Source organism: Pan troglodytes, chromosome 6 (assembly GCF_028858775.2).
Source record: "Pan troglodytes isolate AG18354 chromosome 6, NHGRI_mPanTro3-v2.0_pri, whole genome shotgun sequence".
Lineage (NCBI taxonomy): Eukaryota > Metazoa > Chordata > Mammalia > Primates > Hominidae > Pan > Pan troglodytes.
Genome location: NC_072404.2, coordinates 99567781 through 99628728, shown reverse-complemented (window position 1 = coordinate 99628728; position 60948 = coordinate 99567781). Strand labels below are relative to the sequence as shown.

General features: G+C 36.9%; 1 protein-coding gene and 1 long non-coding RNA gene across 7 annotated transcripts; one reads left to right on the top strand and one right to left on the bottom strand.

Annotated features, from left to right (window-relative positions):
- Positions 1-682: 682 nt before the first annotated feature.
- Positions 683-32321, bottom strand: STEAP2 (STEAP2 metalloreductase). Of its 6 annotated transcripts, XR_010158582.1 has the most exons (7): positions 27472-27560; positions 18506-19030; positions 16580-17107; positions 14040-14204; positions 11594-11741; positions 9925-10162; positions 6674-7189 (listed from the first exon to the last, which is right to left on the bottom strand). XR_010158582.1 is itself a non-coding variant. In XM_016945220.4 (6 exons), exons 2-6 carry the CDS (start codon positions 18995-18997, stop codon positions 897-899), a joined length of 1356 nt encoding a protein of 451 aa, XP_016800709.4. In that variant the 5' UTR covers positions 18998-19030; positions 27472-27643; the 3' UTR covers positions 683-896. The 6 variants fall into 6 exon arrangements, 5 of the variants coding, with proteins under 5 accessions (XP_016800709.4, XP_527812.8, XP_016800708.4 ...); XM_016945220.4 differs by lacking the exons at positions 6674-7189; positions 9925-10162 and adding an exon at positions 683-919 and having other exon boundaries at positions 27472-27643; XM_527812.9 differs by lacking the exons at positions 9925-10162; positions 27472-27560 and adding an exon at positions 32015-32320 and having other exon boundaries at positions 6463-7189.
- Positions 32283-46552, top strand: LOC107971551 (uncharacterized). Its single transcript, XR_001714482.4, has 3 exons — positions 32283-32761; positions 34125-34212; positions 45090-46552. It is a non-coding gene; the product is annotated as an uncharacterized LOC107971551 (long non-coding RNA).
- The last annotated feature ends 14396 nt before the right edge of the window (positions 46553-60948 follow it).

Sequence of the window (60948 nt, the reverse complement as noted above, 5' to 3'; positions counted from 1 at the left end):
TTTTTCTCTAGCTGTTAAATAAGAACTGCCCTCGACATAAGCAATATTGAAATAATTGCAGCTCATCCATGGCCAGATGTTGACTAACAAGACCCTCCTGTTCCACAAGTCATAACTGCAGGTTTGATTGGACAAGGGACTGATTCAGTAACTTTCCCCTGATAAAAGACCACCCACTATGGACTGGTTCTGGCAGGTTTACAGAGACTGAGCACTAGTACATTCATGTCTCTGCTTCTCCTTTTGATGTATAGGGACTGTAATGCATTTAAATGTTAAGTTTCCACTCCACAGTGAGCATGGGATGCATGTCACATGCATGTTTATTCAGCACCCCTCTTAGTGAAGATTCACAGCTCTTCTTACAATCTGTTGAATATGTCTGTTTAGCCAACTCATTCAGCATAAAGCTTCTGCTCCAACTCCACCTCCTTCAAAGTGCCTGTTGACTGTCTCTGTGGGAGCCTGGGCTTCCCAGCCTGCAGAATGGCCAGCCTGCAGGTTGTAACTCATTATAAGAAACAAAGTCTCCTTTCTAAATTTATAGATCTTATGATTTTTCAGTTGACATGTTGTTGCCTATCCATTGTAGACTGAATAATAATACAAGAAGGGTCAAGACTATAATGGAAAGCTTCTCATGATGATCATCAGTATAATTTAATAACTCAAACACCATAACTGAAAATTTAAAAAACTCTAACTCTTTTAATCTGTTTTTTTAAACTTTCAAAAATTATTCAAGATTTAAACGTGCATTTTTGTATCTTCCATAGAATTTATGAATTTAAAATTACATATAAATTCAATGAAAATAAATATTACTTCACTTCTCAGAGCTTCTCTCCTCATTTCTAGAATGAGGTTGATAAGTGATTTTGAAGGTTCCTTCTGCCTCAGACGTTGAATATTTCTGGCCCTAAAAGAAAAATGGGAACACTAGATTAGGACTGGCAGCATTTGATTGTAAATCCTAGCCGAAGAGACCAAGTTTTGTTGAGAGTAATGAGCATTTCTAGCACCTGTTTCCACACTTCTAGTCATTCTTCCGCTTTTCTCATCCTCAGCCTTCTGAAACTGTGAGATCACCAACACTTGGGGTCAAAGTCTATTAACACTTTTCAGTTCTCATCCTGTTGTACTAGTCTGTAGTATTTTACACTGTTGACCCCTCTCCTCTTTTTACAACCCCCTTGCCTAGGCTTCCACATTCTTTTTGTTTTTCTTTCATCTCTACAGCTACTCATTGGTATCTTTATGGGCCCAGCATGCTTCTGCTGCACCACTCTGCTGCCTAGCTACTGATAGATATCTTTAGAACCACTCTTAGGCCTTATTACATCTAGAGGGCAGTTTAGTAGGTCTAAGGTTGCTTCCACCTAGGGAAAGTGCAAAGCATGTTAAGTGTTTTATTCATATGACTTAAATTGCTGTTACACAGTCCAAGTAAACCACATCAAAAGGAGACTGAAACTACTTGGATGAATACAATGGAATCCTGTGGAATGGCACCCCAAACCAAGATGGTGGCAGAGAGCTGACAATTGGATTATTTGCATATCCTTTATGTGGTCATCCTAGCATCTCAGGATCAGGAAAGATGAAGAGGAGGGAGGGGAAAGGAAAAATTTCCACTTAAAGTAGAGCTTGCCTAGGAGACATCAACTGACTCTTGTATTTTAACACCACAGGCTGAAGCTGATAAGGGTCTTTAAGCCTCAGTAACCTTAGACAGGCACCTTCCTCACTGGACCTAACTGAAGAGACTTTCCTGACTAGTGAACAATGGGATATTTATTTTATTTAACCAACGGTGTAGAGACCTATATATTCATTCTGCCCTATATCCAGAGTGCCAGTTTCCAATGCTTAATTAGCATAAGCCCCATAAGCTCCCCACTTCTAACATTTAAAACCCCTGACTTTCCCTCCTCAGTGAAATTCTTTATGGAGTAAGTTCTCTTGCTTGGCAAGTTAATAGACTCAGATTTGTAATTTTTTTTTTCTAGCTCTAACGGTATTTGTTTTACTCATGGACAGGTGAGAAGGACAAGGGTAGAGGAGTCTTCAAACACCCCACAGCCAGCCATCTTGGGTGAATTACTGCAGTTTTCGAAAGGTGCCAGCAGGTTTCCTCCCGCATAACATTTGTATTATGTTGTACATGCCACCGTCTTCAGATGGCTAATCCCTATGAAATTCAGTTCACATGACATTTTCTAGGAAACCTTTACATCCTTTGCTGTGTTGGGTGCAACCTTGTCTGTCATTCTGTTTTTGTACTCATCACATACTTAATGGTATCAACTGGTTCAGCAATTGGACCCCTTCCTACTGTACTGAGATTCTTGAGAGTCACTTTGATATGCACCCCAGACCCTCAGCATACTGTCTAGAGCAGTAGTTTTCTAAACCTAATGTGTATCAGAATCATCTGGAGAAATAGTTAAAACAGAATCTCAAGCCCTACCTGCAGAGTCTCTGCTTCAGTGAGTCTGGGTGAGGCCCAAGGATATGTGCTTTTAACCAGTTCCCAGACAATGTTGATGCTATTGGTCTGGAGAACATACTTTGGGACTTCCTGGTCCATATCATACTAGTTACTCAAAAAATGTTCATTAAAAGATTTCAAGGATTATAAATTACTTTTTATTTTGATTTGAAGCCAAATTAAAGCATTTTGTAAGTTATCCAAAGTAAGGTAAATACTCCAGGTCCTTGCTACTCAAAATGGGGTCCTTGGGCTACTTGCACCGGCATTACTAGGGACTCTGTTAGGAATGGAGACTCTCTTGCTGCCTGGTGGACCTACTGACTCAGAATCTCCATTCTGAGATTCTGATCTCTCAAGATCCTCAGCCTCACATCAAAATTTGAGAAGCACTGCTCGTGTGTGTGTGTGTATGTTTATGTGTGTTGTCATTATTATTGCTTTGGAGTAGTTTTAACAGCATCCATAAAACTGGTTTTCACTAATTATTCCATTCGTGGATTTTCCAAGTCCTTTGTTCCCAAATAATAGTGGGTTTACTTTTCTTCTTGGTAAGTGCACAAAGATTAAGCTTCATAAAAGCTTTAACTTTATATTTGGTATGTTGACTTAATTTTAATCATTATTTAGTGATTCTTCTGTTATGACACAAAAACACAGAAGGGTGAAAGGGTGAAATGACTACTGAAGGAGTAAATTATTTCAGCAAAAAGATAAATAGCAGAGAAACATGAGAAATGAGTTATACCTACAGAATAGAAATGCTTGAATGTGGTAACAATTCTGCAGAATTTAATATCTCTGTTAAGTTACAAATTGCAATTTCTTAGTAGCACCTGTAGACTTAAAGATTAACTAGTAGTTTTAATAATATATTGACTTACAAGTTTTACTTTTAAAAGTAACAAAGCTAAAAATGTTTTAAAATAAATATATTGCAAATTGTGGTTCTATTTTCCTTCTGACTTTTTCTTGTTTGTACTCTGCCTAATTAGCAATGTTTAGTAAAATTATAATTACTTCTAATCATATGAATAATTATATATTCTTGAATTAAGAATATGTCTAATAAGTATTTGAGACTATATATGAATTTTATAGCCTCTAATGCCAGATGTTGTAAATGTGCAAGCAAATGTTATTCCTTTCTGAATTAGAGTAATTTATTTTAAATAAAGAATGTTTATAGCACATATGAAATCTAGTCATAGTTTTTAGTAGGTTAGCTTTAGGGAAATTCTGTAAGAGAAGAAATGCATACGAAACCAGAATTTATTATACTTAATTTTTTTTTTTTTTGAGACAGGGTCTCACTCTGTCACCCAGGCTGGGGTGCAGTGGCATGATCTCTGCTCACTGCAGCCCTGACCTCCCTGGGCTCAGGTGATCCTCCCACCTCCCACCTCCCACCTTAGCCTCGCGAGCAGCTGGAACTACAAGTGTGTGCCACCGTGTCTGGCTAATTTTTGTTATTTTTTGTAGAGATGGGGTTTCACCATATTGCCCAGGTTGGTCTTGAACTCCTGGGTTCAAACGATCTGCCCACTTTGGCCTCCCAAAGTGCTAGGATCACAGGCGTGAGCCACCGCTCCCAGCCTATACTTCACTGTTTTAAAAAACTTTTTCAGGTTGACAGCACAGAAACAAAGCCTAAAAACAAAACAAAAGTAATTACCTCTTTCCAACAGAATCATTAATGTACATTTGGGAAGAATAAGCACGTGGAACAGAAAACGAAAGTAAAAGAATAGTCACCCCTAAAGTCAACCATTCTAATGAAAAATATACTAACAATAACCCAAACTGCAAGTGATTTTTAAGTAGGAAGCTGCAGGAACTACTCGTGTTTAGTGGAAAAGTAAACAAATTGAAAGTAAAAAAAATTAAAAGAAGAATTTATAAAGCGCTACTTTTACCCAAAGCTTCAGTTCCATGACATGGGAATAATTATATGAAAAAAAATGTTCCCGAGATTTTAGAACAACTATTTATTGTGTTTAAATGGTGGGTAGTTATAGTGCAATAACCCCAGGATAGAACTGTCTTTGTTGTGGAGCAAGATTAATCAGACAAGTTTGTTCCAATGACATTAATTATTTGAGTTCTATATCTAAATTGACTTGTTTTGATTCTATGAACCTTGTATTAGTTTTTGAAGACTGCTGTAACAAATACCACAGACTGGGTGGCTTTAACAACAGAAATTTATTTTGTTACAGTTCTGGAGGCTAGAAGTTGAAGACTAAGGTGTTGGCAGGATTGGTTTCATCTTGAGGCATCTCTCCTTGGCATGCCGTCTTCTCCCTTTTACTTCACGTGGTCTTCCCTCTGTGCATGCCTGATTCCTAATCTCCTCTTCTTATGAGGACACCAGTCATACTGGATTAGGGCCCAACTGTATGACCTCACTTTACCTCTTTAAAGATCCTATCTCCAAATACATTCTGAGGTAGTGTGGGAGTTAGGATTTCAATGTATCAATTTTGAGGAAACACAGTTCAGCCCATAACAGATCCCAGTATCTTTTGAATTATAACTTCAATTCTTATAAACAGCAGATTCAAGAATAAAGTATGTTTAATCAAGGCACAAATGGTATTCTCGCCTACAGGACACTGATATTTCACACAGTAGTGCTGAGTTACTATTTTGATTTAACAGTGTATGACTGTACATTTGATCAATGTGAATCTGCCCCTGAGGGGTTTTTCTACTCTCAGGGGTCTCAACAAATCTGGATTTTGAGTCTGCAGGGTCCTGTGCCTGACTTTCTCAAAGTCATCATTTGTCTCTTGTTTCACTTCCCATTAGAAGAATCCACTACCAAAAGTACTGTACTAGTCTAGGTTCCCCAAGCCTGCCATAAACAAACAACACCAACACTCACCTGCTGCCACTCTATGGGGAGTACTATCTCTGAGAAACAGAAGTGAGGAAAAACATGGAAGTGAGGCAGTAGGAGAAGGGAACACAAACACAGGTGTTAGTGAGCTTTTCATAGCTTTGCAACAAGTGCAGTTAATTGCTCGGTCTTTGAGGATATTTTCATGAAGGTCTTATGAATTATTGCACTTTAGAACAGCCTATCTGGGGGAAAGGAAGGGAGAATTTATCTACTAGCTTCATTTTGTGCTGTACCTCCTTGATCAAAGTTCACTCCTTAAGTAGGGTTGCCAGATTTAGAAAAATTTTAAAAAGCCCATGCTTATAATAAAAAGTAATTTATTGTTTGTCTGCAATTCAAATTTAACTGAGAGTCCTGTATTTTACCTGACAATCCTCCTCTCAGGATATTAGCACCTAAGCATTTCCAGGCAGCAGCTGGGGAAGCCAGAACCTCCACAGACAGATCTGGTGCACAGGCACAAAGGTCAGTTACTCCTTGTCAGTGGCACAGTGTACAGGACTCCTCAACATATAGCAGTGTGGTGGTGGTGGTAGTGGCAGCAGCAGCAGAAACTCTTTAGGACAACAGGGTAGCGCTAGGCCACTGGCCAGGAGGCAAGGCATGAGGAAGAGGCAAGAGGATGTAGGCATGGCTGCATGGATGCGGGATGATAAAAAACATAATTTTCTGTAAAAATGAGTAATTATTTATTATAATATCTCTTTAGTATCCATCATAGATCACATTATACTAGATACTGGGGATTTAGTAGTAAATAAGACAAAATTTCTGCTACAGGGAGTTTACAGAATAGCTTGAATATTGTGTGTGTTCTGATTTAAAGATGCTTAATGAATGCTAGTAAAATGAAATAATGTAATAAAATAAATGTAAATGGAGGTTTTTCTAAATGACTATTTTAGTAAAAACAAACAAAACCCCTCCATAACTATCACATGTATTGCTTTCTGGATGCTTCTGAAAAGAAATAACTCAGAAAAGTATTAGAAGGCCTCCATCAAATACTAGAATTATTATTCAGTGAGAAAAAAATCCACGTGTATACAACATTTCAAAACAGAAGTTAAAGCATTAAATAGTACTTTTTATTTAAATGTTTATAAGGCAGATCTATGAGAATGATAGAAAACATGGTGTGTAATTTGATAGCAATATTTTGGAGATTACAGAGTTTTAGTAATTACCAATTACACAGTTAAAAAGAAGATAATATATTCCAAGCAGATACAAAATATCTAATGAAAGATCAAGGCAGGAAAATGAGTATAACTAATTGACAATGGAAAATCAATTTTAATGTGAATTGCACATTATCCTTTAAAAGCTTTCAAAAGAAAGAATTATGGCAGTCTAGTTAATTCAGACAGTGTTAAATGGTATCAGGATAAAGAACTGAAGGGCAGAAAGAATTAATTTTCACTTCATGTAACACACCCAGATTTACAATGGCTTAAACGCTGGAAAAAGCAGTGGAAGTAGGGAAGTAGTCAAGGTCTTTCTGGTCTCTAATCTGCCTTACTCTTCGGGTGTGGCTTTGATCCTCTGGAGACAGCTGCCAGGGCTCCTGTTATATCCACAATCCCAGCAGCAAGATGAAGGGATGAAAAAGGACACATGCTGCCTTCCTTTGAGGAGACTTCATCTCACTGGCCAACACTCAGTCACATGTACACCTAACTGCAAGGACAGCTGAGGAATGTAATGGGCAGCAGCTTTTAAAGAAGTAGAGTCAATAGGAAGACAAATTCCAGTTCCAGCTCAGTCTGGGTATCTGCAAAGCTGCAAAAGATCTTTAAAGACAATTTCAAGAGAATATTTCCTTAAAGTTGGCAATTTGGAGATCATACAAAAGCATCTGCTTTTGTGATTTAATTTAGCTCATCTGGCCACTGGAAGAATCCAAACAGTCTGCCTTAATTTTGGATGAATGCATGATGGAAATTCAATAATTTAGAAAGTTAAAAAAAACTCAGTATGTTAGGCTGAACAAAACATTTTTTAGTATCATATGGAAAGAATCTCTGAAAATTAAGCACTGTATAATTTTCTCATACTAAAAAAAAAGTGAAGAACCCATTCATTCATGTAAAATTCACTGTTTAAAGGTAAAAACAGATTGAGTTTCCACTGAAATTATTACAGTTTCATTTAGGGCTAATCATTTGTCCTGAATGTACATCAGAATTTGTTTTACCCACTGATGAACAATTGAAGGTAGGGCGTCTCATTTCACAATATAAATCTTAACACTGTGAGGTGTGTTATACTATGTATGTATCTTGTTTTAAGTCATGGATTTACAAAATAATTTCAACACATTTTAGGCTGTTTACTTATTTCAAAACAGGGATTTCATAGACTGACACAGGAATAATTAGTTCAGTGTTCACAGTATTCCTAAATATTTACTTATTACATTTATGATACTTTATTTAAAATACCAGATTAGAAACTTTAAATATTTCATAAATAAATCTCTTTTTTGGGGGGAAACTCTGTACAGAATTTATTATGAAATAGCTTAATGGCAAGTGGTAATTTAGAAGAATTAAGTTATCAGATAGGAGATATATTAAAATATTTAAAAATTGGATATATTCTTGAAGCCCTTTTACACAAGTAATTTCTATAATTTGATTGTAATGAAAGTATAATATACCTTGTTACTATTATCAGATTAATTTTTGAAAGTAGAATTCCTTAGTCAAGCCAAGGTTATGCTGCTTTATAAGAAATTAATCAGGTAGTTTAACACTAGAGCTCATTAGCCAACCTGTATGTAGCACAAAATAATCATCTCTGATAAATACCTATAAATATATTTTATTCATACTTTTAAATATTTTACAATTCAAATAAAAACCTTATATGTAGACAATCTGGGCTAAATTTCCATGTATGTTTTGAAAAATAATGTTAGCATGAATAGATTCATATTTAAATATGATTTTAAATATTCTTAATAGAGGAGACATAAGAAATATTTACATAAAAGCTAAGTAGCATGATACAGCTCATGGTTATTTTCCTCACAGGAAAACAATTACTTGATTTTTTTTTTGCATAGGATTAAGACTGAGTATCTTTTCTACATTCTTTTAATTTTCTAAGGGGCACTTCTCAAAACACAGACCAGGTAGCAAATCTCCACTGCTCTAAGGTTCTCACCACCACTTTCTCACACCTAGCAAGAGTAGAATTCAGTCCTACTTCTGAGGCCAGAAGAATGGTTCAGAAAAATAATGATTATAAAAAATAACAATTAAGAAAAATAATCACATAGAAGTAAAATAAAGCAACTAAACATCATAGTTTTGCATTTTTAGAAAAGCATTTAAACATTTAGAATTATAGTAAATATATTACATTTATTCTAAAACTTCAAAATTATTCTGTTTTTGTAGTACTGAAAAGAAGATAGTGCCATTTGAAACAACAGATGCATCTTTTATACATTTTCACAAGTTTGTTTTTCATATTTTTAAAGGCCCCATTTATCTGTAACAGTGGTATTTTTATTTAGAGTATTGGCTACTTAATATATACATGCAACAATATATGCTTTAATAGTCATTTAACTTTTAGGAATATTTCATTTCATTTTCACATTAAGTGATTAAGCATAGTGTTAAAAGAGTGGAATTTAAGGAATAAGAAAATATTGAAAATACGCTGTTATTTTCATTAGTTCACTATAATAGAATGTTTTTGCCCATAAAAGTTATCATTGCCCAACTGAATTCCTACCAAGAACTAACAAGTGATTCTCAAGTGGGGAGAAATATTATTAAAATAAAGAAAATAGAGGGCTCAGTTAGAAAGTACAAGATAATAGGCCGGGCGCGGTAGCTCACACCTGTAATCCCAGCACTTTGGGAGGCCAAGGCGGGCAGATCACGAGGTCAGGAGATCGAGACCATCCTGGCTAACACGGTGAAACTCCGTCTCTACTAAAAATACAAAAAGAAATCAGCCGGGCATGGTGGCGGGCACCTGTAGTCCCAGCTACTCGGGAGGCTGAGGCAGGAGAATGGCGTGAACCCGGGAGGCAGAGCTTGCAGTGAGCCGAGATCGTGCTACTGCACTCCAGCCTGGGTGACAGAGCAAGACTCTGTCTTTAAAAAAAAAAAAAGGACGGTACAAGATAATAAAATTCACCAAGAGAACATTAGAAAATCATAAGTGAATTACTAAACTGACAAGGCAGTTGTAGAAAAAGAGTCACTGGTGGGAAAGGTAGCCTCTACTAAATAAAAGTCTTTTTATTGTTGGCAGTTGGATTCAGTAGTACCTATGTGGGTAAGTTTAGAAATGTTATAATTTCAGGAAGAGGAATGCATATAATTGTATCTTGCCTATAATTTTCTATTTTAATAAGGAAATAGCAAGTTGGGGTGGGGGGAATGTAGGGCATTCTACAGTTTGAGCAAAATGCAATTAAATGTGGAAGGACAGCACTGAAAAATTTTATGAATAATCTGTATGATTATATGTCTCTAGAGTAGATTTATAATTAGCCACTTACCCTAATATCCTTCATGCTTGTAAAGTGCTCCCTAATGAATGGTTATGCAGGCAGGAGAACTTCTCAGGAAGAGAAAAGGAGAAGACCAACTCTACAGAGATTTTTGAAAGACTCCGTGGGATCTCAGCAATTTGTTAACACTGCTAGGGCCCTTCACTGCATAGGGAGGCATATGGACTGCCATGGGTCTCCAGGCTCATGTTCCAAGCAAGAATAGGGTAAGTAACTGTGAATTACCCTACAAGCAGTAATAAGTTTATTATAATAAAATTTTTGTACATTTTTGGATGCACCCAACCCACTCTAAAGAACGTCAGTGACTTTATACAAAAGAGGAAGCATCTAGATTGGCATTGTGAACATAATGCATAGGGGCGCGGCAGGAGTCTAGAGCCTAGTGGTTAAAACCGTGGCCTCTGGAATATGACTACCTGGACTTGAATGCTCACTCTGCCATTTATTAACTGCATGACCTTTGAAAAAGAACTTTTCTATCCTTCGGTCCCTCATGTGTAAAATGAGGATAATAACTACTTATCTCACAGGGTTGTTCTAAGTATTAAATGGGATAATACAAGTAAAGTACTTAGAACCATGCCTAGCACATCAGAATCCCTCAAAGAACATCAGTATAATCCTATACCATAGCAAGTGGTGACTGGTTAAGGTGCGACAAAGGTCAGCTGACAGATTACTTGTGCGCAAACTTGATACTGTTGTTCTAAGTAGGAACTAGTATACAGTTCCTAGGATTGGTACCGTATTAGAGATAGCAGTTTTGGAGGCCAAATGTTACTGAATCCTCTTCCTGATCAGTATATTAATATGAAAATGAAACTGCTCTGTAACACAATAAAGAATAAAATCTTTCATGAGGTATGTATTATCAGTATGTATTTCATGTCTCGAATATATTTTAAATATAATATCAGGTTTAATTTGTCTTTTTAATTTGTGTCTCTTCATATAATCACATTGCTTCATACAATTAATTTCATCCTTCAAATCCTATTTTATGAGAGAAATATAGGAATGCTATCATGCAGCCTTACCTAGATGTTAACATGATGTGTCCTTTCTTAAAAAAATGTATAATAATGCATTTCTACTTTTTAAGTTGAATAATTAAAATCTTAATCTTCAGAAAAAAATGTATATCCATTGAATTATTTTAAAAGCTTAAAATTCTGCTGGTTTGCAAATTGTTTTTAACATTATATCTATATTATTAACTGTAAGTATTTTTGCCTGATTATGAAATATAAAGTAACAACAGGGTTACAGTTGTGCGAAACAAAACAAAACATACCTAAATTACAATAATATGTTGACTAGAAAAATTCATATTGGCAAACATGACATTTGTGAAAATTAACTTGAAGAAAACTCTATCACTAAGTCAGTTGAAATCTCATTTAACAAGTTTCAACCCACGATAATTTGACAGCATACTTGTAACTGAACGTAGAAGTCATAAAAATAATGGCATGAGTAGAACTTTATATGGCAGCTGTGAACACCATTTATCATCACATTACTGTGACCCTCTCTGGGGAGACATGAGGGATTGTTCCTCCAATACCTTCTTCCAGAAATTGGCTCTTTTCCCAGCCTTTTTTAATTCGTTTTAGCTTTCGGCTTATACATGGAAGGAATAAAATAATCTTACCCAGAATTACAATTGAGGGCAAAACAAGAGCAAGAACAAAGTTTGGTGGTGTATAAAATCTGTAGTACTCTTCTTCAAAAGCTCGTTTCCATCCATAAATTAAAACATGGAAAGTACTTATGAGCAGAGCGACATATCCAAGTGTAGACTTGGGCCAGGAGAGGAAGGAAAAGAAACAAAGAATAAGAAACAAATGACTGAAACTCATAAATTAAACTATCAAGATACACCGTGTTTATATTTTGATAAAACTATTTTGTCTTAAATTATCAAGTTAACCTTTGTCCTCTACTGAATTAAATAATGTTAATATTTTTATATATGCATATATACTTATTATTTATATGCACACCTTATGTTACACAAATAAGGCCCTACTGCATACAGTTTAATATTCTTACTACTTCATTTATTTTATCCAGAACATTTTCCTCATGTCATTAAATATGAAAATGACATTAATACTGTATAATATTCTATTGAATGGATGTGCATAATTTATTAAACCATTCCTTTTTGTTGATAATTTACTGTTTCCAACTTTCCTCAACTATAAATGTCATGTTAGGCCATTTTCCATATTTTGATTTATTTTCTTAGGACTGGTTTCTAATAGTAGGATTATTGGTCAAAACATCTAGCTTTTCCTTAAGGGTACTGATACATACTGCTAAACTCTTCTTTATAAAAATTATTCACATTCCCACCAGTTGTGTATTAAAGAAATGTGTATGTATGTGTGTGTGTATACACATACACATAAATATAGTCATGTACCACATAAAGGCATTTTGGTCAACTATGGACTGCATATACAACAGTGGTCCCATAAGATTATATGCCTTATTTTTACTGTACCTTTTCTATGTTTAGATATGTTTAGATACACAAATATTTACCATTGTGTTACAAGTGCCTGTAGTATTCAGTACAGTAACATGCTGTACAGGTTTGTAGCCTGGGAGCAATAGGTCATGGTTTGTATAAATATGCTCTATGATGTTCACATGATAAAACTGCCTAACGACTCATTGCTCAGAACGTTCCCTATTGTTAGGTGACACATCACTGTTAATACATAAACAGACATATGATAAAATTAAATAAACTAATTTAAAATTATTAAAATTAATTAAATTAAATTAAAATTAATGAGCATCCTCATGGGCACACACACATATATACACACTGGTTAATAGGCAAATATGAAAAATCCTGCAGTATTAATATAAACAACAATTAAAATACAGAGTTTATTAAGAATACTTCAGTTAGGCACTTTACAGTTTAAATTCTAAAAGCTCATCATTCTTTAGTTCGCTAAATTATTATGTTTAAGACTGCTTACTTTGAAGAATAGTCTGTTATATAAAAGTAATATTACATCAGTATAGTGATGTAATGTCTAACTTTACTGGAAAATATCAACCCTCCAGCAGGCAAAATATTTGCAATTACTCATCTAAATTTATAATGATAATTTGCATCTGTCTAGAACCTTCTATTTCTTTTCGGGTATGATTAAACTAGCTGTTGGGAAAGTACTCTCCCTTTTCTTCAAAAAGGAAAAATAAATTCAGATAAGCATTTTGGCCCTGCTTTGAATGAGATTTTTACAGGACCTAAAAAAAAAAACAAGCAAATAAGCAATGAAATGAAACAAAACTTAAGTGTACCACCAAAGGACATGAATCTGTCTACTATGCTGTAAACCATTTGGATACAACCAGTACAGATTTTGTGAAAATATAGGAAGGGTCTATGTTTCAGTTATATATTTTTAAAATATGCAACCTTATTATTTAGATATTATTGGAGAGGGTGAATGTTTAACTTATTAAAGAATACAATGGTGGTTTGAAATCCCTTTACAGACATCCATACATATTAGTATACTACTGGTATACTAACAAAATTCTTAAGGCTGGTTGCATGTTATAATCCATTACTCTAGTTACCTAGTTTGCCACTGCTTTTGTTTGTATGTGTGTGTATATATACACACATTTCTTTAAAATATTCAGATTGACATCCCCACTTGAGTTCAAATTAATAAGATTTTTCTGGACAAATCAAGATGACTCAAAACGTAAAATAATTTTTCATTCACTTGGCTAATAATAAATTGACTTTCAACATTAAATTTGATCTAAGCTCATCCTTCCCAACTTTCATTTTTTTTTTCTCTTTTAAGATAACTTTTTCATTCTTAACATAGTATACTGGAAGGCAGTGCTGTCAAAGTCTTCCAGTACAATCATATACTGACTGGTCTTTCACTTATTTAACCAGAGCAATCCTAAGCTGGCTTCCAGCATAATGTATCTAGATGCATAAATATAGCCTCAAAGGCACCCTTTTAATAAGGAACATATTTAAAATGCAGTTGTTCTTAACAAGGAAATCCTATCCTGCACAATCCTTCACCAAACAAAACCCCACATACCTGAATAAAACTGAATTCTCTCCAGTTTAAAGCATTGCTCACTGAAGGGATAGAAGTGACTGCCAGGAGGGAAAGTAAGCCAAGGCTCATTATGCCAAAGGAGATATACATTTCAATTCTCCAAACTTCTTCCTCATTCCAAGAGTTTTCAATATTTGCATGAACCTAACAAGAAAGCCAATGTGAATTTCCTTTATTTAGTAGAACATTAACTGATTCAGCACAGAGTTCACTCTTGGCATAAGAAGAACCTGGTCATATATGGACATATTTAAGTTGTACTAATTCAGTCTAACAAACCATTACAGAGAACCTGTTACTGGATGATACTGCTCCAGGTGTAAGGGAAAAGAGAATTAAACAAAAGGAGGACAAAACTTTCTCTTTCCTTGTATACGTGCTAGAATAGAGGGGCAAAGCTTTGCCATCATCATTACAGGGACTCTGGAGTCCAACACCATAAAATACCTAGTAGTTGGTTCTAGGGTGACACAAAAGAAGTTACTGACAGTTAAACTTAGTTTTGAAGTACTATTACAAGCTGGTTTAAACTTGGTTGAATATCTGGGATATAGTCTGGCCTTAGTTCAACTTGGATCCAGTCAGGGAATTTCTAAACTATGTCAGTATCTTCTTCCATCACATGAATAATATATCTGTTTTATCTTTCTTCTCATCTTCTCTTCCTAGAAAGCTGTGATTTCCCTAGCTATAAAGGCCAATGGAGCTCATTTATCCACTTGAACTGCCTCATTTAATATGATCCCCAACTATCCAATTGTGTCATTTATATGCAGTATTTTTTCCAAATGTCTTTTCCTTACATTGATAATGTGTATATAGTCAAGTCAGACAGTTAACTCTGAATTTGTGGTATTTTGTGTAGGGACTATCTTTAGAAGTTCTATTTACATTCAGAATATAATTAGAGTATAAATCAAGTATTGGACTCCTTCAGCTGAAATTTTTGATTTAAGTAAGTATCTATTAATGGAAAACAGATTCTAACTTAACAACAGTTTAACTTTGTCCAATTCCAGTTAACAAAACATACTTGAAATTTAACAACATCGAAAAGCTGCTTCTTAGCTATTAGTTCCCTAAGGCAATCATACCATCATCTTGAAAGAGGCCACAGAGTTCTTACCATCTTCTTATTTGATATCTATACAATACAGAAAAACAGCACTACCCAGTGTACTCGGAGACTACAACCTGAATCTACCTGCTCTCCCAGTTCATTCATTCATCCACAAATGGGCTGTTTGAGTGTCCACAATGTCTAGGCTCAGATCTAGGCACTGGGTATGTATCAGTGAAAAAGATAGACAAAGATCCCTCTTCTCATGAACTTACTTTCTGTTGGGGGAAGGCAGACACTGGTAAATGTATTTTTAACATGGAAATCAAGTGTGTTAGAAGATGGTAAGTGTTATTAAAAAAAGAAAGGTAGAGCAGGGTAAGTCAGAAGGATTGGGAATACTGGTTGGGGCAGAGGCAGCGGCATTTAAGATGGTATCCAGCATAGGACTCGCTGAGAAGGTGAGATCTGGCCAAATGACTGGAAGGAGATAAGGGAGCCGACTGAGCAACAATAAAAGCCTTAGTATCCCATTAAGAGAAGTTGTTTTTTTTCAGAGAGTGAATGGTTTAAAGGTTATCAATCTACTAATTAGAAAAATATTATTTTAGGTTTTATTGTTGAAACAAGCTTAAGTACTAGATGCCACATACTTGGACTATGATGCCTTCGATCCTTACAAAATGCAGATGCTTTTACACATTTGTTTTGGTGCAATGTTCTTGGCTTTCATTGAGAAATGCTACACCAAACAGCTTCAGGGAAACCCCTTAAATTACATCTGTGGATTGGGAATTATGGAGGAAAACCATAGTCTACCTCATAATCAAACCCCTTCCATGAAGTGCTCCCTGAGATTATTTTTTTAGAGCTAAGTGCTAGAAAATCTTCACCCGTGGAACTATTATCTTTTCTGGTTTTTGATAACAAGAGCTTTGTAAATAATAGGGTCTCCCTTCTCATTGTATTGAAAATCTCAAAGCCAAAAGAGAAGCTGTGTAGACACTCTTAGCAGAGGTGTATTCGACTTTTTTCTCCTGATCTTGTCTTCCTGTTCTGTTTTGTATTTTTACTGGTTCTAATTTTATTGTATATATTTACTGAGAGTTGCCTCATCATTTTGTGGAGCACAGCCAATTATAAAACATTAAAATAATGAATTGTTGAATACTGAAAGCACTCATTGCGATTATAACATTGAAAAAGGGGGAGAACCCAACCCTCTATTTTCTGCTTTTATTCTGTATGGAAAAGGATGGTAGCAGCCTTTACTTAAATAATTTTGAATTAGCCACATAATTATTTTGCAAAAACATTGTTTAAAGAACAATTCTTTCCCCTCCCACAGTATATCAAAATCAAATTTCCATTACAGGGCATGTAAAATTTTATGTTTTACAATTTATACTAATAAAAAGTATTTTACTAGCATCAGATAAATAACAAGCACATTCAGTACCTGCTGATAAGCCATGTTGAGAAACAAATATCTCTCTGACCTTCTCATCGGTAAGCAGAGGCTGTAGGCAACATGGACCACAGCGAAGAAAAAACTTAGTAATCCAAGCTGTTTTCTACACTGTAACCAGGTTTCCAACCAAGGTGGAAATCTCCTATACTTGGTGCCGTAATAAAGTTGATAAGCAGCTGCCAGAAGACCTGCGAGGTATACTAGAGAGAGCAAAGTAATGGCAACTATAGGTAAGGTTTTATTCACAATCTCTATAGGAATTTTGTAAAAGTCACTCTGTTGGTTTCTAGCATATGGATGAATCACATCTCTGACAAAGGAATAAAGGAAAAAAAATGTGGCCAAGCTTATAGCTACCACCACTGGCCCTCTCCAGAGAGTAAAGAGTCGTAGGGGTAAATTTTCAATCTCTCTGGCTGATGATAAGGATCCCAAGTCAATGGGAATGAAATTCAACTGGCGGGCAAGTTCAATAACCTGTTGTCGGGCTTGAATATTGTTGCTGCATATATAAACCTGTGGAAAAAACAAAAAGACTCAGCATTACCATTGTTGTTTATAAAAATGGTAGCAATCGCATGCTCCACTTACGGAGCATCACCTGTGATGACCTTGAGGAATAAATACTTGTTGAATTTTCAGCTATATTATAGTATCTAACAGATTTCAATAGTTTGAAAGCCTACAACAACAAGTATTTATTGAGCACCAAGTTCATTACTGGAGTGAGCTACTATTACTAATGGGTAGGCCACCTCATTCAGGGCTAGAAAAATATTGCTATAGAGTCTCCAAGTAATGTTTGGGGAAAACAAATTCCTAAATATATCCCTGAAGATGTTTGTATAAGGACTCTAAAATAGACCACATAGAAATATTTGCATGTTTCTATTTACATAATGGTGACAATATAACACTCTTTGGATTATTAATCTTGGATAACATTAGCCAGATGAATGACAAATCCTATTTGAATGAATATTATATAATCATTTATGAACTTTTAAAATAGAGGTCCTTTTATAACACAAATAAGAAAAAAGTATTCTAAATTAATTTATTACAGTTGTGACAATGGTGGAATAAACTTTTTTAAAAACCCATTTGGAAAAAATTTTGTATAAATTATAATACGGTATAATAAGTCTAAAAATAAACCAAACACTCAAAATAAAGGCATAAACACTACATAATACAAATTTAGACTATTTCTGTAGCTCATTTTGAATTTAATCACTGTTCCACATTTTTTTCTGTTAAAAATTTAAAATTGGTATAAATATGGGCATATTATTAAATTCAGGTTTGTCTCACAGGTCCTGGTTCTAATTTGCTTATTCTATATCCACTGCTAAACTTTGGTGGATATGCAAAAGAGAAAAAAGGATTCAGAAATAGCCTGTAGAAGAGCATATGTTCTTTTACCAGTCATTAAAATAAAGACTGGAAAGTAAATGGTTATCATGACTCTGATATACAGCATACAATGATATAATACTGAAACTTATTTTCTAAGGAATCTAATCAACTGTCTTTATGGACAAAAACAATAAAAGTGTTTTATAATCATGCTTAATTGTAATGCATAAGCACATTTAAAAGATTTTTAAAACATATTTTATGTGTTTACTTATAAAAGCTCGTTCCACAATGGTGTTGACAGAGTGCCCCATCTGCTTTATTCTCAAGTTGAACTGGATGACGTTCACGTTATTTTCCCAGTTTTCCACATCATTTTGGGAATGGGAATGTGCCCTTACAAGGTCAGGACATTAATCTTCAGGTGCTCATAATTAATTTTCAAATGATAATCATTGGAAAGTGTCAGAGTTTGGTATTAAAATGTTTGATATTTGCTTAGTTGTTTAACTACAAAATACCAGATACATAAGAATAAAAATGTAAAATACATACCTGCCGGCTGGCATCCTTAGGTCCTAACTGAAGTGCCCAAGCTGAGATAACATTAAATCCTTTGACAATCAAAGAATCTGGGAATAATGAAGCCAAATATTCAGCATTGGATTCTGGGTACTGGTTTATCCTCATGTTATTGCTCACATCAATCAGGATTTTACCCACAAGCAGATGTCTCAGGTCCCACAGGGAGGTATAATGTTCTCTGTGTATAGCAACAAATATTATATTTGTTTTTGTGAGAGCATCTTCATGATGAGTGACATCTACCACATGAGGAAAAAATTCAGAAGCAAACTTAGGATTTCTACTTCCTATGACCACATGATAGCCACATCTAATAAGTCGAATGGTCACGGATTTGGCAAAATCTCCACTTCCAATCACACCTACAGTGACCTTCCTTGCATCTTTGATACCATTTATGCCATTAGGTAAAAAAGTTTCACTAAGGCTCTTAGGGCTTCCCATCATAGAGATTGATTCCATGATACGGACACTTCCAAGATCACCAAGAATATCCTAGGGGAGAGAAAATAAAATGGTCATGAGTTACCTATTACTGAACATTAAAACACTTCTAGACATTGTAATCGCCTGTCTTTCTAGAGGTAAAATATTTCACCACACTTTAACATACAGCACAGTAAGACACAATTTGTAAGCTAAAAAAGGATCACTATTCTGGTTTCTCTTCATAAATCTTTTGACTTTTAAAAAAGCATCTCAATAGGAAAATTAACTGTCACAAAGGTGAGGTGCTAAAGTGGGGCTTCTCAAATTTTAATGTGCACACAGATCACTTCGGAATCTTGTTAAAATGTAGATTCTGATTGAGTAGTTCTGGAGGGAGGCTCAACATTCTGCATTTCTAATGAAAGCAATACCAATGCTGGTCTGAGGACCCCTCTTTGAGCAGCAAGGCACTAGTGATGCAGGACAGGAAAGCCCCCAAATGGGGGCTTAGCCCAGGAGACTACTTGGCTTTGCATGGGAAAGAATTCAAGGGCGAGCTGGTGGTGTTAAACAGCAACGTTTATTGAAGCAACAGTTTACAGCAACAGCAGAGGTACTGCTCCTTGCAGAGCAGGCCTACCCTGTAGGCAGTGTGCCTAGAGTAGCAGCTCAGTGGCAGCTCTGCAGTCATATTTAAACCTACTTGATTTATATGCAAATTAAGGGGTGATTTATGCAGAAATTTCTAGGATGAGGGTGGTAATTTCTGGGTTGTTGGGCTGTTGCCATGGAAAGGGGTGGTAACTTCTAGGTGTTGCCATGGCAATAGTGAACTGACATGGCACACTGATGGGCACGTCTTATGGGGAGGTGCTTCTGCCCTGACCTCAGTTTGGTCCAGTGTCTGAACCTTGCCTCTGGATTCAAGTTCTGCCTCCTACCTCACTAGAGCACATGAAAAAAGGGACTGAGGTTTTCACTCAGAACTTTTTTGAAAAACACACTTGTAACAAGTATGATTACCCAGCTTTTGAGCAGATCAGAGGCAGCAAATCACAAATGCTGCTGGAGGCAGAGAGGACTGTGATACTAAGTGATGGCTCACAAGACAAGAGAAGACAGAAAAACCATTTTTTAAAAAGCCATTTAAACCAAAACTGTCTAAAGTCATTTGGGGTAGAGGTTATAAAGTTCCCTATATACTTCAGTAGCTAGTGACTTTATCATTAAATGAGAGCTAGACAAATTAGCTAACAATGAATCCTGGCACTTAAATAATATCTTAATAAAAATAGGCATCAAAATATAACAAAAGAGTAAATACCATGGACTTCTATCATTCACCCTATATCTTACAATGTATCATTGAGAAAGATAGCTTACCTATGGAAAAAGGATTAGTAACATGTTTATGATCTTAAATTATATAATATGTATGAAATCTTTTTCTTCCCCTTTGTAAAGAACATGGCTGTGCTTTGGTCAAGGACAGGCAGAGGTAAACATCCAGAGTGAGTGAGTTCAGAGCGCAAGCATATAACTTCACTTGTTACTTGTTATCATAGCCATGTAGACATAACAGAAGCTCACCACCATTGCTATAACATAGGGAAAACTCATCACTTGGCTCTAAGCCACTATTGTCTGTAAAAGGTATAATTGCCCTGCTGACACTGTAGAGGCACTCTTGTGCTCAGAGACAGAGAGTCAGAGCTGTCTGTCTTTGCAGACAGATGGGGGAGCCAGGACCCAGCTTGGCTTGCCCATGCCCAGAGAGAGAAATAGTTAAGCTGCTGACCCTGAAGGCAAGGGAGCTGTGTGTGTGGGAGCCACAAGACTAAGCAGCTGAGACAGGATGGACAGTGTGAGAAAGTTGTTGATCAGAGCTGCTGTTGAATAAAATCATCTTTCACCTGCCTACAGCCCTTCGAGTATTCTTTCTGCTCATCCACCCACGCCCTTTGGACCGCAGCATGACACCCTTTCATTTGTTGGCTGCATAAACTATGACGCAGTTATTCTTCCTGGAAAAATCTCTCAAATTATTTTTTAGTTGAGAGACTAGCATCTGAAATGTTCATATTTGGAATAATTTGCTCAAGAATACAAATCAGGTTGCCATGAATTAGTGTCGAAATTGGGTCTGAAAGAAAAATACTCTTCCATTCTACCCTCATTGCACAATTTCTTCTATGCTCATAGCAGATGTGGACCATTTCAGAGGATTTAATGGACTTTACAGGCACAGGTGGAAAGTTTCAAAAAAAAGTTGGGGTTTTTACTAAATGAAATTTGAAATGACTACAGCCAGGAAAATTCAACTTTTTACCCTAGAAATGAGTCACATCCAGTAACTCCAAATACATCAGTATGTTAAACTTTAGAAAGACAATAATTATAGTAATATTACTTAATGCTTATACAGGACATAATGTATTTCAGCTCTCTTGTGGTTTTTATGTATTAACTGATTGAATCCCCACAACCACCCTAAGAGACAGGTGCTAATACTGTCATACCCACTTTGCAGATGAGGAAACTGAGACCTGCAGAAGATAATTAATTTATCCAAGGACATAAAGACAGAAAATAAAGAAGCCAGGTAGTTGTCCAGCTAAGACATGTGTTATTTAGGTGCATGTAAGGAGTTTAGGAAAGGGTGTTTTTGGGGGGTTATAAGTATCAAGGTGTAACAATTACAGTTGTACTCAAAGTAGTATATTATTCCTTTTTCTTTGGTCATTTCATTGCTCCTCAGAGTTACCTAGGAGCAACCGATCCTGGGAAAGAAGAACGTTTACTATTTTTAAATCAATTACATGTTTCATTTCACACCTTTCAAGATAGACCACTCCCTTGGTGTGGTCCATGCACCCAGAAAGGCAGGCAGGAGTCAGAGGTACCAGGGTAGGAAAAAAACCTGTCAATATCCATTTGGAGATGTCACTAGCTATGCTGGGAATCAGGAGTGGTTAAAAAAACTGGAAGTAATGAAATCCATGCTCACTTCATTCGAAAGTTAATGGTAATCATGTGCATTATCTAAGGGTGAAAAAGGTTGCTAGATTCACACAAGGGAATCCAAGTTTCCTATATCCCAGCCTGGAGTTCTTCTGAGTATATACTGCAGCATCTCCCAAAATATAAGAATTGCAAAATCTTTAAATCTAACACTCATGATGATCAAGACTTTTTCAAACAGAAACAAAAACAAAACAACATTAATTATCTGCTTATTTTACAAAGCAAGTTCAAATCCCTTCTGTAAATCAGAATGTGAACAGGTAAAAATTTTATTTTGCTGGGAGTTCCTTTATAGGTGACTAGTCATTCTTCTCTTGCTGTTTTTAGAATTCACTCTTTGTCTTTTACTTTTGACAATATGACTATAATGTGCTGTGGGGAAGACCTTCTTGTATTGTATCTGTTTGGAGATCTCTAAGTTACCTATATCTGGGTGTCTACATCTCTCACTAGACTTGGGAAGTTTTCATTGTTGAATAACTTTGAATGCAAGTGGATTAAACTTTCCACTGAAAAGATATAGACTAATAATAGATAAAAAATCATGACCCAAGTATATGCTGGGTACAAGAAACCCATCTAACATATAAAAACACATATAAGACTGAAAGCAAAGGGATGGAGAAAGATAGTCCATGCAAATGGAAACCAAAAGTCACTATACTTATATCAAATAAAACAGAGTTTGAGTCAAAAACAGTATAAAGAGACAATGAAGGTCATTATATAATGATAATAGATAAATTCTAGCAAGAGGATATAACAATTCTAAACATATATACACCCAACAACAGGCCACTCAGATATATTAATATAAATAAAGTGTTATGAGATCTAAAAGGAGAAACAGACGCCAATACAACAACATTTGGGGACTTCAACACCGCCTGCCAGCATCTGACAGATAATCTAGACAGAAAATTAACAAAGAAACATTGAATTTAAACTATACATTAGACCAAATGGACCTAACAAACATTCACAGAACATTTTATACAACAGTTACAGAATACAAATTCTCATCAGCACATAGACATTCTCTAGGAATGACCATGTTGGAACACAAAATAAGATTCAACAAATTTTTTAAAAATCGAAGTCATATCAAGTATTTCCTCAGACCACAATGGAATAAAACTAGAAGTCAACAACATGAGGAACTTTTGAAACTGTAAAAATAAGTGATTAAACAACATGCTCCTAAATGACTACGGTGGCAAAGAATAAATTAAGGAAGAAATCAAAAAATTTCCCTCAACAAATAAAAATAAAAACACAACACACTGAAACCCATGAGATACAGCAAAAGCAGTGCTAAGATGGAAGCTTATATCAACAAGCACCTATACCAAAAAATCATTACGATTTCAAATAAACAACTTAATGATGTACCTCAAGGAACTAGAAAAGCAAAAACAAGCCAAACCCCAAATTGGTAAAAGGAAAGTAATAATAAAGATCAGAGCAGAACTAGACAAATTGGGACTTAAAAAACAATACAAAGGATGGATGAAACAAAAAGTTTTGTTTTTTGAAAAGATAAAATTGATAAAGCACTTGCTAGACTAACCAAGAAAAAAGAGGAAATACTCCAATAAAAAATCAGAAATGGAAAAGGAAACATTACAATTGATACCACAGAAATACATAAGATCATGAGAAGCTATTATGAACAACTATACACCAACAAACTGGAAAACCTAGAGGAAATGGATAAACTGCTACCCATATACAAGCTACCAAGATTGAAATGGGAAGAAATGGAAAACCTGGACAGACCAGTAACAAAAAAAGTTGAGGCAGTAATTAAAAAACTCCCAATAAAGAAAAGTCCAGGGCCAGATGGCTTCACTGCCGAATTCTACCAAACTTTCAAAACAGACCTAACACCAATTCTCTTCAAACTCTTCCAAAACATTAAACAGGAGGGAATTCTGCCTAACTCATTCTATGAGGTCAGCATTATCTTCATACCAAAAGCAAACAAGGCTCAACAAAAAAGAAAACTACATACTAATATTCCTGATGAGCACAGATACAAAAATTCTCAACAAAATACTAGCAAACCAAGGGCCAGACATGATGGCTTATGCCTGTAATCCCAGCACTTTGGGAGGCCAATGCAGGAGGATGGATTGAAGCCAGGAGTTTAAGCCCAGCCTGGGCAACATAATGAGACCCTCGTCTCTACAAAAAATTTAAACAATAGCTAGGTGTGGTGGTACACACCTGAAGTCCTAGTCCTCGGGAGCTGAGGCAGAAGAATCACCTGAGCCCAGAAGTTGAAGGCTGCAGTGATTTATGATTGCATAACCGCACTCCCTCCTGGGCAACAGAGCAAGACCCTGTCTCCTAAAAATTGTGTGTGTGCGCGCGTGTGTGTCTGTAGAAGCAAACCAAATCTAACAACTCATAAAAAACACACACACATCATGATCAAAGGGGATTTATTCCAGGAATGCATCCCAGGGATACAAGGATGGTTCAACATATGCAAATCAACAACTGTGATACATCACCTGAAGAGAATGAAGGACAATAACCATATGATCATCTCAATAGATGCAGAAAAAACATTTGAGAAAATTTAGCATCCCCTCATGATAAAACTTGCAACAAACTAGGGATAGAAAAAATATGCTTCGACATAATAAGGGCTTATATGATCTATATAATAATAATATAGCTATCATTATTTTGAAATGGGGAAAAGCTCAAAGCCTTTCCTCTATGAACAGAAACGAGACAAGGATGCCACTTTCACCACTTCTATTCAACATCATATTGGAAGTCCTAGCCAGAGCAACCAGGAAAGAGAAAGAATAAAAGGTACCCAAACTGGAAAAGAGGAAGGTCAAATTATCCCTCTTTGCTGATGATATGATCTTAGATCTAGATAAACCTAAAGATTTCACACAAAAACTCTTAGATCTGATAAATAAATTCAATAAAGTTGCAGGATACAAAATCGACATACAAAAATCAGTACCATTTCTATACACCAACAATGAACTTGCTGAAAAAGACACCAAGAAGGCAATCCCATTTACAATAGCTATAAAAAAACAAAAACAAACAAAAAACAACTAGGAATATATTTAACCAAGGAGGTGAAAGTTTGCTACAAGGAAAACTACAAAGCACTGTAGAAAAAAATTAAAGATGACATAAACGAATGGAAAAACATTCCATGCTTATGGATTGGAAGAATTAATATTAAAATGACCATACTGCCCAAAGCAATATACAGATTCAATGCAATCCCTATCAAAATACCAATGTGATTTTTCATAGAATTAGAAAAGACAATCCTAAAATTCATATAGAACCAAAAAATATCCTGAATAGCTACAGCAATCCTAAGCAAAAAGAACAAAGCTGAAGGCATCACACTACCTGACTTCAAAATGTATTACAAGGCATAGTAACTGAAAAAACATGGTACCGGTATAAAAACAAATGCACAGATCAATGAATGCAACAGATTAGATAATCCACAAAAAAAATCCACACATTTACAGCCAACTGATTGTCAACAAAGGCACCAAGAACATACACTGAGGAAAGGATATCCTCTTCAAATATATGGTACTTAGACAATTGGATATCTGTACGCAGAAGAATAAAACTGGACCCCTGTCCCTCACCATATACAAAAATCAACGCAAGGTCAACTAAAGACTTAAACATAAGACCCAAAACCCCTCATTTCAAGAAGAAAACATTGGGGAAATATTTGAAGACATTGGTCTAGGCAAAGATTTTATGGCTAGGACCTCAAAAGCACAGCAACAACAACAAAAAAATAGACAAATGGGACTATATTAAACTAAAATACCTCCGTGCAGCAAAGGAAACAATCAACAGAATGAAGAGACCACCTATTGAATAGAAGAAAATATTTGCAAACTATTAATCTGATAAGGGACTAATATTCAGAATATACAAGGAACTCAAACAACTCACAATAAAAAACACATAATCCCATAAAAATGGGTAAAGGTCATGAATAGACATTTTTCCAAAGAAGACAAACAAATGGTTAATAGGTATATGAAAAAATGCTAAGCATCACTAATCACCAGAGAAATGCATATCAAAACCACAATGAGATTTCAACTTATCCCAATTAGAACTGCTATTATTAAAAGAGAAAAATGACAGATGCTGACAACGATTCAGAGAAAAGGGAATCCTTATATCTTATTGGTGGAAATGTAAATTAGTACAGCCACTGTGGACAACAGTATAGGGGTTGTTTCTCAAAAGACTAAAAATGGAACTACCATACAATCCAGTAATCTCACTACCGGGTATTATCTACAGGAAAAGAAATTAGTATATCAAAGAGATACCCGTCCTCACGTGTTTTTTTTTTTTTTGCGCACTATTCACACTAGCAAGGATATGGAATCAATCTACATGTCCATCAACAAATGGATAAAGAAAATGTGGTATGTATACACAATGAAATATTATTCAGCCTTAAAAAATGAAATCGTGTCATTTGCAGCAACATGGATAGGAGTGGAGGCCATTATGTTAAGTGAAATAACCCAGGCACAGAAAGGCAAATACCACATGTTTTTACTCATGTGTGGGAGCTAAAAAAGTGGATCCCATGGAGGTAGAGAATAGCATGAGAGATATCAGAGGCTGGAAGGATGTGTTGATGGGAGGAGGGGAGGAAGAGATGTTGGTTCATGGACACAAATGTACAGTTAGAAGAAGTAAGTTCTAATGTTCAATAGCAAAGTAGGTTGCCTATAGTCAGTAACAATGTACTGTGTATTTCAAAGTAGCTAGAAGAGATGACTTGAAATGTTCTTAACACATAGATATGATAAATACTCAAGGTGATGGATTCCCCAAAAACTCCAACCAGATCATTACACATTCTATGGATATAACAAATACTCATGTGTACCCCATAGATATGTAACATGTATCAATTTGTTTTAAAAGTTAGTCTAAGCAGGCTTCTTCAAGAAATAAATCCTACTTCCATCAATGTTCTGAAAACTGGCCAGTGAGGGTGACCTGAATATTGCTGACCTGGCTTGGCACTACGCTTATGGTAGTGAGGGAAAGTCCCACTGTTTTGGCACATGGAGTAGCAGAACTGCAATCTCAGAGCTGCTTCTGAATGAGCTACTAAAGCAGTGTTTCTCAACCCTAGGTGCATTCTCCAATGACCTGGCAAGTTTTAAAACACAGTGATGACGGGTCACCCCCCTACCACCCAGTTTTCACTTAATTGTTCTGGGGTTCATCCTGAGCAACAGCATTTTTTAAAAAAGATTAGCAGATGTTTTATTATGCAACCAAGATTGAAAATCACTCTAGTAAAAGATTCAGAATTCAATCTAATACTTTCATCATTTGGCAATAGTAGATGTGGCTTTCTGACCCTCACTTATGTTAATTTTTACATTGTTGTTTGTAGTAATGAAAAATTACACTTGCGAAAGAGTAGTAGTTACCTTTGAATATAGGACGCTGAATAATATGCATGCAGTTCTTTCCCCTTTTCCACGCAAGGAGGAGCAGTATCAGAAGGTCCACTCACAATTTTCCAATTTCCTCTCTTCACTTTCTGGGAAAGGCAATGCCATTCCTTAAAATGCATCACTCCTTGCACAACATACTTTGTTCCTGTTGTTTCATAATATTCAAAATTCGGAATATTTCCATGACTGTATCTCTTCTTTCTGTTCTACAAGGGGATCCCCTCCCCAGTTCTCCAGGCATCATGATCCTGCTGACCTGAGCAGACCACTGTTTCCAAGGGAATGACTCACTAGAAAGGCACTTGTCAAACTTTAATGCAAATATAACCTGGGGACCTCTTTAAAATGCACACTCAGATTCTTTAGGTCTAGAGGGAGGTTAGACATTCTGCATTTTTTCACAAGCTCCCAGGTGATGTCCACAGTGTCTATACCTTTTCTTTGGAAGTTATTCATAAGGAATCCAAATTAAATAACTGATAAAACTATGTCATTTATAGGCTGGGCATGGTGGCTCACGTCTGTAATCCCAGCACTTTGGGAGGCCGAAGCAGGTGGATCACTTGAGGTCAGGAGTTCAAGATCAGACTGGCCAACATGATTAAACCCCGTCTTTACTAAAAAGGCACAAAAATTAGCCAGGGGTGGTGGCAGGTGCCTGTAATCCCAGCTACTTGGGAGGCTGAGGAAGGAGAATCGCTTGAACCAGGGAGCCAAGATCGCGCCACTGGACTCCAGCCTGGGCAACAGAGTGAGACTCAGCCTCAAAACAAAAACAAAAACAAACAAAAACAAAAAACAACTATGTCATTTATAGAAAGTTTTGTCTTCATAGTGTAGGGGTGAAAGAGCAGGCCTAAGCTTCTGCAATCACTTTGATTCTGTGAGTCTCAATTTCCTTTGTTAAACAGCAAACAAATAGGTTATACTTGACTCTGGTGGTAGTTTCCAACACTAAATAAGTCTTGAAGCTGTGTAATAATGGTAATATCACCACCCTATATTTAACACTTCAACTTCGGGAGCTCAATCTAAAAGTGTGTGTCAATGACATCGTTTTCTTGAATGGGCATTTGACTTGCTGTACACATTTAATACTTGAGAATGTATTATTATGATAGGGAATTCAGTTACACTCAGCTGGACAGCCTCTTAAGGTTTTCAGTTTAGAAGGATTTCCTGAACATTCCTGAAGCTGAATGGCACCTGTTGTGCTATGTTACTTTTGAAAAATAGAACCTAATTTGTTTCACACATAAATAGGGCATTTATTATTGGATGACAGCAACTCTGAAAGGGCTGTCCACAGAGGTTTTGATGACATTTCACAACCTGCAGATTTGGAGAGGCTATCAAGAAAACATAATTCTCCAGGGCCATGAGGTGGGGTGGTGTAATCTTCACTTTGTAAGCCCACATCTGAGCATCTCTTCTTCATTGTCTCTCCTGCAAACACCCAGCTCCTTTGAAGCTCATGGTACTTCACCATACCCTCTCCCTGTCCTTACTGCTGTCCTCACTGCTGTCCTCTACTGACTTCTAGTTTATTCCTTATGACTGCAGACTCTGGCTCCCAGTATACACATGGTCATCCTCTCTACCCTGATAGCTATCATGTTTTTCCTGGACTTTATCATTCAAGTGGATGAACCCTTCAACTTCAGGGGCTCTTATTTCCTTGACTTATTCATTGGAGACAATGAATTTTAGCCTCTACCCCACCTCAGTCACTCACTGCCTGAAATCTCCAAGCACTGTCTCCAGGACTTCCAATAATCTTAGTTTAAATATTCACACTGATAATTCTAAACAGCAAAATAAATCTGATCCGTTGACCTCTACCTCTCTAATTGCTTAATATCCTGCACTCTCCTTCAGCCTGCTCTGGTTTCTCTTTAAACCGAGGCTAGATTTGTAGTCACTCCCTTAAAAAGATCCTCAGCTCTCTTACTCTCCATCATATCTGCTTGGCAAAACTCTAGTCCTGGACCCAGCTATCCATTTTCTCTGTATATGTATCCACGTTGGTGAAGGTTGCTGGAGAAAAACCAGAAAACTGAGCTCATTAGTTTCACCTTAAATTAACAATCACCAATTTTACCTATCAAAGACCAGTCTATCCACTTATGTCCTGGAGAGCCTCCCTTTTTGCTTCCCAAGGGGATATGGTTATGACCTCTTTCTGTGACATCTCAAACTTCACAGGTTCAAACCTGAACTTTTTCCACCCAGAGCTGGTCCCATTCGCCTGGAAATGTGTAAATGCCACCATTATCCACCAGTTGCTCCAATCAGAAAATTGGGAGTCATTCTTAAGTCCTTGCTGACCCTCACTTTTGACATAAAATCCTGCACCAATTCCTGTTCTCCAACATATTTCATAAATCCCTCTCCACCAATACCAGGCTAGTCCAGGTGTCTATCATCTCACCTGAACTCTGCAAACATTTCCTAATGGGTCAGCCTACTTTCTCTTTTGACCCTTTCCAAACATCTCCACAGCAGCTAAAATCATCTTAAAATGTAAATCGTCATAAAATGTCTCTCCTTAAAATCGGTGCTCCTTGTACTTAGAACTACAGCCACCTTCCTGACTATCACATAAAAGGTCCTGAATGAGTTAGTCCCCGCTTCCCCTCTCTAACCTTATCTGTGTATTGTCCACCCACAGCATTCTCTTCTAGAAAGAGAAAACAACAACCACTTTATGTACCTTGGGAGCTTTCCATATACTGTTCCATCTCTATAGCAGAATAATTCACTCAGCCCTTGTTAAATTTATTTTGTAATATTTTATATAATTGTTTCTTTACTGTTTACTATTTCCCCCATTGGACAATAAACTGCATGAGGGAAGAACCATGTTTGTCTTGTCCGTGATCACTCCCTCCACATTGGCTGGCAGTGTAACTAAGGATGCAGTAAAAATTCTTTGTTATGGAATACATCAAAAAAATTCAGGACAAAAAGACATGTAATAATTCTCTAGATCAGATTTCTCTTTTTGCTGAAAACACATGTGGGCCCTTAAGGGGTAGGTGATTTATCAATGTTATTGTTAGGTTAATGTCTCAGTTACCTCAATGTCCTGGTTTCTGGCCCAGCAGGGATAAATACATCTCCTGATGTCCTATGTCCTTTATCACGCCTGCAGTCTTACTCTTTCACATTTTTGGTGTATCTTCTTTCTCACTTTTCTAACTCATTTACAATCCTTTCTTTAAAAATTTGTCTTCACTTGTCCTGTTTTTTCAGTATTAAAATACAACTATGTTCATTCACCACATTTTCCATAGCACCAGTACAATAAAAAGTGACTTGGATAAAGCTTTTCATTTCCTTACTGCACAATTTGCTCAAGTTATCATTCTCAATATTGTCTCATTTCCCCATACCCTGACAGAGTGACTAGCTAAGAGGCAGAGAGTGCAGCCAACCCAATGGCAGCACATATAGTTACTCTTTATGTTTCTAAACATCCTGCAAATTATTTGGGACGGGTGTTTTGTTTTGTTTTGCTTTTCCATTAAATAGCCTCTAAGCTTTGAAGCAACCGAGAGAGAATCGGAGTAAAAAAATTATAGGGTTAAAGAAAGAAAAAATAAACAGATCAATAAAATGAAGAAATAATAAAGTAGAGAAAAGGAAGGATGGGGAGGTGGTTTAGAAAACAAAAAGGGTTCCAAGCAGCGGGGCTGTTAAAAGGACCAGAATCTAAGTCAGGAGGTTGGGGGTGGGGGTGGGGCAGGAGTCTGAATTCTTTTTCTCCTATACTGATGAGCGATAATTAACTATGGCCTGGACTGTCTTTCCATCTAAAAAACTAACTGCCCGAGGAGTAAAAACTGACACCAATCCTTCTCCACGGGGTGGGAGAGATAATAAATGGAAATCTTCCAACAAAAATGCTCTTTATCTCTCTGCTCTATTTTAAGAGCAAGATTTTTAGGGCATAATTTTCAACAAGTTTTGGCTGAGGCTGAACACAGGGTTCAAAGATAATTTAGGACAGTCAAAGAAGAGGCCAATTACTTTCTAACGGAAATGGCCTAAACACCACGATTACACTACTGGGAAATAAACCAAATGACTGCTAGAAATACCTGTTCGCAAAGCAGCACTGCAGATCTTCCATGAAATGCCCTGCATCAACCCAAAGTAGCAGGGAGACTATCAAGGGGGCGAAAGTAACCTGCCTGTCCTTTCCTGCTGGGACACATCCTACCTGGGACAATGTCTCCTTGCCTTCTTTCTCCTGGGCCCAACCTCAGGACTTGCCCTTAGCTCTAGGAACCAAGAGGAGGAGAAGGGGGAATCAGTGGAACAGACACCCTTCTCCACCCTTCTCACTTTCCACCTCAAGGTGCCAGGAGATGAGGGACCCCGCAGCTCAGGGCGGACGCCCGGAGAGGGCGCAGAATCGGGGAGGATGGATGCAGCGCGTGGCGCCGACTGCATCTTGACCCTCAACTCCGCCGCCGCTACCTTCTTTCGCGCTCCTCCCCGACCCGCTCACCTCCGCGCCCCCCGCGCCCTCCACGCCGGGCAGGGGCGAGCCTTGCAGCTCCCCGGGAGCGGCGCCGACTCCCCAAGGGCCCACCCGGGGGCCAGGGCCTACGGACTGCACCTCCGACTGGCGGTTGCAGGGTGGCTGCCGCGGCGGTCGCACTCCAGCTGCTTCCCCGCCTACCCAAGCTGGATCGCGTACAGCCAGGGGAGAAGGAAGGAGGGAGGCGCGCGGAGGGCGGCTTGGCAGCGACGCGCCGCTAGGGGCTGCGTGCCGGGACAGCTCGTGGCGCCGAGGGCCCGAGGAACGCTGACTGGAGTCAGGAAGAGCTGTGGAGCGCGGGGGAGGAGTCGGGGAGCTCGGAGGGGGCGGGGGTGTGTGGAGGGAGCCGGGGTGTGTGGAGGGAGCTGGGAAGGGCCCAGAGCACCGAGGGGGAGCCAGCAGTGAGTGCACTGGGGAGCTCCACACACGCGGCTCCGCAGCTTTGCGCGCCCCTCTACCGCGAGCGGCTGAGTATCCGCCTGGCTCCCCTGCGGGGTTCCTCCGTGGTCTTCCGGAGATTCTTTCTGAAGCAGCTTTAGAATAGTCAAACCTATTTTTCTACTCCATTTCTTTTTGTAATGTGGGGTCACCTTTCCGCTCTAGAAATTGCTTTTCTTACGGGATTCCCACCCCAACTCTCGCCAAGGGCCCTGGTTCTCACCTCCCCAGTCTTAGCTTCTGACAAGCCTCCAAGAAACTGCGCTTTTTTCTTTTGTAAGTGTTCTTTTGCCTCATGTTTACCCCATCCCAAACCTCTTTTGACTAGACTGTGTCCTTGGAATAAAATGTTCGGAAATGCCGTTTCATGAAAACTCCCTCGGATAGGAGGACCCTCACAGACCCTGGACTGCAGAGATTATTCTGTTGACTTTGACCTTCACTCTAGCTGGTGCCGCGCGAGCTTTGGTGTGGGGGAAAGGAAGGTTAGGCCGTGAGTCAGGAGACCTGTGTTCCTGCGAAAGCCATTTACCTTCTGGGGCCGCAATGGCTTTGAATGTTTCAGGGGATCCCCTGAGAGCACCTTTGGCTCTGGGTTTCTGTAAATTTTCTCCCTGCGGATTACCAAGTAAAAGTACCTTTTATCTTTTGTGTAGAAGGTGTCAGTAGAAGAAGCAAGAGATCTTTATTCCCAAATATAAAATCAACTTACCAAAAATTCTCAAATTTGGGGAATTTTTTTTCATACATTAGTAAAGTACCAATTCAACAAATTAAGTTTAAAAATTATCCCTCTAGGTGGTTTATTAACCAGACCAAAAAAAAAACCACCAACAACAACAACGAGAGGGGGGTCTTAGATCGATCACTGGGGCACTGCACTTTCCCCTTTGTAGTCCATACACAGATTAACCTTTGCAAATGCTGCTTTGGAAATACATCCTTTGTTTGACTTGAAATGTAACCCCTCCCCTACCGCCAAATATTATTAAGGTTTAAAGTTTAGGCAGAAGCTAAGGTTTTAACGATGTGTCAGGGTGTGGAACCATCGACAGCTGGTAGAATACTTTCCATTTTGGTTACTAGAAACAAGTCATTAAATCTAATATCAATTTTAATAATTTCACTTCAACAAAACTGTCAAATAATGAGATTCGTGGAGTTTTTTCTAGTAGTTCCTCTGGAGAACTTGTGGAGAAAATTCATGAATCTTAGCAGTTAACGGAAAGTATATTGCTTTTCCATATATTTTTAAAAACCATAGAATTATATAACTTCCCCACGGGGATATTAAAAGAAATTGCACTTTCTAACTTCTACAACCATAAATTATTGTGTAAAACATGTAGGTAAGCCATATATTTTAAATATGTTTAAAAGCTCTCTTAACATGGGCTTTGACTATTGAGAAAATAGATAAAGTAATGTGAAATCCCTTTTCCTAAATGAGAATCAGTGAGTCAACAATTTGCAGTTTCCAAAAGGGATATCTCTTTTTCATGCTTGAAATATTAAAATAAACAAATATCTTTGATGGAAAATCTAATGTTACCAAATGTGTTCCAGAAGACTGTTGGTGTTAATGCAAAGCATGATTCCTTTAACTTCCATGGTAACTAATTTTATCATTGTTTTTCAGCTGGAGATGCAGAGTATGAAAATGATTTTGCAAGACTTTTCCAGGTCATGAGGTGCTCTCTGAGAAATCTCTTCTGTTCCCTAAAGTAGTAAGTGACTCAACTGAAGCAAAGCAATAATTATTAAATGGATCTCTAGTGGCCTAGGGGCATTAACACATTTTTTTCCTTTGAAGTTATTATACAATTAAATAACTTTAGAGTGGTAGTTCCCAAAATGTGTGACTTTAGGCACTAGTTTGCCTAAATGCTGCTCTAGCAAGTCATTCACTTCAAAAATATTGAGCCACTTCTATATGCCCTGGCTGGCACTCTAGGAACAGTGGTGAAGAAGACAGATATATTTACCTGTCCTGATAGAAGTTACAGTTTGGTGAAAACGATAAATTAGTAACAAGTGCAAATAAGATTTATGCATTTATTTACACAAATAAAATAAATGTAAGTCGTGATGTAAATAGATTTTGAGATAAACAATAAGAGAAATCTCTTCATTTTAGAGATCCACAATGTATGTTAATAAATTAAAGGCTCTGAAAATTCCTATGGTAAAAACATTTTACCTAACCTATTCCCCAAACCCCCAAATTTGTTTTGAACAAATTTGTTTGTAAGCAGTGCTTATAATAAAATAGAATAATTTTTGTGAAATGCTGCTTTGTTTTAAAACCAAAGAATTCAATAAACATGAAATTCTGTTAACATCACCTTACATTTATTTGTCATTGTACATTAATATACATCAATAGATTTATACATATAAATATAATCTGTTTGAAGTAGACTGTGTTTGCACATGTTTATACCAGCACAATTCACAATTGCAAAAAACATGGAACCAGCCTAAATGTCCATCAACCAACGAGTGGATAAAGAAAATATAGTATATATATACCACAGAATACTACTCAGCCATAAAAAGGAACAAAATAATGGCATTCTCAGCAACCTGGATGGAATTAGAGATGATTATTCTAAGTGAAATAACTCAGAGTGGAAAACCAAACATCATATGTTCTCATTCATAAGCTGGAGCTAAGCTATGAGGACACAAAGGCATCAGAATGATATAGTGGAGTCTGGGGGCTCCAGGGGGAAGTGGGGTGAGGGGTAAAATACTACGTATTGAGTACAGTGTACACTGCTCTGGTGATGGGTACACCAAAATCTCAGAAATTACTGCAAAATAATTTGTTCATGTCACAAAAAGCCACCTGTTCCTCAGAAACTATTGAAATAAAAAATAAATTGTTTAAGTATGATTAGAAAAAGAAATACACTGTGTTTGAACACAAAATGATACACAAGGATTTATAAATCTATTAAAATGCTTGAATGTACATGTGTACAAAACACATATTTATAATTAACATTATTTCATAAACATATTTCCAGAGATCAACATGTTCTAAAGTCTTATAATTCTTAATGGCTATATAGTTCATATATTGGTATAGACTAGTTTTTCCTTCCTTCCTTCCTTCCTTCCTTCCTTCCTTCCTTCCTTCCTTCCTTCCTTCCTTCCTTCCTTCCTTTCCTTCCCTCCCTCCCTCCCTCCCTCCCTCCTTCCTTCCTTCCTTCCTTCCTTTCTCTTTTTTTTCAGGGTCTGAATCTGTAATCCAGGCTAGAGTGCAGTGGCATGGTCAAGGCTCACTGCAGCCTCAACCTCCTGAGCTCAAGTGAGTCTCCTGCCTCAGCCTCCCAGAAGCTGGACTACAGGCACACGCCACCACACCCAGCTAATTATTTATTACTTGTAGAGAGGGGATCTCCCTAGGTTGCCCAGGCTGGTCTTAAATGCCTAGGCTCAAGTGATCTTCCCACATCACCCATCGCTCTCACAGTGTGCTGGGATTACATGTGTGAGCCACTGTGTTTGGCCTAGAATAGTTTTCTTAACCCTAAATTTTAGGAAAGTACATTTTCTGATTCTTTAACTATTATAAGTAACACTGCTTTAACCTCCTTGAACAAATTACTCTTTGGAGTAATAAGTGATGGGAATATTTTCTTGGGATATATTTTTTAATGTGGGTTTTTTAATTAAAAGAAATTTTATTTTTTCTGTTTACATAGTCTCATATTTCTTTCCATAACAATTGAAAAATCATTATAAAAATATGGATGTACTTTTATCTTTTAGATTCAGTATCTCATTGACGCTGAATTTTATTATTTGTATTTGTTTAAGTTGATTAAGGAAGCTTTAAAATGTGTGTAATTTCGGTATACCCATAGGAAATAGCAAAAATACCTGGAGGAATTTGACTGGATAGCTTTGGTCATAAATCCATAAAGGGCCTCAAAGCTATTTCCCTCCCAATGTACCTCTCTGCGAATTCTTCTAAACTAATTTTGTGGTAATTTAAAAAAATTATCTGAAATTAAAAGAATTCTCAGAAAAGTTCAGCTATAAGCATTGGCTCTAGATCTGCAGTTGGTATAGACCAGCAAAATTGACTGACGACCAATGTTAGAAAGAGGAACCAAAATTTGAATAGGGGCTCAGTGTAAGGACAGCTGTGTTTGGGGGATTCCTGTAGGAAGGGAAAACTTTTCAAGCATTTAAAAGGAATATATCATGGAAGAGTATCAGCAAGGGCTTTGGATTTCTTCATAGCTTTGAAGTAAGCAAGAAAAAATGGAGACAGTCAATCTGACCCATGTGCTTTCAGCATTTGATGACCTGGGCTGAATTCATGGATATTGCCAGCTATAGATTTTTAAATTACAGAGTTTTTCTGATGATAATCAGATTCTCCTTAAATATAAAAATATAATCATACCCTAGTGTCACAACATGTCTTCATATTCATTTTTAAATCTTCAAACACTGGTCAAGCCCATTCCCTTACTCAAAGAGCACTCAGTTCCTTCTGTCTATTGCTAAGGATTTAGTCTATGCATAGAACAGTGTTTACATTGTAGGTATTCTTGAGGATATTAGAGCTCTCTAGCAAACATTTAAAATGTATATTTTCAAATAAACAAATTATAAAACATTATAATCTTAACCATTTCATCAAATTTGATTCTGGATCTCATGGATGACCACCTTATAACTGAGTACAACCACGCAATTTCAGAGTCCCTGTTTTTTGCATTTATCATTGCATTGGTGTTGTATTAACCTGTCAGATCTTAATGAGAGAACTCTTGCAGCTGAATAAAAAGAGAAATAACCCAATTACAAAATGGCCAAAGAATTTGAATACACATTTCTTCAAAGAAGATATGCATGGCTAATAAGCAAACAAAAAACTGCTCAACATCCTTAATCCTTAGATAAATGCAAATCAAAACCACCTGAGATACCACTCACACCTACTGAGATGGCTATAATCAGAAAGTCAGTATCACAATATCAAGTCTTGGTGAGAAAGTGGAGAAATTGGCATCCTCATACATTGCTGGTGGGAAAGTAAAATGTGCAACTATTTTGGAAAACAGTTGGGCAATTTCACTCCTAGTTACATACCCAAGAGAACTGAAAACATTTTTACACAAAAACTTGCACTCAAATATTATCACAGCATTATCATAATAGCCCAAAGGTAGAAACAACTCAAATGTCCATTAATTGATTAAAATATAAATGAAATGTATATGATCCCATCCACAAAATGAAACATTATTCAGGTATAAAAAGGGATTCAATACTGGCATGGATTACAACATAAACCTTGAAAAATTATGCTAAGTGAAAGGTGCCAGACCCAAAGATCCACATATTTTATAATTCCGTTTATATTAAATATTCAGAATAGGAAAACCATTACAGAAAATAGTTTAATAATTGCCAACCTACTGGCTGGTGGGGAAGAGTGTGGGGCATTGCTATAAAGGAGTGCCTAGGCTGGGTAATTTATGAAGAAAAGAGTTTTTGACTCAGTTCTACAGGCTATACAAGAAGCATGGCCATGGCACCAGCATTTGCTTCTGGTGAGGGCTTCAGGAAGCTTCCATTCATGGCAGAAGATGAAGGGGAGCAGGTTTCCCATGGCAAGAAAAGGAAAGAGAGGAGGGAGGTGCCAGGCTCTTTTTAACAACCAGTTCTCATGGGATTACTCCAGTAAGAATGGCACCAAGCCATTCATGAGGGGTCTGCCCCTCCATGACCAAAACACCTCCTACTAGGCCTCACCTCCAACACTGGGGATCAAATTTTAACATGAGATTTTGAAGGCACGAATATCTAAACTATATTAACTGCTTAGTGAGTGTGGGATTTCTTTTTGGTATGATGAAAATATTCTGGAATTAGTGATGATGGCTGCACAAGTTTGTGAATACGCTAAAAGCCACTGAATTGTACTCTTCAAAGGGATAAATTGCATAGTATGTGAATTAAATCCCAATAATAAAGAAAAATAGTAATCAGGAATTGTCTTAAGAAAAAACTTGAGAGAACAGATGTAGACTTAATTTGTAACAAGCCATTCCCTTAAAATGAAGACCAAATGACATTAATTTGTGCTGTGCCAATATATATTTAGCAGTTGACAGAAGAGAAAAACAAGTGGTGGGAGAAATTAGTCACTATCCAGCTCATTTTAACTTATGTATGTTAAAGCCAGAAGATCTACAGTTAAAGTCAATACCATATTCACATTACAAGGAACAATTTAACTTCTGTAAAACGGTATCATTCTTCACATTCGCTTGTCTGTTAACTTTTCTGTGAAATCCAGCTCTGCCATTTATCAGTTTTGGGACATTGGACAAGTTGTTTAACTTCTTCCAGTCTTGGTTTCCTCATCTATTAAATGGCAATAATAATCATGTCCAACTCATTGGGTTGTGAATATTAAATAAGTTGATAGATGTAAGGTGCCTAGTACTTATTATGTACTATACATGTTAGATATAATTTAACAATTTTGCAATTTGTTTTGGTTTTATAGTTGTGTGTAAACTCTAATCATAAGAAATTTATAATTCACTTTATATTTGAACATATTTATGCAAGTTTTAATTTAAAAGTTTTTTTATTATACTTTTAAGTTTTAGGGTACATGTGCACAATGTGCAGGTTAGTTACCTATGTATACATGTGACATGCTGGTGCACTGCACCCACTAACTCATCATCTAGCATTAGGTATATCTCCCAGTGCTATCCCTCCCCCCTCCCCCCACCCCACCACAGTCCCCAGAGTGTGATGTTCCCCTCCTGTGTCCATGTGTTCCCATTGTTCAATTCCCATCTATGAGTGAGAATATGTGGTGTTTGGTTTTTTGTTCTTGCAATAGTTTACTGAGAATGATGATTTCCAATTTCATCCATGTCCCTACAAAGGACATGAACTCATCATTTTTTATGGCTGCATAGTATTCCATGGTGTATATGTGCCAAGTTTTCTTAATCCAGTCTATCATTGTTGGACATTTGGGTTGGTTCCAAGTCTTTGCTATTGTGAATAGTGCCACAATAAACATACGTGTGCATGTGTCTTTATAGCAGCATGATTCATAGTCCTTTGGGTATATACCCAGTAATGGGATGGCTGGGTCAAATGGTATTTCTAGTTCTAGATCCCTGAGGAATCGCCACACTGACTTCCACGATGGTTGAACTAGTTTACAGTCCCACCAACAGTATAAAAGTGTTCCTATTTCTCCACATCCTCTCCAGCACCTGTTGTTGCCTAACTTTTTAATGATTGCCATTCTAACTGGTGTGAGATGGTATCTCATTGTGGTTTTGATTTGCATTTCTCTGATGGCCAGTGATGGTGAGCATTTTTTCATATGTTTTTTGGCTGCATAAATGTCTTCTTTTGAGAAGTGTCTGTTCATGTCCTTCACCCACTTTTTGATGTGGTTGTTTGTTTTTTTCTCTTAAATTTGTTTGAGTTCGTTGTAGATTCTGGATATTAGCCCTTTGTCAGATGAGTAGGTTGCAAAAATTTTCTCCCATTTTGTGGGTTGCCTGTTCACTCTGATGGTAGTTTCTTTTGCTGTGCAGAAGCTCTTTAGTTTAATTAGATCCCATTTGTCAATTTTGGCTTTTGTTGCCATTGCTTTTGGTGTTTTAGACATGAAGTCCTTGCCCGTGCCTATGTCCTGAATGGTAATGCCTAGGTTTTCTTCTAGGGTTTTTATGGTTTTAGGTCTAACATTTAAGTCTTTAATCCATCTTGAATTGATTTTTGTATAAGGTGTAAGGAAGGGATCCAGTTTCAGCTTTCTACATATGGCTAGCCAGTTTTCCCAGCACCATTTATTAAATAGGTAATCCTTTCCCCATTGCTTGTTTTTGTCAGGTTTGTCAAAGATCAGATAGTTGTAGATATGTGGCATTATTTCTGAGGGCTCTGTTCTGTTACATTGATCTATATCTCTGTTTTGGTACCAGTACCATGCTGTTTTGGTTACTGTAGCCTTGTAGTATAGTTTGAAGTCAGGTAGCGTGATGCCTCCTGGCTTAGGATTTGGCTTAGGATTGACTTGGCGATGCGGGCTCTTTTTTGGTTCCATATGAACTTTAAAGTAGTTTTTTCCCATTCTGTGAAGAAAGTCATTGGTAGCTTGATGGGGATGGCATTGAATCTATAAATTACCTTGGGCAGTATGGCCATTTTCATGATATTGATTCTTCCTATCCATGAGCATGGAATGTTCTTCCATTTGTTTGTATCCTCTTTTATTTCATTGAACAGTGGTTTGTAGTTCTCCTTGAAGAGGTCCTTCACGTCCCTTGTAAGGTGGATTCCTAGGTATTTTATTCTCTTTGAAGCAATTGTGAATGGGAGTTCACTCATGATTTGGCTCTCTGTTTGTCTGTTATTGGTGTATAAGAATGCTTGTGATTTTTCCACATTGATTTTGTATCCTGAGACTTTACTGAAGTTGCTTATCCGCTTAAGGACATTTTGGGCTGAGACAATGGGGTTTTCTAGATATACAATCATGTCATCGGCAAACAGAGACAATTTGACTTCCTCTTTTCCTAATTGAATACCCTTTATTTCCTTCTCCTGCCTAATTGCCCTGGCCAGAACTTCCAACACTATGTTGAATAGGAGTGGTGAGAGAGGGCATCCCTGTCTTGTGCCAGTTTTCAAAGGGAATGCTTCCAGTTTTTGCCCATTCAGTATGATATTGGCTGTGGGTTTGTCATAGGTAGCTCTTATTATTTTGAGATATGTCCCATCAATACCTAATTTATTGAGAGTTTTTAGCATGAAGGGCTGTTGAATTTTGTCAAAGGCCTTTTCTGCATCTATTGAGATAATCATGTGGTTTTTGTCTTTGGTTCTGTTTATATGCCGGATTACATTTATTGATTTGCATATATTGAATCAGCCTTGCATCCCAGGGATGAAGCCCACTTGATTATGGTGGATAAGCTTTTTGATGTGCTGCTGGATTTGGCTTGCCAGTATTTTATTGAGGATTTTTGCATCAATGCTCATCAAAGATATTGGTCTAAAATTCTCTTTTTTGGTTGTGTCTCTGCCAGGCTTTGGTATCAGGATGATGCTGGCCTCATAAAATGAGTTAGGGAGGATTCCCTCTTTTTCTATTGATTGGAATAGTTTCAGAAGGAATGGTACCAGTTCCTCCTTGTACCTCTGGTAGAATTCGGCTGTGAATCCTTCTGGTCCTGGACTCTTTTTGGTTGGTAAGCTATTGATTATTGCCACAGTTTCAGCTCCTGTTATTGGTCTATTCAGAGATTCAACTTCTTCCTGGTTTAGTCTTGGGAGAGTGTATGTGTCAAGGAATTTATCCATTTCTTCTAGATTTTCTAGTTTATTTGCATAGAGGTGTTTGTAGTATTCTCTGATGGTAGTTTGTATTTGTGTGGGATCAGTGGTGATATCCCCTTTATTATTTTTTATTACTTTAAAAGTTTTAAGTCAACAGTGTAGTCATGGGTTTTTTTCCCTTCTTCTTTCTTTAAAATGAGTCATATTTTATTCAAAGTTGGGAAACACTAGTCTAGAACTAACTTGGGCTTTTTTTAAATTCCATACTCTGCTCTATACTCTCCATTACCTCACAACTCTCACGTTTAAGTCCTAAAAATTAATAAGGATCAGTCATACCCAATTTCAGTTGAATTGCTAGTATAATTTAGTTATAGTTGGAATACTACTTAATAAATGAAAAAGACAGTATGTTGCCATGCAAATTAATGTGGATCAGGAGTTAGAATGTCTTCAATGACTTATTTGAATCTTTAGCAACTTGCTTAACCATTTTGAGCCTTAGTTATATTGTCTTTAAAATGAAAGTTGTGAAATATAATTGTCTTTAAAATGAAGTGTGAAAATAATAAGTTATTGTTTTAAGCTGTCAATTTGGGGGCAATTTATTGTGCAATGATAGATAACCAAAACAAGAACCCAAAAATGTTCATTTTCCTTGTTTGATCAATAATATATATTCTGTATCTCTTATACAAACTGCTCAAAAACTTAAGGTACAGTTGTAAACACTTTTTTAGCACACCATTTTCTTCTTTGCTTTATTATTATATACATATATTTATATTATACCATATATTTATACATTTCTATTTATACTATACATGTATACATTTATATTTATACATTATATTTATACTATATATTTATACATTCATATTTATACATGTATATTTATACATTTATATTTATATTTATACTATAGTATACTATATATAGTATACTATACTATATATACTATATTTATGCTATATTTTTATACTATATATAGTATACTATATATTGTATATATATAGTGTACTATATATACTATATATACTATATAGTATATATATACTATATATACTATATATACTATATAGTATATATATACTATATATACTATATAGTATATATATACTATATATACTATATAGTATATATATACTATATATACTATACACTATATATATACTATATATACTATATATATACTATATACTATATATACACACATATATAGTATATATAGTACACTATATATACTATATATAATACTATATATAGTATACTATATAGTATAAATATAAATAGTATACTATATATAGTATAAATATAAATGTATATATAGTATAAATATATTTATACCATATATAGTATATATAAATGTATAAATATATAGTATAAATATAAATGTATAAATATATAGTTACTTAACACTGTGATCAATTCTGTGATCAAAGTTCTATATATATACTCTTTATATATAATGTATGTATATAGAGTATATGTATAGAATATATAGTATATACAGTATATATATAGAATATTTACAGTATTCTATATCTAGTATATATAGAGAATACTATATATAGTATATCTAGTATACTATAATATATATACTATATATAATATACTATACTATAGTATGTATAGTGTATATATATACTATATATAGTTTATATAAAATATATACACTATAATATATACTATATACAGTATATATACTATATATAGTATAAATGTATTAGTATACTTAGTGTGTATATATATAGTGTGTGTACGTGTGTGTGTGTGTGTATATATATATATATATATATATATATATATATATATATATTAGAGACAGGATCTCACTCTGTCACCCAGGTTGGAGTGCAGTGGTGTGATCACACCTGGCTGCAGCTTCAAACTCTCAAGCTTAAGCAATCCTCCCTCATCAGCCTCCCAAGTCCCCAGACAGAAGCACTGCTTCATTCTTTAAAAAAAATCACAAAGACATTATTTCATGGTTTCATACTGTTACATCACCTTTTTGATGCCCATTGTTAATACCTGATAAAATAAACCAGCTTTAAGAAACAAATAGGACTTCTGTTTCTATAAACATAAATGTTTGACCTTCATGACTGTAAAGAGATCAGAGGATTAGTAATGGAGGAGATATTAAAGCAGGAGCTGATTTTAATCTCTGTTTTATTATCTTTTAAAATACATTTAACATAGTTAACTTATTTTTAAAGCAAATTTAAGTAAAATGGAAATGTCCTTTGAAATGTTGGAATTTTATGACTCTAAATCCAACTATCTCTGAAAAGAGATTAGAGTTTATTTCTAAACAAATGTTACCAGAATTGATCACAGTGTTTTTAAGTAACAAAATGCTTTATAGTACCAGTTTCATACAATACACCAAACTAATTTCTATTAGGTATGTAAATTTTAAAATTTCAAAGTCACATGGAAAAGAAAATCAGAAAAAGCAGAAATGAAAGTTTGTCATATTGCTGGTAGACTACTTAAGCTTGAATAGATGACAGCAATCTCAAAGATAAAGACTTACAAATTTGACTAAATAAAATTTAAAGTTCTATATTTTTTTCCAAAACATAAACTGAGTGAAAATATTTACTCTAAACTGAATGAAAGGTTAATGTCTTAAATATTTCAAAATAGCTCACACAAATTCAGATGAGAAGCAACAGTTTATGCTTGCCATATATGGGCAAGAGAATTGGGCAAACATTTTAATAAAGAGGAAATAAAACTTTAATAAAAGAGACACTGGGACAGCTACTGTGTACAGACTTTCCATAGTCTTTTTATTTTTTCCTGTTTATTGATTTTGAACAATCAACTATTTCCCTCTAAATGTAAATCACCAAAGAATGTACCATTCAAAGGACTTTAAAATTTGTAGTGCATCTTAGTCAAGGCAAGAGGTAAAAGGTAGGTCATTGACTTAAAAGTGCCAAGAACAACATTCTCCTGTTCTTATTTTTATTATACAATTATATAATAAAATAATTCCCATACTTTCCAATATTTGGTATGTATGCTAGGCCTTATTATCTTAATTTCTGGGTTATTTTACAGCAGTCACTTTATCCATTTTATGAACATCATCAATGTTCTGAGGCCCTCTTTTCCAGGATTATGTCATTTAGTTTTTTATTTTAAAATAACAACTAATAACTTTTACCCTTTGTTTTTTTTTCAAACTATTAATTTATGTTTCAAATATTTATTGAGTGTTTGTGTGCCACTTTCTAAGGTACTGGGGACACAAGAAGCAATAAGACAAAAAATATCCCTGTCTTCATGAAGCTTACATTCTACTTAGAGCTGTCAATCATGTGCATGATGTTCTGCCCAAAGGCACCTGGCTGAGGAGTTGAATGGGGAGGCGGACACTGGAGGTGGATAAAATTCGTCTTTTGCTCTGCTCCCACCCATGCCTTTTTCTTTACACAAATGTAGCTGCTAACCAAATCCTGTGCATGGGGTGGGATGAACGTGTATGTGTGTGTGTGTATGTGTGTGTGTGTGTGTGTGTGTGTACGAGCAAACATGCACATGCCTGAATCATTTTCTAATTTGTTCCAAGATGCCAAAGATGAGGCATCAATTCTATTGAAGAAAGACAGACAATACATAAGTTATATAAATAAAAATATAAGCATGTTTGATGATGATAAATGCTACAGGAAAAATTAAGAAAGGGAAATAAATAAGGAATATGGACAGGAATGGCCTTCAAGGTGACATTTTAGTGGGAAGTGAGAGATAAGTAGGTGAGCCATGTAGACAGCTAGGGGGAAATGTCCTAGTAAGGGTGAAATCAAGTGGAAAGACCCTGAGGCCAGACAGGAGCTGTGTCCACAGAACAGCCAGCTTGTCTAGAAAAGACTGAATGAGACCAACTAGTGGGAGATGAGGTCAGAGAGCTTGGACAGAAGGTAGGATGTGGGGAAGCAGTTGGGCTGAGATTGTTTAGGGTGTTGCAGGCTAAGTAAGGAATTTAACAGAATGAGATGTGAAGCCTTGGAGGATTTTAAGCAGATGTGATAGGATTTGATTTATATTTTAACAGACTAACTCTGACTACAGTGTAGTAAACAGATTGAAGGGAGACAAGGATGGAAGCAGGGAAACTAGTTAGGGGGCTGTTGTAATAATACACGTGAAAGGTGATAGTGGAATAGATGAAGGTGGTAGGAGTGGAGTTAGGGGAAATGTAGGATTCTCAAATGTATTCTAAAAGTAAAACCAACAGAACTTGATGGTAGATTGACTGTGGGGTCTGAGAAAAGAAGACTCAAAGATAATGGCAAGATTTTAGGCCTGATCAACAGGAGGACTTGGAGTTGCCATTCACTGAGAAGGTAGAGATTGTGTCAAACAAAATTAGGATGGGAAATAGATCAGGAATTCAGTTTGGGGAATGTTATGTTAGAGATGATAAGTGAGGAGTTGGATATTTGAGTCTGGGGTTCAGAGGAGAAGTCTGGTCTAGAGATATTAATTGGAGTTATTGGCATATGAGATATACAAACCATGAAATCACCAATGGTGTAAGAGTAGTTAGAAAAGAGGAGAACCCCAAGGATTGAGTTTTGGAGTATTCCAGTGTTTGGTAGTGAGAAAGAGAAGGAGTAAGGATAAAGGAAACTAAAAAGATGCCACTAATGAGGTAAGAGAAAAAGCAGGACAATTGAGTGTCCTATAAGCCAAGTGAAAAAAATATTTCAAAGAAAGGGGAATAATCAGCTGTGTCAAATACTTTTTATTTTTTCCTTTTTTAGAGACAAGTTCTTGCTATGTTGCCCAGGCTAGACTTGAAATGCTGGCCTCAAGTGAACCTCCCACCTCAGCCTCCTGAGTAGCTTGGACTTTGAGTGATCAAGTAGAATGAGAAATGAGAACAAGATTTAAAATGTGCAGGCCAGGGGGCCCAGTAGCTCATACCTGTAATCCCAGCACTTTGGGTGGCTGAGGTGGGAGGATCACCTGAGTCCAAGAGTTTGAGGCTGCAGTGAGCTATGATTACAGCACTGCACTTTGGCCCCATCTCAAAAAAAAAAAAAAAAAAAAAAAGGAAGATTATTGGTAACTTACCTGATAGGAATTGGTTCAGAGAATGGGAAAACAGAAACTGGAGACAGCAAGTATAGGCAACTCTTCTTAAGAGTTTTCTTGTAAGCTGAAGAAGAGAAATGGTGTGGTAGCTGAAGGAGAAGATAGAGTCCAGAAAAAAAGATATTTTAAAATGGAAAAACAATCCTATATATGTATGGTTATGGGAATGATCCAGCAGAGATTGAAAGATTGATGATTTAAAAGAGTAGAGAATTGTTTGAGCAAGGTCATTGGGTAGGCAAGAAGAGATGGTATTTAGTGGATAAGTGGTGAAGCTGGCCTTGGCTAGGAGAATGAGCAGTTTATCCTCAATAGAAGAAAGGGTTATAGATGGGTCCCTCATGCAGTGAAGTGGCTAGATGTTGTGGGTGGCATGTGGAAGTTATCTTCTAATTGCTTCTTTTATCTCTGTGAAATAAGATGCAAAGTTGTCTGCTGGGAGTGAGGAAGAAGGGAAATTTAGGGAAAGAAGAAAAGGCATAAAAAATGAAGCGAATAAAAATCAGTTAATAAGAAGGTGGAAATAGGCTGGGCACAGTAGCTCATGTTTGTAAACCCAGTGCTTTGTGTAGCCAAGATGGGGGATTATTTGAAGCCAGGAGTTTGAGACCAGCCTGGGCAACATAGCAAGGGCCCCTCGTCTCTACAAAAAATAAAAAATTAGCTGGGTATGGTGGCATGCAACTGTAGTCCTAGCTGCTCAGGCGGCTGAAGCAGGAGGATTGCTTGAGCCTAGGAGTTCAAGGTTACAGTGAGCTATGATGGTGCCACTGCACTCCAGGCGGGGTGGCAGAAGAGACCCTATCTCTCTAAAAAAAGAAAAAGAAGGTGGCAATCATCCACATGTATCAGTAATCACCAGAAATATGAATGGAATAAGCTATTCAGTTAAAAGAGAGAATTTTCAGACTAGGTTAAAACAAATACATATATATGCTATTTATAAAAGTTAAGCATAAAGCTCAAGAGCACAGAACAACTAAAAATTACAGATTCAAAAGAGATACCAGGCCAATATCAATGAAAAGAAATACGATGTAAGTATATCACCGTTGAGGTAGGTGAATAGCAGAGGAAGCTGGGGGCGAAGGGGAACTGTTGGATGTAGGCTAGCTTAAGGAGAACATGCAAGATAACAAAAGCAGAGGGCTGTGTGGTGGCTCACACCTGTAAGCCCAGCATTTTGGGAGGCAGAGGTGGGTGGATCACTTGAGGTCAAGAGTTCAAGACGAGCCTGGCCAACATGGTGAAACCGAGTCTCTACTAAAAATACAAAAATTAGCTGGGCATGGTGGCACATGCCTATAGTCCCAGCTACTCCAGAGGCTGAGTTAGGAGAATCGCTTGAACCTTGGAGGCGGAGGTTGCAGTGAGCTGAGATTGCACCATGGCACTCCAGCCTGGGCGAAGAGTGAGACTCCATCTCAAAACAAAAACAAAAGCAAAACAAAAACAAAAGCAGAGCATACTAGATAAAAAGAAGTAAACAGTAAGTTGGCACAATAAGGGAAAGGCAAGAATGAGCAATTAGCCTACAAGAGATAAAGTAAGGTTAAGGTGCAATAAGGGAAAGGCAAGGATGAGCAATTGGTCACAAAAAAATAAAGTTGAGTAAGTTAGAGTAAAAAAACATAATAAAAGGCTATGAAATGTTACAAATCAGGGCTGATACCACTTGTGGGTCAGCCCAGTCCATTGCAAATTGTACTGTGCTTAATAAATCTTTTGCTGCTTTGCTATTTGTGTGTCATGTCCAGTTCTTTGCTCAGTGAAGAACCTGGGACTTCGCAACATCAGCTGGTAATGTATTATTTTTGGTAAGCCAGCCAGGAGGTAAGCGCCAATTTGGGATTTTTATTTTTGGTTTTGCTTTCTGATTCTTTCCTCTGATGGCACTCTTCGGGGGCACAAGATGGGCAGTTAAGAGCCACTAGGGTGCCCCCCTGCTGGAAGACTCGGACAGGATAAGCTGGCGGGGAACGGAGCAATTAGGCTTCACCAGGCGCAAGACAAATCCCTGTGCCTGTGAGGTATTTGTGTGTGTGGCAAGACATAACATTCTGATTTTTGTTTTCGTAATGTTGAAACAAGAAATTACTGTACCCCGACCCAAAGGACCAAGGCAATAGCTAAATAAGGAAAAAAACCCTGCTTCTTTTGTGAGGGACCAGATCTGGATCGTTTTAGTTTAGCAGACCTGGTGCTAAGAGAAAAATCCTGGTGGAGACTCTCGGATCATTGCCTAAGTTGTGCAGCGGATCCATCCTGGTGGAGACTCTCGGATCATTGCATAAATTGTGCAGCGGATCCATGGGGAAATCACTGCATGTAGTTTATCTGGTCAGAGGGCATTCTCTTCCCTTATCGAGAGGCCAGTCTTTAAAAAATTCAAGCTAGGGAGTCTGCAATTCCTTGCCCTTCAAACTACAGTTACCACAATAGTTAAGGAAACCATTTTGGGAAGAAAACTATTTTGGCCAGCTACAGAGATGCCAAAAGCTGAGGGCAGCACCTGGGGACTAAAGGGAAACTTAATCATAGGTCACCAAATATGGCGGAATCCTTCTTCAAGTGGTGCTGATGCCCATCTAAGGCCAGAGACATGTGGCATGTCATGAAGAGGCCCAAGCAGGGGATGCCCTCTTGGCCCTCAACCCCAGCATAGGCCCTTCAATGGGGGACACCCCAGTGTGTGGCCCTAGGCCAGAATGCTCTAAATTTCAAGTTTTCCTTGTTCTCTACAGACAGAAGACAAGAAACTCAGTTTCAATCTCACCCGACTTACACCTTGGCTGCATCCTCAATCACTGGGGGACGGTTCAATCCCAACAGATATCCCCAGAGCGTGTGCAAGCCATATGTGGATTAGACCCATCCCCACCAAACAAATTTGTTCTTTTCTGGGGATGTTTGGATTTTGCAGAATATGAATTCCCAATTTTGGATTTATAGCAAAGCTCCTTTATGAAGTCATGTGGGGGCCAGAGAATGAGCCAATTGAATGCACACCAAAAATAAGGGAGGCCTTCACTAAGTTAAAACAAGCTGTCAGTAAGGCTCCTGCACTAGGCACCCCAGACCTCACTAAGCCTTTTTCTTTACATGTAGCTAAAAGGAAAAGTATGCTTTGGGAGGCCAAGGCAGGTGGATCACAAGGTCAGGAGATCAAGACCATCCTGGCTAACATGGTGAAACCCTGTCTGTACTAAAAATACAAAAAATTAGCTGGGCAAGGTGGTGGGTGCCTGTAGTCCCAGCTACTGGGGAGGCTGAGGTAGGAGAATGGTGTGAACCCAGCAGGCAGAGCTTGCAGTGAGCCGAGATGGTGCCACTGCACTCCAGCCTGGGTAACAGAGCGAGACTCTGTCTCAAAAAAAAAAAAAAAAAAAAAAGGAAAGGTATAAATTGGACAGGGTGTCCTTGAGATGTCCAAGCTCCTTGTGGGCAATAGCAGTCACTGCTATTTTAGTAGAGGAAGCCACTATGATTACTCTGGGTCAACCACTGGAAGTACTAACCCCATGCCAGCTTAAATCAATCTTGGAGGCAAAAGAACACATTTGGATGACAGGAGAAAAGTTAACCAAATATCAGGCTATGTTTTTAAAATAATCCAGAAGTTATCCTTAAAACTTGTAACACCCTGAATCCAGCTCCACTACTGCCCACATGCCCAATGATCATTCCTGCAAGCAGATATTTGTACACACATATATGAGCTGGCCTGATCTAAAAGATCAGCCTCTCCCAGATCCTGAAGATGGCTGGTTCACAGACGGCAGTAATTTTGTGTCAAATGGAGAATGCTAGGCTGGGTATGCAATAGTAAATTACAACACATATTGAGGCCCAGCTGCTGCCTCCAGGCACATCAGCATAAAAAGCTGAGACCATTGCTCTTACTTGGACTCTAATATTAGAGAAAAAGCTCAACATTTTTTCAGTTTCCAAATATACATTCCTTGTGGTTCATGTTCATGCCACAGTCTGGAAAGAAAAAGAATTACTAACCAGCAGGCATTCCCCCATAAAACATGGGGCTGAAATTCTTCAATTATTAGAAGCATATATCTACCAAAGGCTATAGCTATAATTTATTGTAGGGGGCATGAGAAACACTTAGCCCATAGTGCTGGAAAACAGGAAGGCTGATAAGAAAGCCAAAGTGGCAACCCTCAGAATACAATACCAACCAGTTTTAGCTTTGTTTCCTTATGCTAATTCCCCTGTAAAACCTAACTACACAGTACAAGAAAAACAACTAATAAAAAGAGCAAGGGGGTCAAAAACAAAGACTCTGGTGACATATGTGGCCAAAATTGTATCTCCCTCAAGCAGCCCAGTGGAAAGCTATAAAAACCTTGCATGACTCCTTCCACAAGGGGAGGGATGCCATACTAGCCACGGTAAACAAACTCTTCATCAGATCTAATCTGGCTTCAGTGGCTAAGCAAGTTTGTCAAACCTGTTCACTGTGTGCATTTAACAACCCAGGAGATAAAATGCCTCCCCTAGTAGAACCCATCTATATGCAAAGTTTCAAGAAAAGGTACTCAAAAGGAGAGTTCCAAGACAGGTGTAGACATCATAAATAATTCTCTGCTACAGGGGTCACCAGTCTCTCAGAGGGAACCACAGCTGCCTCCATGTAACTCTTCACCTAGCACACTGGAAGAAAAACCACAAGAGTCAACAGAAATCCTGCTGAGTCCTCTGCACAATAGAAAAGGTACCCCATACACCACCCCCCAAGCCTATTTCCTCTCAGAGAGGTGGCAGGGCCAGTGTGCCCAATGCTAGTCCAAGCCCCTTTTTTGGTAACAGATACACAGCAATGTAAAGAAAAACTAGAGAGTTACTCTGAAAATCCTAGGAAGTTTGCAAATGGTTTTCAAACCTTGTCTTTGGGTTTTGACCTTTCATGGAAGAATGAGAAAAGGAATAACTGAGGGAAGTCACCCAGGAAAAGGAGAAAAATCCCGGCTATGTTTTACAGCTGGTTAAACTAACTGTACACTAACCTAGACCCAGCCTCTTAACAAGGGAAAGCACTTATAGCTCAGCACTTCATAAGCCAGTCTGCCCTTAATATTAGATGCAAGTTTCTAAAGTTGGAAATAGGGCCTCAGACACAGCTTCTGGATACTGCTTTTATGGTATACAACAATTGTGACCTAGAGAAAGGGAGGGAAAATAAATGACAAGCTAAAATTATGGCTGCTGTCATTGGCAATGCCCTAAAGGCCCAAAAGATGTCAAAGGGAAACCTGTGAGGGCCCAAATGTAGTAACCCTTGCTTCAAGTGAAAAAAGAATGGACATTGGATGAAGGATTGTACCAGACTCCCACCAGGCCCCTGCCATCAGTGCAAAGATACCAGTCATGATCTCTGGCACTAGAGGATTGACTGCCCTACTCCCATCTAGGGGCTTGGCCAGTCAAAACTCTTGCAATGCAAAGGGAGGAACTGGATGAAGACTGAAGGGGCCCAGGGTCTCCCTCACCACCCTTGGTCCAGGAATATCATAATTACCATTGAGGAACCCCAGGTAACTCTGGACAGCATGGGCATCCAAATTCAGTTTCTTTTCGATACAGGGGCAAACCACTATGTCCTTACTGCTCATGCAGGAAAAGTTTCCTCTCGGTCTATAAGTGTTATCAGAATGGAAGAAAAGCCACAAACTAGATTTTTTACTCCTTCTCTGACTTGTCAATTTAAAACAAAGAACCCAAATATTTCAACAAGAATTTCTGGTAGTGCCAAGTTGCCCAGTTTCCCTGCTAGGAATGGTATTATGGTCAAAATAGGGGTGCAGCTACAATTCAAGACCCAGTTAACAGTTTCAGAAGAGGAAAGGAAGCATGGGGTCTAGGGGCCAAAACTGGAATTCTTGATAAAATGGAATATTATTGCTTTAATATTCCAAAATATGTTATGTGAATCTAATCACTCCCATTACAGTGCTGATGAAGACTGTAACCCCTTTTGTGCTGATGACTGTTATTCAGCTATGAGGCCTAAGAACTTTGACCCTTGGGGAGAGTGGGATCCAAGCATACCAGCTAATAAATCTGGGATAAACACCAATAAACCTCATGTAGTTCTACAAGTACCTACCACAGGGATATCCCTGGTGGGAATAGCACACTCTTTCCTGTGTGGAAACTAGGCCTATTTGCAACATGCCAGTAAAATAGAGAGTCCTGTGTGCTATTGTGGCAGCAGCTTCTGATGCACATTGCCCTATGCTTGCATGCCCTGAACTTTACACTTATAATTTTCTTTCTGCTCTTAATGATTTTTGTTCTTTGGGTTGTTTAATTCTGCATCGCTCTGGGAAGCATTGGAGGCCAGATGTCTCCCAGTTTCTAGTCTTATTAAAAAAGAAAAGAATAATTTTATGTAATTCAGAGGTTATCTAAAGGTCAACTCAAACTATGGACTAAAAATGTTAATTATGAGGTAAGCTAGAAAGGAATCAGTAAGTAGGAAAAAGAGAGACCTGAAGAAAGATATAGATATGAAGATGTATTTTTTGGTAAGGAAGATTAAAAAAGAGAATCATTTTATATAAAAAAGCATCTTGTGTGGTAAACTTTTGTCCTAAAGTAAAATGACTGATTATTTAAGAAAGAGAAAAGTTTAGGACAAGTCAGAAACTCCAAGCATATCATAGATGGTCTGTGCAAGTCATCATAAGGTTCATGAAGTGGACTTTATAAAAGGAATTTTGTAGGTGATTAAGTTGGTTATTATTAAAAAGAGATTATTTATAATAATCTTCTGAGATTGGTCCCCTATATTAAAATAAAGTTTTCTTAAAGTATTGTTTTTCTCTCACTAAAATTGCAAAATATTTTACTTTTAATTTTATGACCTGTTTCTTTTAAAAAAATTTCTCAGAATCATATCTCAAAAATTAAACTTTTGCTATGTGTCACTGCTTTCAGTATTTTTTTTCCTCCCCTTGAGAAGGACCAAGAAATAACTCTTTCCTTCAGCTTTTTGGTCAGCTCCTGTAACTTTGTTCCTCTGGTTCTAACTGCATTGACAGGCTAAGGGAATAAGCTGGAGCTGGACAACCTGGCTCAAAAGCTTGTTGTCTTCTTTTAAAATTGGCTACCACCAATCATCTTGCCCATATGAGGTCCCCTGTTAGGCAGGGTCACCACTGAAAGCCAGCAGGAAGATGGTACAGAAGAAAGACCATCCCCCTTCAGCACCCCATAAGGATTTATGACACTCCCTGAGGTAATGTTGAATGCATGTTCTTAAATAAGAAACAGGGCAAGGACGCTCTCTATCACCTCACTGTTCAACATTGTACTTGTAGTCCTGGCTACAGTGAGGAAAGAAAAAGAAATGAAGTATAATGATTGAAAAGGAGGGGGAGAAATTGTGATTCATAAATGAAATGACCTTACATAGAAAACCCAAGGGTCCACAGAAAAATTATGAGATTTAATAAGAGAGTTTAACAAGATTGCTCAATTAAAAACATTAACATAAATAAATTATTGCATGTCAATACATCAGCTATGAGCAGTTTAATAATGCAATAAAGAAAGATACCATTTGTTATGGCAATTGAAAATACCAAGTATCCATTAATAGATCTAACAAAAGATATGTAAGCACTTCATGGAGAAAAGTATAAACCGTATGGAAAAAGACATTAAAGAATATCCAAAGATCGTTCATAATCTTGGGTACAAAGACTCAGTATTGTGAAAATGCTGCTCTTTCCAAGTATATCTAACAATTCAGTTTCTGTCAAAATCCCATCAAGATTTTTTATGGCACTAGATGCATTAATTCAAAAATCAATATGGATGAGCAAGAGGTAAGAATAGTCACAAAATTCCCAGAGAAGAAGAGCAATATAGTATGATTTGCCCTCCTAGATACCGAGGATAATTATATAGCTACAAAATTCTATATTATAGGGTTAGACAGACTAAGGGAACAGAATAGGTAGCATTAAAATTGACCCAGGCACAATAACATGCTGGCAAGAATGTGGGGAAAGGGGAACCCTCATACACTCTTGGTGGGGATGCAAATTAGTATAGCCGCTATGGAGAACAGCGTGGAGGTTCCTCAGAAAACTAAAAATAGACTTACCATATGATCCAGCAATCCCACTACTGGGTATATATCCAAAAGAAAGGACATCAATGTATAAAAGACAGAGCTACACTTCCCTGTTTTTTTGCTGCCCCATTTACAATAGCCAAAATATGGAATCAGCCTAAATGTCCATTAATGTATAAATGGATAAAGAAATGTGTCATATATACATTATGGAATATTATTCAGCCATAAAAAGGAATGAACTCCTGTTATTTGCATCAACATGGATAGAACTAGAGGCCATTACATTAAGTAAAATACAAATAGCTCACATTCTCACTCGTATGTGGGCACTAAACATGTGAATTTCATGAAGATAGACAGTAGACTGTGGGTTACCAGAGGTTAAGAAGAGGGTGTAGGGGATGAAGAGGGAAAATAACAAATATGAATGTATTTATTACCACTGAACTGCAAGCTTTAAAATGGTAAATATGGTGAATTATATATATATTTTTTTCCTCAATTAAAAAAAAAAAACTGGTGCAGGCATAGAGGAAAAAAAAACTTGATTTATGACAGAGCAGGCCTTGTATGTCAGCAGGAAGGAAGAACTATTGTTTTTTGTAACTGAGTATCTTAGGTTTAAAAAGCATTTTAGACTTTATTTCTCCAATCTTAGAATATAGCTTTGAAATGTACTTTGAAGCTCTTTGCTTCTCCCTCTTTCCCAGTAGAAACTTCCTCGCACTGTGCATGCTTATCTGACTATAGGCTTCCTTAGAAACTCCACCAGCTAATCTCAAAACAAACCAGATATGGAGACCTAGCTGCAGACTTCTCCCTCTTTAGGTGGTTAATTTACAACTCATCTGGTAACCTAGATGGGGCCAGCCACACCCAGATGGGCAATAGCTCAAGATAACCATGGGAACAACACATGCAGGCCTGCACCCTGCACTACTCCCACTCCCATGTGTTTCCCCTCGTAAACTCCTTCACTTAGCTTAAAAATTTGAGATGGTTTCTTTGCAGCTTGAGCCCAGCCATTTCTGCAACTGCTGGCATTTGAATAAAGCTGCTTTCCTTCCACCACACCTTGCCTCTTGTGCACTTGGCTTTTCAGGCAGCTACCAGCCAAACCTCAGTTTGGTTACATTATGTTACTTTGTGAAAAATAATTTTATGAAAAATGTGAAATTGTACTTTACCCCACAAAAATCAATTCTAATAAAATAAAATACTTATTATGAAAAGGAAAACTTGAAAACATAGAAAAATATCTATTTATCTATCTCTATCTATCTATCTATCTATCTATCATCTATCTATCTATAATATTTTCAAATGGCACAATCATGGCTTCCTGCAGCCTGGAACTCCTGGGCTCAAGTGATCCTCTCACTTGGGCCTCTCATAGTGCTGGGATTACAGGCATGAGCCACTGTACCTAGCCAGGATAGGTCTATTAAATAAGACACATATAGTAATATGAACTAGCAGAGGAAAAAATGTATCCATTTGACATTAAAATTAAAAACTCTATAATGAATGGAAACCATAGAGGAACTGAAAAAGGTTAGTCACATTGTGAAAAGATATTTGTTATATATCATAAACCAAAAGTTCAGGATGGTGTATACCTCTCAGGGTTGGGATGGGAAGCCAGTTATAATAAGGCAGGGCACTTAGGGGAGCTCTGAACACTGTTTTATTTCTTAAGCTGGGTGTCTGGTACATGAGTGTTCATTTTATTATTATTATTTTAATTGTGTATACATATTTCATACACATTATATATGATATAATTTTCTAATGAAATAAAATTTAATTCCAAATGACTTGACCAGTAAAAGAAGTGTATTAGTTTCATAATTGAAAGATCCAGTGATGAGGAAGCTTCAGATATGGTTTGATCCAGAGTCCACCCCTATGGCTAGGGAAGAGGTAATTTTCCTTCAGAGCACATAGACTGGATTGGAAAAGGATGAATACTAGAATAAAGACTCACTGAAAGAGAGAGTCTAAGCAGGAAAAGTTAAGAAATGTATAGAGCCACAAAGCATTAAACAGGTGCCAAAAATAGTTGTTAGTATTTCTCATCTTATACTCAACTTTTAAAATCCTTGTTTTTCCTGTGACTTTTGCTAACTTGGATTGCTAGCTGGAATGAAGCATTAAGATGAAAAATGATTTTATTATACCCCCTAATCATTTTGTACTCATCACATTTCAACTTATGCTTTAACTTTTTGCCAAAAAGATATTTTGATACAATAATAAGCCCTCTTTTTAAGTGTGATGATGTTTGAACGTAGTGTTAAAACCTGTTAAAATACTCATTGCTGATCACTCATAAAAAGAAAAATTTGTTAAGTGACTTCTGTGCCTGTGTTCTTGTATTCCAGATGTGTCTACAGGTCATAATTATGGCCACAGTGATTTTTAATGTAATTGCAACTTTTAATTTATTTTATGTTACTTTATTATTACCTTAATTTTTCATATTTTTTCAGCTTTTGAATGTTATTCTAATATAAAACCTTTCCCAAGCTAATTAGGATGATCACAGCTTATTTATTCAGAATAATTATGGAATTATTTAGATAATTGTCCAATAGTTTTTAAAAATTATTCATGATAATTATTTCTTTAAGATCTCTTAAATAGATTAAGTGCTATTTAATTTTATATTTTCTTCATGATGCAGCATCATTAGGAATGTAGATTACTTTGTTACAATTACAATAATTTGTGATGCAAGTAGCTGTTTGCTTATGTACTTAAGGGAACTACTCTAACTGGTGAAGAGTAGGATGAAGCATCCATGTCCCTACAAAGGATATGAACTCATCCTTTTTTATGGCTGCATAGTATTCCATGGTGTATATATGCCACATTTTCTTAATCCAGTCTATCATCGATGGATATTTGGGTTGGTTCCAAGTCTTTGCTATTGTGAATAGTGTCGCAATGAACATACATGTGCATGTGTCTTTATAGCAGCATGATTTATAATCCTTTGGGTATATACCCAGTAATGGGATAGCTGGGTCAAATGGTATTTCTAGTTCTAGATCCTTGAGGAATTGCCACACTGTCTTCCACAATGGTTGAACTAGTTTACAGTCCCACCAACAGTGTAAAAGTGTTCCTATTTCTCCACATCATCTCCAGCACTTGTTGTTTCCTGACTTTTTAGTGATCCACATTCTAACTGGTGTGAGATGGTATCTCATTGTGGTTTTGATTTGCATTTCTCTGATGGCCAGTGATGGTGAGCATTTTTTCATGTGTCTGTTGGCTGCATAAATGTCTTTTTTTGAGAAGTGTCTGTTGATATCCTTTGACCACTTTTTGATGGGGTTGTTTTTTTCTTGTAAATTTGTTTGAGTTCTTTGTAGATTCTGGATATCAGCCCTTTGTCAAATGAGTAGATGGCAAAAATTTTCTCCCATTCTGTAGGTTGCCTGTTCACTCTGATGGTAGTTTCTTTTGCTGTGCAGAAGTTCTTTAGTTTAATTAGATCCCATTTGTCAATTTTGGCTTTTGTTGCCATTGCTTTTGGTGTTTTAGACATGAAGTCCTTGCCCATGCCTATGTCCTGAATGGTATTGCCTAGGTTTTCTTCTAGGGTTTTTATGGTTTTAGGATTAACATTTAAGTCTTTAATCCATCTTGAATTAATTTTTCTACAAGGTTTAAGGAAGGGATCCAGTTTCAGCTTTCTACATATGGCTAGCCAGTTTCCCTAGCACCATTTATTAAATAGGGAATCCTTTCCCCATTTCTTGTTTTTGTCAGGTTTGTCAAAGATCAGATGGTTGTAGATGTGTGGTATTATTTCTGAGGGCTCTGTTCTGTTCCTTTGGTCTATATCTCTGTTTTGGTACAGTACCATGCTGTTTTGGTTACTGTAGCCTTGTAGTATAGCTTGAAGTCAGGTAGCTTGATGCCTCCAGCTTTGTTCTTTTGGCTTAGGATTGTCTTGGCAATGCAGACTCTTTTTTGGTTCCATATGAAGTTTAAAGTAGTTTTTTCCAATTCTGTGAAGAAAGTAATTTGTAGCTTGATGGGGATGGCATTGAATCTATAAATTACCTTGGGCAGTATGGCCATTTTCATGATATTGATTCTTCCTATCCATATATCTGGGTTATTTTATAATCAGAAAAAAAGCACTAAATGTGAATAAAAGTGCTGAATTATTTTAGTTATAATGTTACCTTTCATGGTCCAGCCTCTAAAGTGCTTGAATTCTATACTTCCTACTCATGATCTGACTTTGAGCTTCATTAATTCCATTCCAAGCTATGCGTAATTTCTATTCCAAAAGCATGTTTTCTATCTTTTTGAAAACAATCCAAAAGATCTTTTTCGATTTATCTTTTTCTTCAAAATTATTTTAGTGATTTTATTTTATTTTTAGAAAACTTTTTAAAAAAAACCTGACAATTATATCTCAATTTGGTATTAAAACACTATTTTGCTGGTGCTTGAAAACTCAAAAATCTCCATTGTCTATAGCATAAAATACACAATCTTAAAGCTTTTCTCTAGTGTATTTCCAAATTACCTACCTTATTTTACTTATTATGCCTCTATGTTAGCCCTCTTTTTCTATCCTATTGGCCTAGAATATGTCATTTTTAGTCCTGTCTCTTGTGGGACTCTACTAAATGGTCCATCTTTACTAAATGATCCATTGGTTAGATCCGTTTCCTTTTGAAACCTTTCCTGAGCTTTCCAAACTCAAAAAAACTCTACCTTCTGTAATTATTTATGACACTTACTATTATTCTCTTGGAACATGCATACTACTTTGTATTGCCATCCTTTCTAGGGTAACTTCTGGATGATTTTGTATATGCACAACACCTAGGAGTGTTTATCCACAATACTTGGAAGTGTCTTACATATTTGGTAAGGTTGTAATGATGGGTGGGCTCATTTCACTTAGACTACATGCCAATAGTCTATCTGAGAGTGTTCCCGTCCTTTCATGAAGAAAGTAGTGTGTATTTCCTTTTGGCAGAGGCATCCTTGCCAGCAAGATACTAGGAGTACACATTTCTACCAGGAAAGCAAAATACAGACTGGAAGCCAAAACTCAAGGAATTCTGGCCAAAGATGTAAAGAGCCAAATTCTCTCAGAAATGGTTTCCTAGAAGTAATTTGTGCTGACTATGCTTCAGTTCAAACAAACTCCTTTAAGAGCAAAATAGCAGTACGTGATATATCTAACCATTGTAGATAGCTAGCTTGAAGTAGGAGTATATATATATATATAACTGTTGGCTAAAATAATCTAGATTATTGCTTCAGCAATCCCGTTCATTTTGAAAAGTAGCAACTCATTTTCTGCAGCTAGGTAGTAGTAAGTGCACATCGTTTTAGAATTGTAGTATCTTTCTAATTACTGAACAGCTTTTGTCTGGTGTGGACTTTGGTTGAAGCTAGTGTGTTGAAGGTTTCTTTTTAAAACTGAGTGCCATAGTATAGTGACACTAATATCTATATTCATATTTATAATTATCCAGATATATAATAAATGTTTATTAAATGCAAGCTACGTCTCTCACAGAATGAAAAGAAATATAAGCCATTGTCCTTGCCTTTAAGAAGTTTGCAATATGGATAGCTAGATAATATGTGTTACTTATTGAAAATGAATTCATAATAGAATAAAGCATTTATCATTATTTAAGAATGATACAACAAAAATACCATGAGAGCAAAAGGGAGAGAAAGGAGTTCCTTCAGGCTGGGATGACTATAGAAATCTATATGGAAGTAAACTCTGACTTGCACTTGAAGAATGGGTAGACTTTGAACAGGAAAGAAGAGAGAAAAGTATTCTTGGTGAATGAAGACTGTGAACAATGTGAACAAGGCCATGGAGTCAAAGTCATTTTAG

Excerpts from the sequence above, each read along its gene's own strand:
- STEAP2 (XM_016945218.4), bottom strand. The coding sequence starts at position 18,997 with ATGGAATCAATCTCTATGATGGGAAGCCCTAAGAGCCTTAGTGAAACT. Across the intron at positions 17,108-18,505 it reads CTAAGGATGCCAGCCGGCAG|GTTTATATATGCAGCAACAA; the intron begins GTATGTATTTTA and ends TTTTTTCCACAG. Across the intron at positions 11,742-14,039 it reads GAGAATTCAGTTTTATTCAG|TCTACACTTGGATATGTCGC; the intron begins GTATGTGGGGTT and ends TCCTGGCCCAAG.